General features: G+C 45.8%; 1 protein-coding gene across 1 annotated transcript; it reads right to left on the bottom strand.

Annotated features, from left to right (window-relative positions):
* Positions 1–5915: 5915 nt before the first annotated feature.
* Positions 5916–34155, bottom strand: LOC136628060 (protein DGCR6-like). The gene is made up of 5 exons (XM_066603672.1): positions 33995–34155; positions 24199–24359; positions 22208–22308; positions 11222–11362; positions 5916–6803 (listed from the first exon to the last, which is right to left on the bottom strand). Exons 1-5 carry the CDS (start codon positions 34102–34104, stop codon positions 6720–6722), a joined length of 597 nt encoding a protein of 198 aa, XP_066459769.1. The 5' UTR covers positions 34105–34155; the 3' UTR covers positions 5916–6719.
* Between the last annotated feature and the right edge of the window lie 26528 nt (positions 34156–60683).

Raw genomic sequence — 60683 nt, 5'->3', positions numbered from 1 at the left:
AGGGAACGAGGAGTGCTGATTCATACCACCACCTCCGTTTTTGTGCCGTGTCCTGTGAAGTTGGAGTGGGGACAAAAAGTAACTCTTTGTCTCTGTGGGCGAATACATGCACATAGCAGGCTGGAAAGTGTCACCTTCTGGCTGCACTCCAACTTAACAGGGGCGCAGCCTGTTGACTTTAAAGTTTGAGTGCTTACACAGGAGCTCACTTCCGATTGCGTTCAGGGTTTCTGTCTCTGTACTCCATTTTTGGAGCAGAGAAATGCAAGTAAATGGATAATTTTTTTCCTCATTGATTTCAAAATAGTTCAAAAATTGAAACTTTGAAGTTTGCATTGCGTATTTTGTTGAACCACATGAAAATCAATGGGGAAAGAAATGGAAGTGTTTCTTGCCATTTCTCTGCTCCAAAAATGGAGCACAGATGAAGAATGTGAAGTTAGACTTTTTAGACCAGTTTCAGATGACCGTATTTTAGCTCTTGATTAAAATTGTGGTTTTCTATTGAAATGTCATTGGTAACATGTCCGTAAGACTACTGACAACCACTCCATGCACTTTTAAGGGCCGGAGGGAGAGTGATATGGCAATATGGACACCTCAGTGGTGGTCATTTTGTGTATGCATATGTCTGCCGGGTGGCGGATGTGATCAAGGGAAAATGGCCAACACGGCGCCCATCAAGACAATCAATGTTCACAGAAGAAACCCAACACAATGAATAATTAACACGGTTTATTTGAAGCGAACGTGACATGACCTTTGAGCAGATGTTAGTTGATTATGTTCATTATAACATATGGTAACTGTATCCAGTGTCCCTGTCTGCACGCATAGGAGTTGTAAACGGAGGTGGAAGAGGTGGCTGGAGATCAGGAGGGACAGTCATTGTGGGCTGGAAGTCACATGTAGGTATTTGGTCCATAGTATACACAGTGTGGCATGAAGGCGCTGCAAGCTGCCTCTGACTTGTAATAATAATATCTTCATCAAATTCGGCAAGTAGTCCCTTAGCAGACAAGTCTGTCAAAACTCTCTTGTAATGAATCTTTTGATGCTCTGTCATGCGTCTAATTATGTACGCAATGTTCTATCCGATGTGATGAAACTCATCCGGTGGGTGTTCAAGAAGTTGTTTGGCTATTTACAATAGTTCATTTTGTCCCAGTGTAGCTTCACTAGCTGTTTTGCGTGGTCAGATGGTGAGGTGAGATAGTCATGTAGTGGCCTGAAAAAAGGCACTACATAGGCGGTTTAGTTATGGGGACCGGTAATATAATAACTGGCCCTAGGGCTTAATCTGAGTCCTTTTACACAGATGATGCAGGTAGCCTAACAACCAAATAGGTTGTGATTGGCTGCTCACAGACTGGTCAGGTGACAGAGGCGATAAGCAGATGGACAACGGTCGCACGAGGCAGAGTAATAACAAGAAAGTGAAGCACCAGAAAGAGAAGAGTAAGAGAAAAGAAAGTGCCAGGCAGGAAAGAGAAGTGGCAGAGAGAGAGAGAGAGCAGTGATGGCGAGAGCCGAACAAGCAGGAGCAAGAGAAAGAGAGAAACGAGAAAAAAAAATCAGAGAAACCGTGAGTAGCAGAGAAGAAGGGGCAGCTTTGACAGTGAGTAGAGGAACAATAAAAGAGATGTAAATATGAAGAGAGGGAGAGAAAGAAATGAAGGGATGTAAATACGAAGAGGTATGGAGAAAATAAATTCAGAGTAAGCTCCCACTATATGGATGTGTTAGACACAAGTATCTGTAATGTTGCAAATTGTAAATCATTTATTATTCATTATTCATGTGTTGAAGAGAATTACCTCATCTCCCTGCCTTATTGAATAAAAACATCGTCTTTACAACAAGTTAAGCAAAATATCTGATCCTGTGTTTTATTCAGCATCTTTACTACTCACTACTACTAATTGTGCTCAAGGGCACTAAAAAAAGAAAACAAATCACAATTAAAGGGGTTGTCTCGAGGAAGCAGTGAAATTTTTTTTTTGCCCAGTCCCCCTTATTAAGCATACATTACTAAGCCCCCCCTGTAAATGACTTTTCTAGCTGGTTTGTACTTACAGTTCCAGCGTTTCAGCAACTTATAAAAAGTTTCCCCAAGATGGCCGCCGGCTCTTTTCCCGTCGCTTGCTATAGCCCCACGTGCGCGCTCCCGAGACGCTACCAGCTGTGTCTCCCTGACAACCAGACACCCCGCAACCGCCAACCGGACCCCGGGATTGAACGCGGCCGACCAGTCACCCACCGCCAGGCAGCAGGTAACCGGCGCTAGCCCCAGCTCCCCCGCGCTACGCCCCGGCTCCCCAGCGGTAGGCTCCGGGGCCACAGCGGTAGTCAGTCACGCGTCACCCCCGTCAGTGCGTCACCCATCACTTACCTGGGCGGCTGGGCTGGGCGGCTCTGCTGGGCGGCTCTGCACCTTCCTCTAAGAGAGGATGGTAGCAGAATGGCCGTTCCAGCGCGCTCCCGAGAAGATACAGCTCGTCTGCGCATGCGCAGAAGAGCTGTAGCGGCGAGCACACTGAAGCGGCTCGTGCTCAGAGCAGAAGACTGGACTGCGCAAGCGCGTCTAAAAAAGCAAGCCGCCACCGAATTTAGACGGAACCATGGAGACGAGGACGCTAGCAACGGAGCAGGTAAGTGAATAACTTCTGTATGGCTCATAATTAATGCACGATGTATATTACAAAGTGCATTAATATGGCCATACAGAAGTGCTGAACCCCACTTGATTTTGCGGGACAACCCCTTTAATCGCCCACAAATAAAATTAGTGCTCACCACAGTCATAAGACAGAGGAAGGGATGTGTGACCATCTGTTGCTGGGTGGTCTGTTCAAGGATGTTGATGACTTTTCTCTCTATCACTAATGGAAATGATAATACTAGTTTGTTCTTGAGGCAGAGGCGTAGCTTGAAGCTGCTCGGCTGCAATGCAAAATCTGTAACAGGGCTCCTAATTATAATACATAGTAACATAGTATGTTGGGCTGAATAAAGACAATATCCATCTAGTTCACCCTGTTTCAACCCCCCCTCCCTTGTTGGTCCAGAGGAAGGCAAAAAAAACAAAAACAACCAACAAGCGAATTTAGTTCATTTGGAGGAAAAAAATTCCTTCCTGACTCCATAATGGCAGCCAGAGTAATCCCTGGATCAACATTCGGGATCAACACCACCGCTGGTCAACTAACGTCTATATCCTGTAATATGACAGCGCTTTAGGAAGGCATCTAGTCCCCTCTTATAATCCTCTGTGCATTCTGCCATCACTACATCCTCACGAGCGTATATCAGCCGTTTTTACGCCGGGCCCAAAAGATAGTCCTGGAACTATCTTTTGGGCCGGAATATGTTGGCCGCTGCATAGGCTCCTATGGGAGCCTGTGGCAGCAGCCGCAGGTGAGAGGGAGTTTAGCAGCGTGGCTGCTCTACTCCCTCCCTCTACTCTCCTGCCCCATGCAGGCTCACCCTTCTTTTCCTCCCTGCTGGCTCTCTGCAATGGGAGGGGGCGGGAGCTAAGTGCTGGCCCATCCCACCTCCTCCCATTGCTGGCTGTGGATGAGGGTTGGGACATGGGCGGAGCTAAGCTCCAGCTCTCTCCCTGCTCCTTGTCTATAGCCTTCAATGGGAGGCAGGACGGGTTGGTGCTTAGCTCCGCCCCTCACATTGCAAAGAACGAGCAGGGAGGAGAATGGTGAGCCTGCAATAGGAGCCATGCCGTCTGAACGGGCGCACAAACGTTTGATTTGTGTGCCCGTTCCCTAATTTTCTCTCTCCCAACATAGGGCATATTGGCCGGCCCATATACGCTTGTGGAAAAGAAGCCTGAGGCAGAGGGTTCCACAGTCTTACTGCTATTACAGTAAAGAACCCCCCTCTACGTTGGTGATGAAACCTGCTTTCTTCTAGACGTAGATGATGCCCTCTTGTTACAATCGCAGTCCTGGGTATAAACAGATCATTGGAGAGATCCTTGTTTCGTCCCCTCATGTATTTATACATAGTTATTTGATCGCCCCTTAGCTGTCTTTTTTCTAGGGTGAAAAGTTGTAATTTTGATAGCCTCTCTGAGTATTCCAATCCTCTCATTCTGTTTATTAGTTTAGTTGCCCTTCTTTGAACCCTCTCAAGCACTGGAACATCTTTCCTGAGCACCAGTGTCCAGAACTGTACACATTAACCCATGTCAGGCCGGACGAGTGCCTTCTATAGTTCTAACCGTTGTCCATATACAGTATCTGCTGTACCTATGCACTTTGGAGTCTGTGCAGTAACAATTGTATATGCAGTAACACCGCTCTGCATTTCTGTATTGACAGTACAACATGTGGGACCTGCTTTTCCATTATCCTACATGCCCTTAAGTAGCTTTCAACGGATAAGAAGACCAGAAACACAGGAAAAACAAGGACCGGTTTGATGCTGCGCGGGGCCGGTGTCCGCGCTTCATGTTGGTTAAGCTGCTCTAAAGACAGAATGATTTTTGAAGAAAAAAAAATGCTCAAACAAGTGAAAGTAAACGATAATCTTCTGGGTCTAAATGAGAGCCAACTGGATGAATGAGAGGCGTTTACTTTTCGTCCGTCGTTCATTTTATGCAGGATTAAAAAGAATCGTCGTCTCGTTCACTTATCGTTTGGTTTAAGCAGCAATCGTTAAGTCTCTCTCATTCACTTACACAAAAACTGAACGATTCTCGATAGAACGAGCCAACGATGTAGCTGTCTGTCTAAACAGGCCACATGAGTGAGAACAAGCTGGCGGTGAGGTTACTTGCTCATTCAAACGAGAATCGGCTTGTCTAGAAGGACCCTTAGCAGTTCCTTACCCATTGGATACTTCATCCCTCCCTGGCATGGGTGACCACTTACATGGTGGACAGATGAGTTTCCATACTTTTACATGCTCTCTAATAATATTGTGCCTATTCAGAAAGGTGGACCTACAATACATGCAGTAACATAGAACTGGGTTGAAAGTTTTTGCGACTGCAAAACTTAGTGATGTCAGCATCACACGAGCGCCCGTGGAACAAGACATTTCAGAACACTTGTTTATGCAGCAGAGGAAAAAGTGGATGGTACCAGTAAAAAGGCGCACAACTGGAACATTTGTAAGCCTACGTTCACACTAGCATTTTTTTCACCTGATCCTGCCTGAGACGTAACTGCATGCCAAGTTTTGCCAAAAAAACGACAACTCCTTCTAAATGTTTTTTTGACAGTGTATTTACATTTGGCTTACATTCCTCAGGTTAGGAGTAGAGATGAGCGAGCGTACTGGCTAAGGCAAACTACTTGAGCGAGTAGTGCCTTATTCGAGTACCTGCCCCCTCGTCTCTAAAGATTCGGCTGCCGGCAGGGTGCGGGGAGCGGCAGGGAGGAACGGGGGGGGGGGGGGGGGGGGGGGCTGGGGTTTCTCTCTCCCTCTCTTCTTTCCCCTCCCGCAACTCACCACTCACCCACACCCGAATCTTTAGAGACGAGCGGGCAGGTACTCGAATAAGGCACTACACGCTCGAGTAGTTTGCCTTAGCGAGTACGCTCGCTCATCTCTAGTTAGAAGCCAATGGCTTATAGGGTTTTTTTATTATTATTTTAGTCTGGAGCCCTGAGTAGTATGTAAAGCCTATGTTGTAATAGCAGCTCTATGTACAGCTGCCCTTTACACTCTACTATATTCACTTTTAGGGCTTATTTACACGAGTGTATAATCAGTCGGGTTTTCACAGCCGTCCAATATACGCTTCCATCTAAGCAGTCCCCCCTCCCCTCCGAGCAGTTTGCAATAGGAGTGGGTGGGATGGAGCTTAGCTTCAGTTGTAGAAAAACGTATTTAATGGTTACAGGCAGTGTAAAGAAAAGTGTGCAATGTGTACATTAAGAAAGACAAATCTATTAGGAAAACAATATTTACAACAGGTGAAATTCATAGAATTCGCATTTCACACATAGAAAATAGACCAGAGAGAAGTCACATGGCTTTACCAAATTAAAAGAAACAACAAAAAAAAGACAGCATGTCAGATCCATCAAATGACAAAAAACAGCTGCACCTCACGGACTCCGTTGATTGAAATGACTTCTGTGCACTTTCCGTCATTTTGCCAGTAAAAAAACAAAAATCAAAAGAAAAATAAAATGCACGGAATGCTGCGATATTTTTTTTCTGGCATTTATGACAGAAATAACGGAAAGCCCTAAATGATAATGCGAAAAAATTCTAATACCCTGCAAAATACATGACGTACAGTACAGGTTCTATGACCACGGCCAACAGTAACTTGGGGCCTAAAGACATGGACCTTTAAACATTTAGTTTTACCAGAAGGTAAAGCGTTAGCCCAGCTTTACACTGTAAAGAAAACTTTTTACTGAGCAAGGGCTTATTCACAGGGCTGGTGCCATATCCGAGGAATCAGACCCTAAATGCATCGGACAGCAGAGAGAGGCCATCTGTACGCCGGCCAATGTGACGGAGTGCCAGACACATTGCATCCTATCGCTCTCCATGTGACTAGCCCCACTGGCCATCACGGGTCTGCATGCTGTCCATTATTTAGAGCTCAGTGAATAAGCCCCAACTCATGTGGTCAAAGTGAATATATACATCAGTTTCATCAGCGCAAGAGGAATTTCAGTCGTGTTCATCCCTCTGATCATCGATGACCTAATGAAAAACTACTGTCCAACCTATACAAATTAGGAATAGGTTTTGCTCTTTGAAGACTCCTTCTGTTGTAGTTTGAGGATCAGTTCCAGTAGATTCATCTGTAATGTCAGCTCCTGGAACGGAACAAAAACACGTTATTCGCATGCAGTCCATTTCAATATATCGATCCGTTACAACATTTCACTGTAACAGCTTTTGTGAAGGACTGCAATATTAACGCACAACTTGATTCCTCGTCCGCCTCCGCTGCTCGGTCATGAGATCTCCAGAACGTATGATGTACGCCCAGGATAAGTGGATTATAGCCAGGAGGCTGGCCATTATTGGCACGAACACGTCACGGAGTACTCGGCTGCCAGTAACAGTCATAATGAGCACAGAAGGGACATGCAAAAGGCGTAAAGCCTTAGCTTACGAAAAACTGTTCTATAACAGTACAAAAGAGGAAAACAAATGAATAGGAGGAACTACAAGAACAGCAATGCATTCATTATAAGAAAAAAGTTATGGGAGTGGGAAGAGACAGCCACCTTAACCCGATAGTGACCACCCGGCGGAGAAGTATGGCGGGCAGCCATGGGCGAGTTATGAAGTGGGCTCCATACGCAGCAGGTATAAGCGGTTTGAAACCGCTTACCTGGGCAACTAAGCAGCTAGCTGGAGGGGCGCCCCTATCAACCTCCTGCAACACGATTGCAAGGCAACTGTGGGTTCACAAGAGACCCCGAAACCTAGTGAAGGTTCCTAGGGCTGCCATGTATTGCAGTCTATTAAGCCTCACCTATTGAGGGGATTAATAGACTAACATTGAAATGTACTGCAATATTGAAGTATTGCAGCATATTGTAGAAGCGATCCCAAGTTTAAGTCCCCTGTAGGGACTTGGGGAATGTCAAATATTTGTCTCATTTTTAAAAATGTTAATATTCAAATGTTTAACCCCTACTTTTCCTATTTTACCTGTAAAAAATGGACATAATTGATATCACCACGTCCGTTTAAGTCTGAACTATGAAAATATTCCCACACCAATATCAGCTGTGTAATGCTTTATGGCAAGTAATGTATACTTATCAATATACCGCACATAGGGACTAGTGCAATTATGCTGTATAAAGGCCTTTGGAAAATGAAAAACTGAAAAACCAAATTGATTTAAAAAAATTATATACACATTCACCCATCTATCCTGAAAATCACTAGTTGGAGTTTTCTATTGCAGCTTATTTGCAACCCAGAGAAGAAACTAAAACTGCATATCTTCCCAGTCTGAGTTTATTCCTTTCTTACATAATCAATTATTTAGGCGCAGGCACATATCAGATGCACAACCGGCCTAGCGTGCAGCTCCTCTGGATACTGCCAGACTACCAAGTACTCAGCAGCATTTATTTCTGCCAGACATACGAAGATCATAAAGTGTTTAGTACAGTTTTTTTCTTTTAATGAGCCACGTAACAATCTAAAAGTTAATGGTTTGTTAAAGTGTGTCTGGCAGAAGGTCTCAGGATACATCATTCGGTTCTTAAAGAAAATCTGTCACCTCTTTTAGGTTGACATCTCTGAAGGCAGCATAAGGTAGTGACAGGCATGCTGATTGTAGTGATAAGTCTATTTTATGTATCGGTGAAGTAGTTTATCGAGGACTACTTCCTGTAAGTTTGACATTCATGAGCTGCAGCCCCGCCCACCAATCACTGACTGACAGATTTCTCTCTACACACAGTAATAGGCAGACAACTGTCAATCAGTGACTAGAGGGTGGCATGGGGTGGGCAGCGCAAGCCTGCAACTCATGGGGATCAAGGCCTGCCTCCTGTGGTCCTCAGTGTGTGCTGCTACTAATGAAAGTAAGTTTCTGATAAAGTCCTTCACAGATGCACAAGACAAACATATGACTGTAGTCAGAGTACCCGTCACTACCTTATGCACTGAATGGTGAGGAGTAGAGATGAGTGAGCATACTCGATAAGGCAAACTACTCGAGCGAGCAGTGCCTTATTCGAGTATCTACCCGCTCGTCTCTAAAGATTTGGGTGCCAGCAGGGGGCGGGGAGCAGCGGGGGGAGAGTGGGGAGATCTCTCTCTCCCTCTCTCCCCTCCCCACTCACCGCCGCAACTCACCTCTCACCCGCGCCGGCAGCCGAATCTTTAGAGACGAGCGGGCAGGTACTCGAATAAGGCACTACTCGCTGGAGTAGTTTGCCTTATCGAGTATGCTCGCTCATCTCTAGTGAGGACCCATCACCATTGTGAGGGTTTATTACTCTTTTGTAGCACCCAGAATATATTACTACTGTTTTGCAACCATTAGAAGAAATGGCAGATCACTTGGATATGTCATAACTTTCTGATTGGAGGAGGGGGTCCGTCAGCTAGCACCTTCAAGGAGTCTCATAATATTGTGGTTCTATCAGTTTTCCCTGTACTGCACTGGAAACTTCGTCACAACTCCGTTCATTGTTTACACCATTACAAACAGCACAGCGCCATACTTTTAGTAGTGGTTGTGTATGGTACTGCAGCTCAGAGCTGTAATACCATGGACAGCTACTGCTAACACTATGGAGCTGTGCTTGGGATGAAGCACTTGCCAAAGAGCTGCAGCCCCTTCAAACAACTGAGCAAGGCCCCACCAATCTAATACTGGCAGATAGTCCTAAACATAGGCCATTTTAAAGAGGTTTCCCATAGAAAAAACCCAAAAACTATTGGTGAACTATCCTTAAGATAGGTCACAAAGCAGATAGAGTGGTGACACCTACTAATCAAAACACCATCCATAACAATGGCTCAGTTTGGCAGTGCAGCTCTCTCTCATTTACTTCAATGGAAAAGAACTGCACTACTAAACTGGGCCACTGTGCTAGGGACGGCATCTTGACAGCTCTGGCCATCCGCAGTTCCTTATAATCAGCTGACTGGCAGGGGTCATGAGCAGCGCACCCCCGCTGGTCTGCTAGTGGTAACGTATCATGAGGATAGGTCTCCTAGAATTTTTTTCCTCCTTGTAAAAAATAAAAATAATGTTTCTGCACCTCAGACACTGCGGTAACAGTGCAGCCCTCTCTGCCATGCTGTTTCTGCTACTCCCATTTACCTCTAGGCAAGTTAGGAAAATAGCTTAGCTGTTCCCATAACTTGTGACGGCCACATACAGCTGCACTGGGGGGCGTGGGATATAGGGGTGGGACTGGCATCCATCAGACTTTTACAGCATGTCCTGTGAATGTGCCATAAAGTCCAGATGGGATTACCTGTTTAACCAACTAAACAAAATGAGATTTACTACTGATGACAGTAGTTGTGCTTGAGGAGTGTGGACACTGAGGCGCAGATAGAGAACATACAACCCCGATAAAACCCGGTTGGAATATATACTTTTGAAATAAACATATGTATTATATATGAAAAAAAACTACAGGTTATTTTCTGGTCAATGTAGCTCTATAGCACCTTGTGCTACAGAAGTGGTTCTTCTCCATCATGTCTTGGAATGTATTTTTACGGCATTCACAGTGTGGTGTAAATATGTCACCTTTATTCTACAGCTCATTACAATTATGTTTTATTGCTTTTATACACTATAATTTTTAATGAAGAGACTGGCTGAACAATCCAGGACCCCAGCATTTATCATCTCCCGTAGACAGGGCTCTTTGTGGGCTCGTTCTTTGCAGTACAACTTTAGTTTTTAGTGGTACTATTTTAAGGTATATAAGACTTTTTTTTATTCCCGTTTTGCTGAAGCGAGATGAACAGGAAACAGCTATTTTGGCATTTCCTTTTTTTTTTTTACTGTTAAAGGGATTTTACCATGCTGGATAAATAATGCATTATTTTATAGTATGGGCTGTTGTGAATGTAGTGATCCCAATTATGTGTAGGGTTTTTTTTGTTCTCTCTTTTTCCCAATACTTATTGCCTTTGGCTCTAACCACTTCTCGCCCTTGGGCGTACGTATGTGGCCTAGGTGAGGTGGGGTTCTAACGAATGAGTGAACAGTTAAGTCCAAAGGATGGTGTGGTCTCAGAAGTTTAGCCTGCGCCATCTGCAACAGGAGCCAGCTGGGACTTCACTCAAAAATAATTACCGTAATAAATGTTATGCAATACATTATATGTACCCCAAAAAAATGGTACAAAAGAAACCTACGGCTTGCCATGCAAAAAACAATGGCCAGTTCGACAAAAAAAATTAGAAAAGCTATGGGTTTTGAAAAGTGGAGATGAAAAAACAACACCAAAGCATGTCGAAAGCTCCAATACACCTGAAGCTACAGCTTTTTGAAGTAGAACAAACTCAGTTTGTCCAAATCTGTCATGTCCTTTTCCTGCGGAGTGAACCGAGCTCGTCCTAAACTGTAGGAGGCTAAAACTACTAAAAAGCCTCAACATGTTCAAACGTTTCTCCACAGCACAAATGTTACATTGTGCCATCGCATCCTGCAGCATCACGGATCACGTTCAGCTGGCTGTAGAGTGGAATACACATTTTAGGTGGAGAAGTACAGAATTGTGTCAATGTTTACCTGAGGGTTAGTGGTAACATAGAAACCGGACACGCCAGCCTTCTCTAAGGTACTTTGCTGGTCTATAACCTTTTGATCTAATTCTAGCACTATCTTTTCATCCATCATTCGCTGTTCTTCTCGGATTCTCTGCTCTAGAGCCTGTAAAGTAAAATAAAATATACATTAACAAAAAAGACCCCACCCCAGATCAGACAAGAACACAGAACTAATAAATGTAGATTAAAGAGTCATCGGGTATTTAATGAGAAAAAAAAAAAAAAGTTTTGCCTTTTCCCCAAAAACAGTACCGCTCTTGTGCATGGACTGTGTATGGTACTACAGCTTTGCTCCATCCAAATGTGGGGGGGTGAGTTACAACACCAGGCAAAGTACTTGCACAAGAGTAGTACAATTTATAGAAAGAAAGTTCTTAAGACACTTTTAAGACAATTTTGCCAGTCCTGAACTTTTATTAGTTTTGTCCACCACTTCCAAAATGCCCATCTAGGGTATGAGTTCCTAAAAAGGGGGCTAGAGTAAAGTGGTGGTGGAGAAACAAACAAAACACCACCTCTTAAATGTGCCACAGCTCTACCATCACCAGTCCAATGCCGGGACTTGCTGCACACGGCACAGGAACAGCCACCCATCACTGCAGCAGCTTCCAGCATTGGTCTAGTGACATTGGAGCTGGGAGACATTTAAGTAGTGGGAGCATTTGGGTTGTTTATTGTAGACTCCTATCTCAAGCCGACCTGTTATTTATTTATTTTTTTTAAATGGAAAAAAAAAATCCCCTTCGGTTTTGTTCACACGTAGTGAAAAATGGTGCAGGTTTACCGCAGTGGAAAATCCACCCCAAAATCTGCATCATTTCTACATTAAAAAGCCGTGCGAGTGGTGCAGAGTGTGATGAGAACATGCAGCTGATTTCACCCTGTGGGGAACGTTCACACGGCAGATACCATCATGGAATTTTCCACGGAGTCCACCTGTAAATCTGGGGCTGTTCGGCCACGTGTGCGCATATAGATTTTCTCCTGTCAATAGGCAAAATTAAAGTGAGAAATAGTGAAATGTCACTTCTTCATGTGGATCAACACCAAAACCGATTCGAAATTCTGCACATGGCTTTTGCCTATCAGCAGGGCCTCGTCCGCATTTGGATCTGTGGCAAAACCACGGCAGAATAGCCGCAGGTTTCTGCTGTGGTTTTACGGGCCGATTCCACAGTGGAGTCCGCCGTAGGATCATACCCTTTCAGTAGAGGGGGTGAAGTCGCTGCAGAGCTGCATCAACATCTAAGTCAAAATCCACACCAATGGTGCAGCTTTTGACGCAGAAATCCTGCAGATTTTCCGCAATGGAAACATACTCTTAACCCCTTAAAGGGGTTGTCCCGCGCCGAAACGGGGTTTTTTTTTTTTCAACCCCCCCCCCGTTCGGCGCGAGACAACCCCGATGCAGGGACGTAAAAAAAAACAAACCGCTCAGCGCTTACCTTAATCCCCGCGCTCCGGTGACTTCTATACTTACCGGCTGAAGATGGCCGCCGGGATCCTCTTCCTCCGTGGACCGCAGCTCTTCTGTGCGGTCCATTGCCGATTCCAGCCTCCTGATTGGCTGGAATCGGCACGTGACGGGGCGGAGCTACACGGAGCCCCATTGAAGAAAGCAGAAGACCCGGACTGCGCAAGCGCGTCTAATTTGGCCATTCGACCATTTTAGACGGCGAAAATTAGGCGGGCTCCATGGAGACGAGGACGCCAGCAGCGGAGCAGGTAAGTAAAAAACTTTTTATAACTTCTGTATGGCTCATAATTAATGCACAATGTACATTACAAAGTGCATTATTATGGCCATACAGAAGTGTATAGACCCACTTGCTGCCGCGGGACAACCCCTTTAACCCCTTAACGACTGCCCCATCGGGAAACTACGTCCTCAGAAAGTGGGCCTTAATCCTAGAGGACGTAGTTTTATGCATCCTCTTTGGATTAATGCCCACTTGCCTGAGGACGTGACAGCTCCATGCTGTCGGTGCCCGCAGGTAGCCGACAGCATGGAGCTGTCATCCCAGGATGCGGGCAGTCCCCCCCGGCATTGCGATCGGCGCTAGCCAATGGCTAGCGCCGATCGCAAAAAAGTAAAGAAAACTGTCAAAAAAGTTAGTTCTTCAGCTGCCCTGCTGGATCGGCTCCACCAGGGCAGCTGAAATTACTTACCTGGCTTGTCGGCGGTGTCCCACGGAGATCTCGTCCTCCCGGACCCGCGGGCGGCCTTCTGCGCATGCGCGCCAGACGATGACGTCACGCGCATGCGCAGAAGCCCGGGAGCCCCCGGCAAATTTAAAATCTCCTGGCTCCCGACTCCTGAAGGTAGCCGGGAGCCAGGAGGTGTTACCGGGGACCGCTGTGAGCGGTCCCCGGGCCCGCGATCGCCGCTATCGATTAGATAGCGGCGATCGCGAAAAAGTTGCAAAAGTAAAAAAAAAGTAAGGTTTCACCTCCCCTCATGGATCGGATCCATGAGGGGAGGTGAAAATACTCACCCCCGGTCCTCTGCGATGTCCCGGGACCCGAAATCCCCGTCTGCGCATGCGCGCCCGATGATTGACATCGGGCGCGTGCACAGAGGGGCTCGAGCCCCGGGAAATTCAAAATCCCTCTGCTCTTGGCTGCCATGTGTAGCCAAGAGCAGAGGGATGTCACTGGGGACATGATCACTGTCATCCAATGGATGACAGTGATCCTGTAAAGTAAAAAAAAAAGTGCAAAAAGTTAAAAAATAAAAATAAAAAAAGGGGTAAAAAGTAAAAAAAAAAAAAGTGCAAAAAGTTAAATAAAGAAAGTTTAAAAAAAGTTTAAAAAACTTGCGCTTCATCTCCCCCCACGGATCATATCCGTGAGGGAGGATGAAATGACGTACCTAAGGCCCGCGGATTTATCCGCGGACCTTACCCCAGCTTCTGCGCACGCGCCCGTCGCCAATATGGCAGGTGCATGCGCAAAAGCCGTGGTAATTTAAAATCTCCCTGCTCCTGGCTACAAAACTTAGCCGAGAGCCTGGAGATTTCACGGGGGACCGCGGTGAGTGGTTCCTGATCACGTGTTCGCCGTTATCCAATGGATAATGGCGATCACGTAAAAGTAAAAAAAAGGTGAAGGTTCATCTCCCCTCACTGATGCGATCGGTGAGAGGAGATGAAACTTTTTGCCGGAGGCCTCCGTATTTGCGCCCCGACACAATCTTCTTCCGTGAACGTTCCCGGATTCTGCGCATGCGACCGCCGGCAAAACATCGGACACATGCGTAGGAGTCGGGGAGCCCAGGAAATTTAAAATCTCCTTGCTCCCAGCGACTAACGGTCGCCGAGAGCCTGGAGCAGTGACGGGTGGTCTCGTTGGGCGGTCCCCGGTCACGTGAAAAAAAGGTAGCAATCTACCTTAGGTCGGTCTCACATGACCGGATAGGAATTACGGATTCCGCATGCTTTTGATCCGCGGTAATACGCAGATCAATCGCATTGGATTACCCAATTCCGCTCACATTAGTGGGTCGGAATTGCGTAATCCACTCGCAGAAAAGAGAACGAACGCAGCAGGTTCTATTTTACCGCGGATATCCGCAACATAGAGCCCATTGTGCTCCATGGTCACGGATATACCGGCAGCCCATACGCAACTACCTTGTATACGGGCTGCGGGTACCCGCGTCATCGCTAAGCGACGGTGCGGAAAATACAAACAAAAAAATATATATATACTGCGTATGACCGCCTGTGTGAGTAGGCAGTTATGCGCAGTACATTACGCAGCCGTACGCAGGGTCACAGCCGGGCTCACAGCTGGGATCCGCTGCGGGCCTCCACAAGCTGATTCCACCTACGGCTGTGTGAGCCCGGCGTTATTCAGACCGCTACCTGTAATACGTATTTTACAAGGAGTCCCAGGAACGTTCGCCTTCATGCAGTTCCAGGAGCAGCTTGTTGAGCGCCTTCTGTGTGAGACCGCCGCACCTCATTAAGCTTACGGAGACTCACAGAGCGCCACTTTTTACACCCCATACCCGCTACTGAGGTCAAGAAATACCCCCAAAAAGCATGAGAGGAGGGGGGATACACGGTTTTATAGCCCCATGTACCCATCCCAACCAGCCTCCGTAATTACGCCTGTCTTTGGAAATATTACACAGTTCACATTATTACTTTTATCTAAGATTTGGGTAACGCCGAAAAGGGCGGAGCGGTAGGGGTGGGTGTGTGTGTGTGTGTGTGTGTGTGTGTGTGTGGGGGGGGGGGGATATTTTTTTAAGGTGTCAATTTTTATTCCGTACAAGTGGGCAATGGGGCCTGGAATGTATTCAGTTGTGCCCTGCAATCCAACGGGTGTTCCCTCCATTATAGGCCTAGCCATGTGTCCAGTAAGTAGATTGGGGCCACAATGGGTATGTTTCTGAACACGGGACAAACGGGGGTATCCATTTTGGGGTGAACGTTTTCATTCCTATGTACGCTGTACAAAAAAAACAGTTTTTAAATTGACAAAATTGCCAAAAAAAATGAAAATCGTAATTTTTTCCTTCTGCTTTGCTTAGATTTATTCAAATACTGTGGGGTCACAATACGCAATACACCCCTAGATGAATTCATTAAGGGGTCTAGTTTTTAAAATGGGGTCATTTGTGGGGGGGTTTTATCGTTTTGGACGCTCAATGGCTCTATAAGTGGGCAATGGGGCCTGGAATTTATACCGTTGTACCCTGAAATCAAACGGGTGCTCCATCCATTATAGGCCTAGCCATGTGTCCTTTAAGTAGATTAGGGTTACAAGGGTTATGGTTCTGAACACAGGACAAACGGGGGTATCCATTTTGGGGTGAAAGTCTTCATTCCTATGTGTGCTGTACAAAAAAACTGTTTTTAAATTGATACAACTGCCGAAATAATGAAAATTGTAATTTTTCTCCTACTGCTTTGCTTAGATTTATTCAAAAATTGTAGTGTAAAAATACACAGTACACCCCTAGATAAATTCGTTAGGGGGTCTAGTTTTCAAAATGGGGTCATTTGTGGGGGCTCTCTGTCGTTTTGGCCGCTCAAGGGCTCTACAAGTAGGCAATGGGGCCTAAATCACCTTCATGCTAAATTTCTGTTCTGAAAGCCACCGATTACTCCTTTCATTTTGGGCCCCGTTGTGCATCCAGACAAAAGATTAGGGCCACAATAGGTATGTTTCTGAACACGGGACAAACTGGGGTATCTATTTTGGGGTGCAAGTCTTCATTCATGTGTGTGCTGTACAAAAAAAGCTGTTTTTAAAATGACAGAATTGACAAAAAAACGAAAAATCACAATTTTTCCCTTTTGCTTTGCTTCAATTCTTTCAAAAACTGTGGGGTCAAAATGGGCAGTACACCCCTAGATAAATTTGTTAAGGGGTCTAGTTTTCAAAATGGGGTCATTTGTGGGGGTTCTCTTTGGTTTTGGCCATTCAAGAGCTCTACAAATGTGCTATGGGGCCTAAAACGCCTTCAAGCAAAATTTATGTTCTGAAAGACACCGACTACTCATTTCAATTTGGGTCCTGTTGTGCATCCAAACATAAGATTAGGGCCACAATGGGTATGTCTCTGAACACTGGAGAAACAGGGGTATCCATTTTGGGGTGCAAGGCTCCATTCATGTGTGTGCTGTACAAAAAAAGCTGTTTTTAAAATGACAGAATTGACAAAAAAACGAAAATCACAATTTTTTCCTTTTGCTTGGCTTGAATTCATTCAAAAACTGTGGGGTCAAAATGGGCAGTACACCCCTAGATAAATTCGTTAAGGGGTCTAGTTTTCAAAATGGGGTCACTGGTGGGGGCTCTCTTTGGTTTTGGCCGCTCAAGAGCTCTACAAAAGTGCTATGGGGCCTAAAACGCCTTCAAGCAAAATTTATGTTCTGAAAGACACCGACTACTCCTTTCATTTTGGGTCCCGTTGTGCATCCAGACATAAGATTAGGGCCACAATGGATATGTTTCTGAACACGGGAGAAACGGGGGTATCCATTTTGGGGTGTAAATCCTCATTTTCATGGCCTCTATATGAAAAAAATATGTCTTTAAAATGACATATTTGCAAAAATATGAAATTTTATTTTTTCTCCTCTAAATTGAATTAATTCCTGAAAAAAACTGGTGGGGTCAAAATACTCATGACACCCCTCAGTGAATACATTAAGGGGTGTAGTTTTTAAAATGGGGTCATTTGAGGGGGTATCTATTATTCTGACACTTATGAGCCTTTGCAAACTTGGTTTGGTGCAGGAAAGCAAAGTGTTCCTCAAAATGCTGAAAAGTAATGTTAAATTTGTATGTCCTCTAAATGGTTAAAAAAAACACAAAAGTTTTTCAAGTGTGCATTCAGAATAAAGTAAACAGATGGAAATATATATCTTATCAAAAATTTGTACAGTATGTTTGGACATATTTGAGCTATTACGGTTGAAAATGTGAAAAAAATGACAATTTTTTCAAACTTTTTCCAATATTGGTACTTTTAATAAATATACACAAATTATATCGGTCTCGTTTTACAACCTAAATGAAGTACAACATGTGGCGAAAAAACAATGTCAGAATCACTGGGATATGTAAAGCCTTTATGGAGTTATGCTACGTTGAACGACGCATGTCAGATTTCCAAAATTTGGCTCCGTCACTAAGGCGCAAACAGGCTTCGTCACTAAGGGGTTAAGGACCAGACTGTCGTGGTCCTAAAGGACCAGACACTTTTTAGGAATTTTACCCATGTCGTGGTTTTACCCGATTTTTTTTCTTCAGCTACCAAAATTATTCTTGCTGTTTTTTCTATTCCGTGAAATATAGGGCTACTTTTTCACATCTTTTGTTACTGACTTCTTTTCTCCCTTTTTTAGTTTTATTAATTAAAAAAAACAAAAAAATATTAAAAAAATTAATTATAGTATTTTTTAAGTTAGTATATTTACGCTAAAATAAAATACAGGAACGGGTTCCTCATTTTGTTTCGGACTTTTTGATATAATATGTATAGTTTCGAATTCCATTGTGTATACAGTGACGGTTTTGGTTTATTTTAGAACTTTTTTTTTTCTTACTTACATCTGTAACTATTTTTTTTAACACTTATATCCCCCATGAGGTCATAAGACACACATTGTGAAATATACAAACAAACACAAAAAAAAAAAGCACACGATACCCTTCCACTGTAGCTGAGGCATCCATAGGACTCCAGTTACAGGAAAGAAACATCCCCATGTAGGTGACAATAGTCACTAACAGAGCTGATCAAGATCTATGACCCTGCAGCTCTGCTGTGACAGTGGTGCACCCGGCGTTCACATGATCGTTGGGTCCCATAGTGGAAATAATAATACTTCCACCTTTTTGCACATGGTGCTCATTGAGCGCTATGTAGCTTAGGAAGGGGAAGACAGAAGCAGTTACAAACCACTTCTCCCTAGTCCTCCGAGTTCTCAGCTGTGACTAACAGCCGAGAACCCAACCTGCTCCTGCTTGACTGCAGGAGCAAAGGCTTTAACTGCACACCGTACTTTTACTATCTGCCTGGATTAAAGCCAAGGACTAAGCACCATATGTTTACTGCGCTTGGTCCTTAAGGGATTACAGGGATTACTCATATGAGCAATTTTAATGTCAGAGTTCTGCCCAAGTTTGAAACTGACAAAACTTGGACCCATTAAAGTTAACGTGTGTGTTCACATGTGCAGTTTTTTGATGGACCCATAAAAACCCTTCTCCTTCAGGTCCTCTGCTACTTCTGACAGCTGAGGACCCGACCTGCTCCAGCTGGATTGCAGGGGCAGAGGCTTTAATTTTGCGCTGTACTTCTGTTATCGGTGGGTATTAAAGCCCAGGACCAAGGGCCGTAAATTTACGGTCCTTAAGGGATTAAATCAGTACAGGACATCAGGTTTGGGCAGCAGGCACTGTATCATAAAACTGGATGGGCAAAATTACACGTGATTACAGCAATTATCGTATTTTACAGGATAAGGAATCCTTACCCCTGTCACTAAACCAGCATCATGTCACACTAAGGATTACAGTAAGAGCTGCTCCCACTGAATATGCAAGAAGCTGCATTGCGACTGTTCTATTTATTGTACGTAAAGACTAGAAAAATTGCCCCTTTCCATCCAGGTCACAGAAGCATCTGTCTCTTCCATGCCGGGTGTACTTTATTAGTCCCTCCCCTGATAATCGCCGATTACGAGGGGATGCAGCACTCTTCTGCGCAGTTTCCAGCACTCTGTACAATGAACGATACGTCTTCCAGAACACAGCAGTGAAGATGTAATTTTACTGCAAATTAATTTGGTTTAAGCTGTGAAATGAACAGATTATGAACACAAGCCTATTCATCAGCACTTAATCATGTCACATTACAGCTGTCCTTCCAAACATGTTGTAATCAGCAACCGACTAGAAAGAAGATTACAAGGAAATGCAGCATTAAGAACATTAGCATTCTGTATTCTCCATAAATGTTTATGTACTGTTCATCTCTGAATACAAAGCAGCGCCTGCATGTAGGACACGAGCTATTAGCCTTCTCTACCATAATGATTATTAGTCCAGTGTTGTGTGACTGCTAATGACAGTCCATACATACTCAAACATCCCAGATTCAGTCAAGCTCCAGAAAATAAAGACCTTAGCCTTGGAAGCTGGCTGAATCATGGTGCTGGAACGTGCCATCCTCTATGGTAACATCAGGGGTTAAAAGGGTCATCCGGTTACAGACTGACTTTAAGGATTAGATACAAATGAGTTACAATAATAAAACAAAGGGTACTTCCTCATCCTCAGCTCCGCCATCCTCCCGGTATGTGTTCACAGTGGACATTAGGGGACCACTGTCTGCCAATCAGAGGCCAGAGTGTAACCATTCCAAGTCCTTGGCATCATGGTGCCAGGTGAGTAATTGCCAATTCTGTGGCCTCTGACTGGCAGAAAGTGATCACCTAACTTTCGCTGTCACCACACACCAGGAGGATCTGAGGATGGGTAGGTACAGTTAGTTTTATAGTTTTAAAACATTTGGATCCCATTAAAAAACAAAACACAAGAAAGCTTACATTTTAGCTGCCACCCCCCCACCTTTAATAATGCGAGCCCTCACCAAAGTATGAATAGGATATGTTTGAGAGTGGTTTGTTAGGGTATCTTCACATGGGATGACCATCAGCTGTATAACCACTCAAAAGTGCAAATTCAAATGTGTAAACATGGCCACCGACGGTGTGGTGGTTAAATATGAACGACGCTGACTTTACACCAGACTATTTTTGATCAACCAGCGACTTTTTTTTTTGTAAGCTGAAATAAAAAAAACAAACTAGGAACTAACTTACCAGTTACTAGTTTTTTAAAAAATTTCAGCTTACAAGAAAAAAAAAAAAAGTCGCTGGTTGATCAAAAATAGTCTGGTGTAAAGTCAGCATCGTTCATACTTAAACATCCCTCCTGTGAAAGATATCTCAGCAAACGACTACTGAACAATCATCGATCTAAGGGAAACAAATGAGACTCGTTCGCTTGTTGCAATGACTTTTCTGAAAGACTGCATGATAACGTTACCGGGAGGGGGTCGAGAATTTTTGATGTTTGCTATATTCCCACAGGTGCTACTTGTATTTGCAACTGACTGCACACAAACCGCACACTGTCCCGTTACAGGCAACAGGGCTACACAGACACGTATGTTTTTTTTTTTTCCCTCTTTCACATAGATGGTCCTATTCTGGGCAAAATTTTTGGACAACAATCACCTATGGGAGTTAATGGGTGTGCAAAACACAACCCCCCCCCCCCCAAAAAAAACAAACAAACAGTGGAGCACACAAGGAAGACAGCCATGTGCACTCTATTCTTCACTGATCATTGCTAAGCAATTCTAGAAAAATATTGGACCTCCATTTTTGCTACTGCAAGCAAAAAAAAAAAAAAGAAAAAAAAAGGAATGTAAGATTGATGTAAGACGAGGATGTCAAAAAACACATGCGGATGTCACATGGCCACGTGTACATATTAAAATTGTTGTTTTTTTTTTTAAAACACCAGAAACACTCATGTGAATAGGGTCTTAGGATATGCCACCATTCTGGCGGTGGTAGGGTTTTCTACCCCCAATGATCTGCAATAGAAGCGGTGGCGCTGCACTACCACTCGCAGCCGCATGTGCAAAGGAGCTATTCTGCTTGCATAAACATTCTTTGGTGACATGGGTGTCATATAATCACTAATGCGAATGATGGTTAAAAAGTGTGACCATGCACTGACAAAAGCAACTACACAAGGTTTGCAGAAAAAATACTCGTTTTTAGCAGAGATTTAAATGGCGTTTTCTTTGCCAAAATAAAAAAAAAAGGCAGCAGCCAAATATTTGCTGAAAGTGCTTTCTGATCTCCTCCTCACCGTGTGATTGGTGGGTCAATGGCGTTTTATTTTTCAATCACAGCAGGCTGTCGGTTTGGCGTTTTGTCATCTGCTGTTTTTACTTTGGCTTCTCTACAGGACATGTATATGTAGAAGAATGTTGGAGTTAAAGTCTGTGAAGGAAGCCTAGAACTATTTAAAAATGGTTTTCCCATCACTTAAAATTGCTTCACAGCCGCTCTGTCCTTCCTGGTTGCTGCTGACCAGGACATGTGACTGCTGCAGCCAATCACTGGCCACAGCAGTAACATAGTATGTAAGGCTGAAAAGAGACACATGTCCATCTAGTGACCTTCTACAGCCAATGATTGGCTGCAGCAGTCACATGTCCTGGTCAGCAGCAACCAGGAAGGATAGAGCGGTTGTGAAGCAATTTTAAGTCATGAGGAAACCCCTTTAATACCCTTAGCCTAAAGACCTTAGATAAGTATGATACGTAACATCAAATAGAACCAGCCAAGACATTTATCTCCACACCCAACGCAGGAGCATAAATATTGGGCACTGTACTTGCCTCTAGCTCCCTCTGCTGGCTGGCTCGGAGTAGAGATAGATTGTGTGGTTTACACATCTGCAGAGCCTCTTTGTGCTTCTTCAGGAGTTCCTGTTTTAATCCTTTACAAAGAAAGATGGACAATGTAAAATATCAACAGGTTATTTTGCCATTTGTCATTCCAGTTATTAAGTTGTACATTCAGATTTTTATTTACGGGGGTTTTAAACATATTTGACATTTTTGATCATGTGGCCCAATAGTAAGGCCAGTTTCACTTGTGTATTAAGGCACATCATGCGGTGTCCAGGATCCATATTCGGCATTGGCTGCCGTTTTTCCACAGATAGACTTATAAGTTTATATATTTCTAGTTCACATGGGGAAGTGGAAGAATCAATCCATCAGAGACAATGCTGAAAGTGAGCGGTTCGGTGTGATCAGGAGAGAGGGATTTAGGGGTTCCGATTTCAGACAGCTTCAAAATGAGTAAACAGTGCAATCAGGCAGTAAAGTAGAATCCACTACTGCATAGATAGAGGTATAACCAGTGGAAAGAGGGAGATTGTGATCACACTGTATAGAGCTCTTGTGAGAACACATCTGGAATAATATGTTTATTTCTGGAAACCTGAGAAAATAAAAAGGGTCCAAAAACAGGATGCAAAATGCTTTAGGTTAACATAAAGGGTATTCCCATGCAGGACAGCCATGGAATATGCCATAAAGGTCTCATAGGTGTGAGTCCCAGTGGTGATCTCGAGTTGTGGCCCCGACCACCCCTGGACTAGCTGTAGATGTGGCTGGAAATCGAAACAGCACAGCGCTGCCACACTGTCCTGCTGACCACCTTGTAACCAGTAGTGCCCCCGTGGCAGCCATGTTTGGCTGTAATGGCAACATACCCCTAAAGATCTTAATTCATATAGCCTGGAGGAAAGTTGGGGGAAAAGGGTTGAAATCTCTAAATATGTTAAAGAAATAAATTAGGATCAATATGGAAATGTTTTAATAAAAAAAAAAAAAACACAACACACAAGAAAAAGGCTAAACACTAGAATAAAAATAAAAATAAATCTTGGTGTTTGTATAGCGCCAACTTATTACGCAGCGCTTTCAGGTAATTATTACTTAATTACCCCCCACCAAGCTGGGTTCTCATTTTACCGGCCTCGGAAGGATGGAAGGCTGAGTCAACCTTGAGCCGGCTAACCTGACGCATGTGGGGATCGAACTTGCAACCTTCAGGTCGTAGGCGAGAGCTTACACTCTGCACCACACGAGGGGTCACAATCTGAGATAAGGTAAGGAAAGGGGGGGGGGGGGGTAGAAACAACATAGAAGAAAATATTTTACTGATAGAGTAGTAGATGCTTGGAAGATCCACAATAAAGGAAGTCAAGCTGCCAGCGATGGGCGTAGATCTGTCCTAGGAGACAGAGGTGTAACTTGAAGCTCCCGGGCCCCAATACAAAATCTATAACAGGGCCCACAATTATAATGCTTTACTCATAGTATTGGGTTCCCTATACGGAGAAGAGAGGCCTTATGGGCCCCATAAGGCTCCTGGGCCCGGGTGCAACCGCTTCCCCTGCATCCCCTATAGTTACGCCCCTGCTAGGAGAGACATACCAAGGAAATAATATAAGAGCGGACTAGATGGACCAGGTGGGCTTTTTCTATCCATCTACTAGGTTTCCTAGGATATGTGCCAATACATATAGAAGCTGTAGATATGCCATATGGGTGCCTGGGAAATACTAATGGAGGAGCACAGACTTTCTGCAATACTTCTTCCAGGCTTATAGACCGTAGATTGCATTTCTTATACTGTTTTAGCATGAAGAGCGTAAAATGCAAACAACCTAAAACAAACCTGCGGCTTATGGAGCCCGCCAGGACGTGTGTGCCATAGGATTACTACATCACAGGTGTGACAAACAGCAAATGCCATGTAAAGGGCAGCGGAACCCGTCAGCGAGCACCACGACGTACGAGCACCTATACTTTACCTCGGTGTTCTGCATGTAACTTTATACGCTGGTTATACAGGTTTTTCTCGGTCAAATGCTGGATCTCCAACAAGCCTTGTACAATCTCAAAGACGGTGCCATCAATAAGTGCCAGGGCCAAGTCACTGAGAGTGGTGTAAGACAAACGCTGCTGGAAAGAGCTGGAAGGAGACGAGAGCAAGTGTTAAAAGACATGGCATAATCACGTTATCACTAGAGATGAGCGAGCACCAAAATGCTCGGGTGCTCGTTACTCGGGACGAAATTTTCGCGATGCTCGAGGGTTCGTTTCGAGTAACGAACCCCATTGAAGTCAATGGGCGACCCGAGCATTTTTGTATAGCGCCGATGCTCGCTAAGGTTTTCATTTGTGAAAATCGGGGCAATTCAAGAAAGTGATGGGAACGACACAGCAACGGATAGGGCAGGCGAGGGGCTACATGTTGGGCTGCATCTCAAGTTCCCAGGTCCCACTATTAAGCCACAATAGCGGCAAGAGTGGGTCCCCCCCCAACAACTTTTACTTCTGAAAAGCCCTCATTAGCAATGCATACCTTAGCTAAGCACCACACTACCTCCAACAAAGCACAAATCACTGCCTGCATGACACTCCGCTGACACTTCTCCTGGGTTACATGCTGCCCACCCCCCCCCCACTCCCCCGCACGACGCAGTGTCCACATCGCACACCAAAGTGTCCCTGCGCAGCCTTCAGCTGCACTCATAGCCACACCACCCTCATGTCTATTTATAAGTACGTCTGCCATGAGGAGGAACCGCAGGCACACACTGCAGAGGATTGGCACGGCTAGGCAGCGACCCTCTTTAAAAGGGGCGGGGCGATAGTCCACAATGCTGTACAGAAGCAATGAGAAATCCAATCCTGTGCCACCTCCATCAGGAGCTGCACACGTGGGCATAGCAATGGGGAACCTATGTGCCACACACTATTCATTCTGTCAAGGTGTCTGCATGCCCCAGTCAGACCGCGGTTTTTTATAAATAGTCACAGGCAGCTACAACTCCGCAATGGGAATTCCGTGTTCACCCACAGCATGGGTGGCTTCCTGGAACCCACCGGCTGTACATAAATGTATCCCATTGCATTGCCCATCACAGCTGAGGTAACGTCCGATTAAATGCAGGTGGGCTTCGGCCCAAACTGCATGCCCCAGTCAGACTGGGGTTCTTTAGAAGTGGACACATGCAGTTACAACTCCGTGTGGACCCACAGCATGGGTGGCTCCCTGGATCCCACCGGCAGTACATAAATATATCCCATTGCAGTGCCCAGCACAGCTGATGTAACGTCAGCTTTAATGCAGGTGGGCAAAAAATTAATTGGATTACACTGTAGGCGAGGGCCCCAAAAAATTGGTGTACCAACAGTACTAATGTACGTCAGAAAAATTGCCCATGCCCAACCAAGAGGGCAGGTGAAACCCATTAATCGCTTTGGTTAATGTGGCTTAATTTGTAACTAGGCCTGGAGGCAGCCCAGTTAAAATAAAAATTGGTTCAGGTGAAAGTTTCAACGCTTTAATGAGCATTGAAACTTATAAAAATTGTTTTCAAAAATTATATGACAGCCTTGTGGGCCTAAGAAATATTGCCCGTTCGGCGTGATTACGTGAGGTTTCAGGAGGAGGAGCAGGAGGAGGAGGATGAATATTATACACAGATTGATGAAGCTAAAAGGTCCACGTTTTTGATGGGGATAGAGAACGATGCTTCCATCCGCGGGTGCAGCCTACGTATTGCTTAGGTATCGCTGCTGTCCGCTGGTGGAGAAGAGAAGTCTGGGGAAATCCAGCCTTTGTTCATCTTGATGAGTGTTAGCCTGTCGGCACTGTCGGTTGACAAGCGGCTACGCTTATCTGTGATGATTCCCCCAGCCGCACTAAACACCCTCTCCGACAAGACGCTAGCCGCAGGACAAGCAAGCACCTCCAGGGCATACAGCGCTAGTTCAGGCCACGTGTCCAGCTTCGACACCCAGTAGTTGTAGGGGGCAGAGGCGTCACGGAGGACGGTCGTGCGATCGGCTACGTACTCCCTGACCATCCTTTTACAGTGCTCCCGCCAACTCAGCTTTGACTGGGGAGCGGTGACACAGTCTTGCTGGGGAGCCAGAAAGCTGGCAAAGGCCTTGGAGAATGTTCCCCTGCCTGTGCTGTACATGCTGCCTGATCTCTGCGCCTCCCCTGCTACCTGGCCCGCGGAAATGCGCCTTCGGCCACTAGCGCTGTCGGATGGGAATTTTACCATCAGTTTGTCCGCCAGGGTCCTGTGGTATAGCATCACTCTCGAACCCCTTTCCTCTTCGGGTATGAGAGTGGAAAGGTTCTCCTTATACCGTGGGTCGAGCAGTGTGTACACCCAGTAATCCGTAGTGGCCAGAATGCGTGTAACGCGAGGGTCACGAGAAAGGCATCCTAACATGAAGTCAGCCATGTGTGCCAGGGTACCTGTACGCAACACATGGCTGTCCTCACTAGGAAGATCACTTTCAGGATCCTCCTCCTCCTCCGGCCATACACGCTGAAAGGATGACAGGCAAGCAGCATGGGTACCCTCAGCAGTGGGCCAAGCTGTCTCTTCCCCCTCCTCCTCATGCTCCTCCTCCTCCTCAACGTGCTGAGATATAGACAGGAGGGTGCTCTGACTATCCAGCGACATACTGTCTTCCCCCGCCTCTGTTTCCGAGCGCAAAGCGTCTGCCTTTATGGTTTGCAGGGAACTTCTCAAGAGGAATAGCAGAGGAATGGTGACGCTAATGATTACAGCATCGCCGCTCACCATCTGGGTAGACTCCTCAAAGTTTCCAAGGACCTGGCAGATGTCTGACAACCAGGCCCACTCTTCTGTAAAGAATTGAGGAGGCTGACTCCAACTGCGCCGCCCATGTTGGAGTTGGTATTCCACTATAGCTCTACGCCGCTCATAGAGCCTGGCCAACATGTGGAGCGTAGAGTTTCACCGTGTGGGCACGTCGCACAGCAGTCGGTGCACTGGCAGATGAAACCGATGTTGCAGGGTGCGCAGGGTGGCAGCGTACGTGTGGGAGTTGCGGAAATGTGCGCAGAGCCGGCGCACCTTTTCAAGCAGGTCTGACAAGCGTGGGTAGCTTTTCAGAAAGCGCTGAACCACCAAATTAAAGACGTGGGCCAGGCATGGCACGTGCGTGAGGCTGCCGAGCTGCAGAGCCGCCACCAGGTTACGGCCGTTGTCACACACGACCATGCCCGGTTGGAGGCTCAGCGGCGCAAGCCAGCGGTCGGTCTGCTCTGTCAGACCCTGCAGCAGTTCGTGGGCCTCTTCTCTCCTAAGCTGAGTAGTTTCAGCACGGCCTGCTGACGCTTGCCCACTGCTGTGCTGCCACGCCGCGAGACACCGACTGCTGGCGACGTGCTGCTGCTGCTGACACATCTTGATTGCGAGACAGAGGTTGCGTTGGAGGAGGAGGAGGCTGCTTTAGTGGAGGAAGCATACACCGCCGCAGATACCAGCACCGAGCTGGGGCCCGCAATTCTGGGGGTGGGTAGGACGTGAGCGGTCCCAGGCTCTGACTCTGTCCCAGCCTCCACTAAAGTCACCCAATGTGCCGTCAGGGAGATATAGTGGCCCTGCCCGCCTGTGCTTGTCCACGTGTCCGTTGTTAAGTGGACCTTGGCAGTAACCGCGTTGGCGAGTGCACGTACAATGTTGCGGGAGACGTGGTCATGCAGGGCTGGGACGGCACATCGGGAAAAGTAGTGGCGACTGGGAACTGAGTAGCGCGGGGCCGCGGCCGCCATCATACCTTTGAAAGCCTCCGTTTCCACAAGCCTTTACGGCAGCATCTCCAGGCTGATAAATTTGGCTATGTGCACGTTTAACGCTTGAGCGCGCGGGTGCGTGGCGGCGTACTTGCGCTTGCGCTCCAACACTTGCGCTAGCGACGGCTGGATGGTGCGCTGAGAGACATTGGTGGATGGGGCCGAGGACAGCGGAGGTGAGGGTGTGGGTGCAGGCCAGGAGATGGTAGTGCCTGTGCCCTGAGAGGGGGGTTGGATCTCAGGGGCAGGTTGGGGCACAGGGCGGTGCAAACCAGAGGCGGTGAACGGCCTTCGTCCCACCTTGTGGGGTGCTTGGCCATCATATGCCTGCGCATGATGGTGATGGTGAGGCTGGTGGTGGTGGCTCCCCGGCTGATCTTGGCGTGACAAAGGTTACACACCACTGTTCGTCGGTCGTCTGCACTCTGTGAAAAACTGCCAGACCTTTGAGCACCTCGGCCTCTGCAGGGTGGCATGGCACGAGGGGGCGCTTTGGGAAACAGTTGGTGGATTATTCGGTCTGGCCCTGCCTCTACCCCTGGCCACCGCACTGCCTCTTCCAACCTGCCCTGCTGCTGCACTTGCCTCCCCCTCTGAAGACCTGTCCTCAGTAGGCATAGCAAACCAGGTGGGGTCAGTCACCTCATCGTCCTGCTGCTCTTCCTCCGAATCCTCTGTGCGCTCCTCCCTCGGACTTACTCCAATTACTACTACCTGAGTGATAGACAACTGTGTCTCATCGTCATCGTCCTCCTCACCCACTGAAAGCTCTTGAGACAGTTGCCGCAAGTCCCGAGCCTCATCCCCCGGACCCCGGGAACTTTCCAAAGGTTGGGCATCGGTCACGACAAACTCCTCCAGTCGGAGAGGATTCGGAACCATTGTTGCCCATTCTGGGCAGGGGCCCGGGAACAGTTCCTGGGAGTCTGCCTGCTCCTCAGAATGTGTCATTGTAATGGAGTGAGGAGGCTGGGAGGTAGGAAGAGCAGCAGCCAGAGGATTCAGAGTTGCAGCAGTGGACGGCGCAGAACTCTGGGTGGTCGATAGATTGCTGGATGCACTTTCTGCCATCCACGACAGGACCTGCTCACACTGCTCATTTTCTAATAAAGGTCTACCGCGTGGACCCATTAATTGTGAGATGAATGTGGGGACGCCAGAAACATGCCTCTCTCCTAATCCCGCAGCAGTCGGCTGCGATACACCTGGATCAGGAGCTCGGCCTGTGCCCACACCCTGACTTGGGCCTCCGCGTCCACATCCTCTAGGCCTACCCCTACCCCTCAGCATGCTGTATTACCAGTAGTGCAGAAACAGAACGCTGTAATTAAATGTGCCGCTTATTGGCCTGTGGTTGGAGGCTGACTTCCCTTACGGAACGCACAGCAGATCCAGGAAACAATTTTGCGCCAGCCTGCTGTAACGCTTAGCTGCGTATTAATTAGAACTACTACCCCCAGCAGATACTGTAGGCAGTGTATAATATTATGTATACTGTTTCCCTCTGGCGGGATGACGGCGCTGATGTAACAGACAGCAGATCCAGGAAACAATTTTGCGCAAGCCTGCTTTAATGCTTAGCGGCGTATTAATTAGGACTACTACCCCCAGCAGACAAGCAGTAAACTGAAGACGGTCACAGGCAGCCCAAATATAGTATTTTTTCCCCAATTTTTTGGAAAAAGCCCACTGCCTATATAGCCTGAATATCTCTTTCCCTGCCTCACCAGTACTGGCCCTATACTCTGTACAATGACTGCAGACTGCGGACGCAATGCTCTGCACGGCCGATATACAAAAAAAAAAAAAAGTGCAACACTGCAAAAAGCAGCCTCAACAGTACTGCACACGGTCAGATGTGGCCCTAAGAAGGACCGTTAGGGTTCTTGAAGCCTAAAATCACTCCTAACGCTCTCCCTATAGCAGCTCCAGCATCAACAGCACTTTCCCTGATCTCTGTGAGAATGCATCTGTGGCGAGCCGCGGGCGGGCAGATTTCAATACTCGGGTGACACCTGATCTCGTCAGCCACTCACTGCAGGGGGGGTGGTATAGGGCTTGAACGTTGCAGGGGGAAGTTGTAATGCCTTCCCTGTCTTTCTATTGGCCAGAAAAGCGCGCTAACGTCTCAGAGAGGAAACTGAAAGTAACTCGAACATCGCGTGGTGCTCGCCTCTAGTAACGAGCATCCCGAACACGCTAATACTCGAACGAGTATCAAGCTCGGACGAGTACGTTCGCTCATCTCTAGTTATCACACAGCCACCACTTTCTATACTGTTTCCTCAGACTTAGGACTCGTTCACATCAGTGTCATAGGTTCCGTTTGCCTGATCCATTATGGGAGCAAAAAAAAAGAAAAAAAGGTTTACTGGCCCAATGGATAGCTCTTGTGACAGAATCAAACAGCCCGATTGATTATAATAGGGTCGGTTCACCTTGCCTTATGGTGTCGGCCATTTTCCAGGATGAATCAGCACTGCGTTATTTTAACTCGGAGGTTAAAGGAAATCTGTTCCGGGGGCTCCGAACTGAAGCTCTGATGCAGATGTGATACATACGTTGTGCACTAACTAAGCAGACATGGTTAGGCATTTCATGCACAGGGTGGGGTCACATCCAGTATAGAGCCAGCATGAAGTAGCACAGCATGCTGCACTGCTTCATCTTACAAACTCTCTCACTGCATGTCAGAAGCCGAATGGACCCCCATTACAGCCAGTGGGGTCAGTTCACAGTGGTCAGGATCCGGCATATGCTGCATTTAGCACTTCACATTTTTCTGTGACTTGGCTAGGAGGCCCGCACCAAAGAATGAAAGCCAACGCAGCATAAACCTCGCCCAGGCGACCTTCCTACAACCTATACAGTGTCCTCCACAATTCTTTATACTGCAGCTCCTCTTGTTCATGAGACCAAATACGTGTGGGACTTCTATTAGAGCAAGAATACAATAATTATAAACTGCAAATGAGAAAAGCCTCATCATCAAGTAATTGGCCCGCTAAGGCCTCACACGGGCAACACGGCATCGCGCAGCAATATTGCATCGCAGGTCCGTGTGATATCGCTGTGTCTTCTCGTGGCAATACCGCGATTTTGTAGCATCACATGCAAGGATTTTCAGGGGGCTTGAAATATAAGCCCTACCCCGAAAATAAGCTGTAGCTGAAGAGGAGAAAATAAAATACACATACATCACCTTAGACGCGCTGTCAGCCCAACTGCATCTTCTCCCCAGGTGTGGTTCAATCACAGTCATTCATCGAGCGCTGGCTGTGATTGGCTAAGCGTCAGCCAATCACAGCCAGCGCTTCCAGAAGGTGGGAATTTTCAATCCCCGGCCAGATCAGTGCTGGGACCCGGGGAGAAGATGCGGCCAGGCTGACGGCGCGTCTGAGGTGATGTATGTGTGCAGCTAAGGCTTAGATTTGACTTTGACAGTAGGATTTTCTACTGTCAAAGTTGGATCGCACCGCACGAAAACCGTGTTTTCGTGTGGTGCAACGGTAGGGAAGGCACCATAGGGAAACGTGGGCTACAAAACCTCACGAGCAGCGTGTATATCGCCGGACCCACAAGGTATTTGTGTCGGGATTCCGCATGATACAAACATCACATGTGTGAAGGAACCCATAGGAAAGCATGGGCTTCTCATACATGCAATTTGTAGCAACGCTACAAAATTGTGCAACTTTATCGCCCATGTGAACGAGGAGTTATACTGAGACAGGTGAGGGAGGAGCCTAAAAAGCCACTTATGTTCACATGCAGCTGAAGTCCCTCCCATCCGCGGTCACGGTCAATTTACCGTAAATCATTTGGCTACTGGCATCTTAGAATCTGAATGACCGCCGCTCAGCCCAAATGCGTGCAGCAACTGAACGGCGAACGACAATATGTTTGCTTCAAGTTCATCGTTCAGTTTCGGCAGGCAGGGAACGGAGCAACGCATCGACCGGTGTAAACAGGTAGCCGCTGTTTACAACTGCCTGTTTACTGAGAATGGAGGTGGGCCGGAACGATCCCCGATGTACTCCTCCTCCATTCACTAAGTGACAGTAATCTGAGTAAAGCGCACAGGAACCACCCCTCGGGCGTCTGCGCCCAACAAGTCAGGACCCTTACTTATTCCTGTGTACCTGAAACATCCTGGAGGCCTCCGGTGGGTCATGTGATGCTATTCTGACCACCTGAGATCTCCTTTGCTTCATGTGTTCTCAAGACATTAGTCTTCCCGTCAGCTTAATCCCTGTGATTGACCCTACCACACAAGCTCTTCATAGGGGGAGGGGCACAGAAACAACTGCCGGTATCAGTTAGTACTGACGATTAGAGGCCCTTGTCACACAGTTATTATGAAGGACATTCTAAATGGTTACAGAAGGTAATAGCAGTGTCCCCCTAGCAGACAGAGATGGTACTGCAGCATAAACGATGGTCGATGAGCTGATGGCTTAGTGTAAATAGCAGCTGTTCAGTTATGGCCCGCATGACGATCACATGACATCAGGTCCAGTTGTAATCTCTGTCGCCAAGGGAAGTGCGGCTTCCCACCATGGGTTTTTATCTCAAATGGGTCGGCTTCACACAGGTGATAAAATCCCGTGAGATTTGTGCGCTGTGAGACACAAATCCTTCTGATTGGGGTCAGGCACATGAGTGATGCTTCCCTGCACAGCAACGCGATGCGGGAAACAAATCGCAGCATGTTCATCTCCCTGCCTGATCTCGTATCGCAGCCCCATTGTTCTCCGTGGGGCCGGCGGCAGCATCGCACCCCGTTAGGTGCCGACAATGCGAGGTCTCCCATCCAAAACAATGGGAGACCTCAATGATTACTCCTTTCCCGCACTGATGCGAGGCGGTTCTGACATGGAAACTTCTCACAAGCGCGTAATGGTGCCGGGTTTACCAGTCTGATATCACACTTGGCAACGGATGTCTTACAAGCGGATGGGAGGCGCTCTTTATTCAAAACCACCCCCATCACTTCAGTGACTTTTGCGCTTCTCCGGCGCTTGTTGGACACGATGGAGGATCGCGAGTGTTTCTCTTTGATTTCAATGGTGACGATCACATGACTCATCGTACAGCACCCGTGTGCGTGACCGTCCTGTTGATGAGGGGGCGGGGCGTCCTGAGGGACATTAATGGTGATGATCACATGACACTCATCGTACGGCAGCTATGTGCGTGACCGTCCTGTTGATGACGAGGGGGCGGGGCGTCCTGAGGGACATTAATAGTGATGATCACATGACACTCGCGCTCATAGTTCGGCAGCCATATGCTTGCCTGTCCCGTTGATGATGAGGGGCGGGGCGCTCCGAGGGACATCAATCTGCTGCGACGTTTAACCCCACAGCGCCCCCGTCAGGAAAAACTGTTGCTGCGAATAACGCCGTCCAGAAGAATAGAGCTTACCTCCCTGCGGGTCCTGAGCGTCTCGCAACGTACAGAACTCCAGCGAAATGTCCGCTTGTACGCCCGCAGCCTGGCGCCACACACACCGGCGAGCGCTGAGAAGCCTCGGCTCCATATTGCACTGCGGACGTGTGATATTCGCCACGCCGCGACGCATTTAGGCGCGAGTGAAAATATAGTAACTGCATCCCGGGAAAAAAGTGTGAAGCGCAGACGACGCGGCTGGCGGCGGGGACCGGTGGAGTCTTGGCACATCCCGCTGACAAACAACAGGCAATGTGTTCGAAGGAGCTCCCAAACACAGCGCCACTGGCCTGCCGCGGGCCGCACACCGGGGAAGGAGCAGTGATCCTCCCCATTACTGCGGCCGGCATACAGTACATACCACCACCGGCTGGACAGTCACCTACCGGCCGGGTGACTGCACCAACCTGTCCGCATTGACTGGCAGGGCTGCACTACAATGCTGACCGTGTGTCCCCAGCCGGCCGGTAGGGGGAGCTAGTATAGTACAGGTCCTCCCGACAGTCCGGCAGGCCATGTTCCGTTACCTCGGTAAGCCCTTGACGAGGCTCTGCAGCTCGGACAGCAGGTGGTAGTGCCGCTCCTGCTGCCGCGTCATGTCGCTCGGCTCCTCATACATCCCCAGGTAGGCGGCCATGGCAGCTAGACTGCCGCTAGGATAACATGCAGGTCACGTGACGCAACAGAGCTGGTCACGTGACTGCGCAGGGCGGTTTCCGGCTGTAGAGTGACGTCACCACGCTGGTCACCGGTGCTGTGAGGAGACGGGGGTGACGGCGGACGCTCCGTATATTACCGCGTACGACGACAGCGGCGGCGGCTTCCTCTCCTTGTGTAACTCATCCCACAAGGCCGCCGGGAGACCGTACTGTATTACTACGTATCCAACACACCCGACTGGCGGAATAGTGAAAGTACCATATATAATAATGGCGGCCGGGTGGTCGTACTTACAGACAGTAGGGGGCTGAAGCTTGTCGGCTACACCACGGCCATCAGAGCACGTCACCGATAAGTACAATCACGGTGTAGCGTGCATCCATGTATGTACGGACGTAACCCGCGCCGCATGGATCACCGGCCTATTGTCTGTATTACATTCTACGGAGCATTACCAGAATGGCGTGATCTGCGTGTTACACTGTGGCCGCGGCGGTCTTCCTGCAGGGGGCGCTGTGACAGTGACATCAGTTGCTCCTCGCTTTTTTTTTTCCTGTGTGTGAAAAACGCAGTGAATATATAACAAAAAACTGCGTCCGCACTAAAGACCGGCAGTGGAAGTGTGGTGATCATCATGCACTATCGCATACATCAGTGTGAATGACCCCCCACTGATGCCGTAACTGGCTGAGCTACGGAGTACTCGCCCTGGGAAGGGCGACCCCACTCATTGGTGGCTTACCACCCTTATACACCTATTGCTTCCTAACATGCTACATGTAATAAGAAACACAGAGAAAAGTAGCCCACCCGTTTCCCCCTCTTCAGTGGATAAAACTGTTCATCAGGGGGAAAGTATAAGGGTGACCAGACGTCCCAATTTAGGCGGGACAGTCCCGCTTTGGGACCCTGTGCCCCGCTGTCCCCAGGGTCCTTAAATGGGACACTGGGTCACAATGAAGGTGATTACCAGCCGGGGTGTTGCGGCTCCCCAGCTGGTAATCACTTAGTGACGCCTCTGCAGGATACACACACTGACAGCAGTGTGTGCACGCAGGATCCGCCTCCCCTCTCCTCATTGGTTCTGCAGGAAGAGAAGGGAGGAGTCCAGACACACACACACTTCCATGCGCAGCAGTGCCGAACAGAGGAGCAGCAGCACTTTGAGGAGGAGGTTAAGTATATTGGTCTTGGGCTACTGTGGGGGTCACTATTACTACTGAGGCCACTCTGCACATGGCAGCGCACCTCGAGCTGACGCAGGGCTCACACACACACACTTGTATTTTTTTAACGCGATTGTCAATGGGACTTTAATGTTAAAAACACATCGCAAGTTTCTGCTGTGTGATTTTTGTGTGATGCGGTTTAACATTAGAAAGCCTCATTAACAATTGCGTTAAAACGCAGCGATATCACAATCGCCAGTGCGCAGGAGCCCTCAGGGTGTGTTTACACGTGGCGGAAATCCCAAAAATATCTGCAGCTGATTTCATACGGTGCGGCGCTCCATACCGTGCGGCGCTGCATACCGTGCGGCGCTCCATACGGTGCGGCGCTCCATACGGTGCGGCGCTCCATACCGTGCGGCGCTCCATACCGTGCGGCGCTGCATACCGTGCGGCGCTGCATACCGTGCGGCGCTGCATACCGTGCGGCGCTGCATACCGTGCGGCGCTCCATACCGTGCGGCGCTCCATACCGTGCGGCGCGGCGCTCCATACCGTGCGGCGCTCCATACCGTGCGGCGCTCCATACCGTGCGGCGCTCCATGTGGTGCGGCGCTCCATACGGTGCGGCGCTGCATACCGTGCGGAGCTCCCTACCGTGCGGCGCTGCATACGGTGCGGAACTCCATACCGTGCGGCGCTGCATACGGTGCGGCACTCCATACCATGCGGCGCTCCATACCGTGCGGCACTCCATACCATGCGGCACTCCATACCATGCGGCACTCCATACTGTGCGGCGCTCCCCCTCACCTCCTCCAAAGGCTTCCCGCAGTCAGCGCTCTCCAGTGGTCTGGTCAGGTGAGGCCACTACTAGCTGCTTGTAAATGTAAGCCGGGGAGCGCTGACAGCGGGAGCCTTCGGAGGAGGTGAGGGGAGCGCTGACAGCGGGAAGCCTTCGGAGGAGGTGAGGGGAGCGCTGACAGCGGGAGCCTTCGGAGGAGGTGAGGGGAGCGCCGTATAGTATTAACTCACCAGTGGGACAGATTTTGACTGTTTCTTGGATGCAGAATTTGCTCCATCTTTTTTGAAACGGCCCTGTACTTTTTATAACGACGGAGGTACCATCATACATGGTGACAAGCCCCGCCCCTGACCACACCCCTTTGTCCCACTTTGACCCTGGGAAAATCCAGTCCCCAGATGTCATCTATTTGTTAAGGAGGTGTGCAAAGTATCTGAAGCTGCCACCTTCACCTTAATACCTCCCCCCCTCCCCCAAAGAGGGAGGATTGTGCTGGGATGTTAGATAGGGGAAAAATACCCCGGGCCTCCGTGATCAAAACTGTCTGAAGGAAAACCGTCCTTTGCTGCCCATCACAGCTCAGCTTTCATTTCAGAGACCACTCCGATGAGCTCTGATTAGTTGCTATGGGCAACAAAGACATTTTCTTTTAGGCATGCTTGCTTGTTCTTTTTTTCACCCGAATGTTTTATGTTTTTTTTACTTTTTGTTTTTTAGACACACTTGAAAACTCCAACATCCAATCTGCTGATTGGTGGTAGAATACACTGCAATACTTCTACAGCAGTGTAAAACTAACCCTGCCTCTGGTCCTAATAGGTGTACCCTAGGGTAATGGAGGTCCAGGGGCCTAATATGTGTATAAAGATGACACACCCGTGGGCCATTGTTAGGGGGCGAGAAAAAGCTACATCCTTTGTCTAACCACTTCTATGCTGTGGTCACTCTTGGTGTTAAAGGGCTGGGATCGGAGTTCTCTGATTGTGGCTGATGCTGCAGAGTGGATCTGCCACCCGCTGCTAATGGGGCAGTGAGCCTGCATCCGCACAGAGCTGTACATCTACAGCAGAGCTTGGGAAGAGGTTAAATGTGAACATTTTGTTTAAAACATGCAGCTTTTTCTTTCTGACACACTACAACTAGTGCCGTCTTTACCATAGAGGTAGACCACTGCACTGCTATAGGAATCCTAGTGAGAAAAGGCTCGGCACTGAGCAGTCCCTTCACAAGAATATTCTGCTATTGTTATACCTGCAGCCACCACCAGGTGGAGCTAACAGCATGTACATTCAAAACGGACTTCTGAAACTATCTTGGCAAAGAAAAAACAGTTATTTTTTAACACATAGAGTTTACCAACCATGTAACCCAGAAAATCCTAAAATAACCGCAGGATGTTTGCTGGATGTATGGAGTTGTATCTTATGTAAGACAGGTACCCATGCATGACTTATTATTTTTGTATGTGAATAGCAGAGGTGTGAAGATAGTGTTAGAGGAGTAAGGACAGAAAGATAGGCGCAGTTAGTTGTTGATGGCCTCTAAGGCTTTCTGCACACTGGTGGGATTCCTGCAGCGGAGTTCGACCCCGGTGCCCGGCCAATGACCCCAGCGTACCTGTCCGGCATCTGCGAGCTCTGCACTTGTGCCCACCAGCAGTCCATCGCGCATGAGCAGTAGCCAGCACTGGAGCTTATCCTACGATACTTCCGCAGTGCTCAATGGAAGCCGGCCATGTGTAACCCACACAAAATTGCAGCATGCCACGATTTCTTCTCCGCGAGCGGAAAATCGCAATCGATTTCCGCTCGTGGAGATGAAATCGCATTTTACCATTGAATGCTATGGGCTGTGTTCGCTGCAGAGTCCGGAGTCGGATGTCCGCCGCGGACTCCGCAATGCAAATATGCCTGTGTGCAGGAGGCCTAAGGCTGCTTTCACATGGGCTACAAAAAAAATGTGATTTAGTAGCGATGTGACAGTACTACAAAAAGCATGTATATAAAGCCCATGTTTTCCAATGGATTCCTTCACATTAGCCATGTTTTATCTAATGTGATGTTGCTAGAAGAAAAAAAAATAAATCGCAGCATGCTGAATATTACTGCAGTTTGTGATGTTTCCCTATGGAGCCTCCTTGGTTATCGCATCGCACGTACTTGCGATTTTCTTGTGATGCGATACATACATTTTTAACATTAAAAACTCCAATTAACTTTCTCATGATAAAATTGCGCGGTTTTATCATGCAAGAAATCGCGGGTAGCAGCAATGCGATGCAACATTTTTCGCAAGAAAAAGGCATCACTGACGCTACAAAATCGTGTGTACAAAGCTGCGATATCGCAGTTATATTGTAGCAGCGATATCGCTGTCGCCTGTGGGAAAGAGGCCTAAAGGAAACATAACTGCTAGTATTCACCCACCATAAAGTTACATCTAAGTCATATAATGGCCATGAATGCAGTTATTCCTCATGTTCACACGGCAGTTTATTCCAAAAAGTCATCCGAAACTTTAGTAACGCTATACCAAAACTATTGTATGAACCCCCATGAAGAGATGAGCGAGTATACTCGCTAAGGCACATTACTCGAGCGAGTAGTGCCTTAGCCGAGTATCTCCCCGCTCGTCTCTAAAGATTCGGGGGCCAGCGCCAGTGACAGGTGAGTTGCAGGGGGGAGAGAGATATCTCCCCTCCGTTCCTCCCCGCTCTCCCCCGCTGCTCCCTGCCCCCCGAATCTTTAGAGATGAGCGGGGAGATACTCGGCTAAGGCACTACTCACTCGAGTAATGTGCCTTAGCGAGTATACTCGCTCATCTCTACCCCCATGCCATTGCAGCTATTATGTCATTTTTTCGGCGCAGCCTTCCAAGAACTATAACTTTCATATTTTCCTGTTAATATCGCTGTACGAGGGTTTTTTTCCAGGACAATTTGTATTTTAATAGTAGGGACACAGTCATCACCTGTGAGGCCCATAAACTAAAGGACCATTTACACTGAAAGATAATCGCTCAGACGGCAGTTTGACAGTTTTGAGCGATCATCTTTGCACAACTCTGTAGTTATTAGCTACTTAAGAGCTAATGCAGGCGGAGCGGGATACCGCCGCGATAGCTCTAAGAACAAAGCAGCTGTTTTCATTGTTCTCGGAGCTTTCAGCTGGTGTCCCGCTGACAACTGCCAGCGGGATACTAGCTGAAAGAATACTATCAGCGCCGCCCGCTGAGAAAATCAGTGTGCGGCGCTGATAACAGTCACCGATGAACGAATAGAGCACGATGGCCGCCTGTTTAGACAACAATTATTGCTCAAAAGATGGCTTTTGAGCGATAATCGTTGTGTCTAAATGGGCCTTAAGCTGCGGGGCTTAAAGTTGAGGGAACAGGTAGTGTGGGGAGGTATCTTTCATACTCATCACGAATTTCACACATCATCTTGACTCTTTCTGTATGCGCAGCTCCCATTCATCTTTATGGGAGCTGTGCGTGCAGTTAAGCTGCTGCCAAGCGCAAACTTTGGGAGGACTTAGCGCTGGAACGGGGAGTCCAATGAGTATGAAAGACACCTCCCCAGACTTCACGTTCCCTCACCTTTGAGCCCCACTGCTTAGTTTAGGGGGCTCCAAGGCGATGACAGTGCCCCTTGAATGAACCATGTAATGCATTGAAAATCTTCGAACTCATTTTTAAGTGGGGTGGAATGGCCAAAAGGCACAATTCTGCCATTGTTTTTTGGGTGGGCTTTGTTTTTATAAGGTTCACTGTGCAGTTAAAATGACATGTTGACATGATTCCGCAGGCCAGCGTGATTATGGTGATGGCAAATTGTAATTTCTTTGTTCCATTTCTTATTTTCCACATGTTATAATGCCAGATACATAAGTGTCCCAGTAATACCAAATTTATAGTTTTGTTTTATCACTTTTAAAAAATAACATCCTTTAAAAATAATGCCTTGTCCATTTCTGATTCCCACAACATTTTGATCTTTTTGTCGCTTAACCTGTATGGGAGCTTGCCTTTTTTTGCAGGGTGAACTGTAGTTTTTGGGGCACATATGACTTTTTGATACATTTCTTTTGTCCAATTTTTCGGGATACATGGTGACTACAAAAAGAGCAGTTCTGGCTTTGTGCATTTTTCCTTTTTTTTGTGTTCACCGTGGTGGATAAATAACATCTTACTTTAAGGCCTCATGGCCACGGGCCCGCATGGTTTTCCAGTGCTGAATCCCGCAGCGTATTCCACCCGGCCCGCAGACATGAGGCCAGAAAATACAGTATGCTCAGCTGTCCGGACGCTGCTGGACTCTCCCTCATCACGGCTGGATCTTCTTTCTTCTGCTGGCCGATGCGCTCGCAATCCACACGCCAGGGAAAAACTGACATCCACAGGTATTTAATTACCCACGGGTGCCCAATGATTCCCTACGGGCATGAATCACACGCGCAGGATACCCGCATGGTTTTGCTACTTTTTTTTTCTCCGTGGACATCGGGCCTAATAGTTCAGACTTCACTGGTCTATTGTAGTAGACACTGGCGCAATTTTTTTAAAAACCTTCACTGGCTTTTCTTTTGTTTTTAGCGCATCTAATTAAAATATTTTACAATAAACAACATTCCAATAATATACATATATACAGTATACATAGTATGTCAAAAAGTAGGCTCTATTCAAATTGGAGAGTGGGATGCCAACGGTACCAATGCCAACGCGTGTTTTAAATGCGGATGCAAGGTGTTTTTCATTCAAACACACCTCACATCACTTCTGTGAAATTGCAATCCTCAGTCGCGTGTTTCATGCGCAATAGAGGATCGCAGGTGTTTTCCATTGATTTCAATAGGAAAGATCACATGGCACTCACATGCACATCGCCATGCAATGTCTTTAAAGGTCCCACTGAAAACAATAGGCTAGGCATTCTGAGGAAAGGCCAAAAGATAGGAGATGCAGCGATGTTTAAACTCAAAGCCTCAGTGCGAAGGGAAAAAAAATCATTTGTGACATAACTCTTTTCAGAAGAATGGAGTTCATATTCGTGCATGTTTTGTGCATCTCACAACACAGGAAACGTGCGTGAGATTCTCGTGTGCATGTAGCTTTAAGGAGCTAAATCACAGCGTAGAACTTATAATAGAGTGGAAATGGAGCTAAAAAGAGTATCCCTGATGTACAGATAGCTGTGGGAGAATGTAACTTAGACCAGCGCTGCTGCCTACGTCTAGTTGCAAATTGTAAGCATTTTTTTTCTCTTTGTACGCAGAAATAAAGACAACATGGGCAGTCCATCAAAGCAGGAGGAGGACACACAGATCTCTGCACCGGAGGTCAGCCATCACCAGCTGGAGGAGAGCAGTTGTAGTCCCGCCAGCACTGGTGTGGAGAAACATGTGCGGACACCAGCTTCATGAGGATGAGGCCTGGTGGCAGCTGTGCAGTCAACGGCTGCCTCTGACCCAGCAGCGCAAGCCAACACTGCTCTGCAGCAACAAGTTGTCAGGCTGCTGGATCAGAGGCAGTCAGATGACTGCGAAGATGCCTTTGGATGCACACTAGAGCCCATGTTAAGGCATGTGCCAGAGGCCATGTGAGCCGCCATGCAAATTTACATTTTGTGCTTTCATTGAGGCCACGTTACATAAGCTCGCAATCCATGTCAAGGGTCCTCATTCTGTTGTTAGTCCCTACCTGAAGCTGGTAAAAGGAAAACGGTTTGGAGGGCTGACATGATCGGGCTTCTTGAATAGAATCCATCTGCCACGGTACTTCTCTCTGGGCATTCAGAAAGTGGTCCGCACATTAAACTCTCGCTTGAAGTCCTGATGCTGTAGGCCTACGCTGTGGGTTCAGATCCAGTGCAACAACTTGCGTGGTTGCTTCATCAGGATCATCCTCCACAGTCCAACTCGCATCATCGGTCCGGCAAAAATTGGGCAGATCCACGGTGGCTTGAATTACCGAACACACGTTCTTCGGTTCCATCTGAATAGTGCCCAAGAAAACTTGCCACTTACTGGTTAGAATTCCAAAGGCACGTCGCGCCCATGTGAGATGGTAATTGAAGACCCGTCTCCTGGTGTCCAACGCTCTTCGCAGAAATGGTCACAGAATGTGAGTTGTCAGGCCAAAGCCCTCATCCACACAATAACAATAGTATCAGCAGTATCCCACTGTGAACTGATAAGGCTGATTGTTCTCTTTCAGCATGCTGAAAGAGAACGATCAGCGACTCGTTAACGAAAGCTGCACAATGTCAGTGCAGTAAGACCCAATGATTCTCGCTCAAAAGATGTCTTTGAGCGAGAATCGTTGTGTCTGAACCACAATAGCGTGCAGGAGATAAGCTGTCATGCACAGCAACAGGCAGACTGTGCAGTGAACGTGGTAAGTGCATGTATGGGACCGGTGCACTCATTCTTCCAAGGTCTTGGCAATGCCCTTGTCTATTACATTATGTTAAGTATTCTGTCCCCCACAAAGTAGTCAGAAGCCGTGGCGACATCTGAGCTCCTTATCATATCCCGTTTAGAACTTGTTTGCTACCGAAATGTTTCTGAACCCCTTTCAAGCCTTGTTTTACTACTTTTTCACATCAAATTGAGAGATTTGCTAATCATTTGACTATTCATAACCAACATCTGGCTCAGCTCTAAAAAAAATGTTGTTAATTATGTTCTGAATGTACAGCAGACAAATGCAAATAAAGCCCTGACATAGTATAAAGAATCTATTTACTGTTTGTACTGATCTCTAATTAGGAACTTGCTCATTCATGAATCTGTGTGACCAAGAATGACTAATCATTTAATGCTTAAACCGATAAAATAAATTGATGTATGGCTTGCAGTGCTCCACATGGCCACTAGATGGAGCTCACACACCATTCTCTGACAGTACCAAATATAAACACATTTTTATGTATTGATGTAGGGAGCCGTGTTTTTCTGGCCTTTCCCACTGAAATATGCATCTCTTTTTATAAATTGAGTTTCTTTGCTGTATGTGTTACTCTAGTTTGCATTAATTTGGCAAATAATGAACAGATTTTTACGTGCCAGTAGCAAAACGGGGTATGAGGAAAAATATCTTCATCATAGTTTGTAATATAATTTGGTGCATACAGAATATTTCCACATACCATGATGTTACAGCAGCACAAGTGACAGATGGTCTAGAGGGAAAGGTTTGCATTTTTGCAGATGACACAAAAATCAGCAACACAGTAGACATTCAGGCGGTATAATATAGTGGTTAGGGATTTCGTTAAAGTACAGCAATAGAGTATATTTTGAAAACTGCAGTTTACTGTGAATAAGTGCAAAATAATCTGCAACCTCCGCTATACTGTTAATGGACTACTAAGAGAAGGTGCTGTAAACAGCTAGTGGGTATCATTACTCTCTATTAGGGATCTTCAAAGGGGGTTGTTTCACAATCAAGTATTTTTTACTGTTAGATCATGAAAAATAGAACAAGCTTTCAATTGGAATCATTTTTAAATTATGCTCCTGTGTCTAGATATTGCTGTTACATACTTGCGTCCCCTGGTGTTCTTTTCATTCCCTTTCAGAACAAGCTCCTAATGTGTTGAATAATGGTAAGAAAAAGCCAATTCTAGTGTGATATTTCTTATTGAGCGGCTTATACAGAAGCAGGAATCACTTCACCGCCCATGTATAAAACTGTTGAGGATGTGTGACCACCAGCACTGGATGCATTAGGTGGATGTTCTAAGAAGGAATAAAAAAACAGCAGGGGGCACCATAACAAGACTGGAACAGCCCTATCTAGACATATGAGTATTATAAAAAAATGCTTCTAGTGGAAAGCTTATATTTTATATGATCTACAGCGAATTAAAGGGGTTATCCCATAATCGGAGCACCCTTATAACGTGTGTAAACAGACTGCCCCATACTGAAATAATCTTACTATGAGTTTTTCTTCTCTGTATTTTCAGCCCTTTTGTAACGTCTTAACGGGGCTGGATAGGAGCCGTGGATGTAGTAGCTGTGCGGGTCCGGAGAGTAGTCAGGAGGAAGCCGAGAGACGTTATTGGGTAGTCATGTTTGCAGTACAGATGGATGAGGCAAGAAGCGTAGTCAAATGGAAGCCAAGAATCGTGAACCGGTAGTCATGTTTGCAGTATGGATAGATGAGATAGGAAGCGTAGTCAGATAGAAACCAGGAGTCGTTATCAGGTAGTCATGTTTGCAGTACAGATGGATGAGGCAAGAAGTGCAGTCAGAGAGAGTTGTTATCGGATAGTCATGTTTTCAGTAAAGATGGATGAGGCAGGAAACATAGATGGATGTCAGAAATTGTTATCGGGTAGTCATATTTGCAGTATAGATGGATGAGGCAGGAAGCGTAGTCAGATAGACGCCAGGAGTCATCGGATAATCATGTTTGTAGTACAGATGGATGAGGCCGGAAGTGTAGTCAGATAGAAGCCAGGAGTCATTATCAGATAATCACATTTGCAGTAGAGATGGATGAGGCAGGAAGTGTACTCAGGTAGAAGCCAGGAGTCGTTATCGGGTAGTCACGTTTGCTGTAGAGGAGCAGGGTTAGGAGGTGCCGCGTGATCAAGGCAAAGAGCACAATAATCCCGCACTGAGGCAGTGGCAAGGCCAGGCTTTTATAGGAAGTCTAATCAAGACAAGTGGGGTCAGGACCAGAAGGCAGGAACTGGGTTAACTGAAAGATAGAAACAAGGCTAGGGTTTGCAGTGGAATTTGTCCAAAGGCTTGGATGGCTCAACAGGGAGAGCCATTGGTCTGAGAACAGGAGGTCCTGTGTTTGAGCCAAAATACCTTTTCAGCTGTACTTGCATGCTTTCTCAGGCTGGTTTTACACAGCCAAGAAACTTGCACAAGATTTCTGGGCAGGGAGATGCGGAATTTTTTTGAATGGAGTCACATGCATGAGTGATGTTTTCCCACACCACGATATGGTGCTGTAAAAAGTCACATGTTCTATCTCGGAACGCATCACCTACTGTTTTCAATGGGACAGTATATGCAAATAAGGAAGATGAAACAATACCTCTGCAGCGCCACCTACTGGATGGCAGCATTCCTTCAAATCAATGTATGAATCTTTAAACAAGTCTTTAAAACAATGATTAGGAATCATTAGACACATAGTAACATCGTAACATAAGATGTTAGGCCGAAAGAAGACAATGTCTATCTAGTTCAGCCTGTTCAATCTCCTGGTTGATCCAGAGGAAGGCAAAAACCCCAAGGGGCAGAAGCCAATTAGCCCTTTCGGGGGGGAAATTCCTTCCCAACTCCCTAATGACACAGCTGATTAGAAACACAAGAAGCAACCATGATCAGCTGTAGTGAATACAGATGTACAAAATGCGCATTTGCACCATAAACGCATATGCTCACACAGTGAACATGGTGTGTTTTCCACCAATGACCATTGCATACGCTCGTGGGAAGGAGGATCAACTGCTGTAGTAATACTTCCTCATGAAATCTACAACATGTGAGGATGGCCTAAGGCTAGCTTAACACGTGCGAGCACAATATGGGGCTGTGAATCCCGCCCCCATATCGCACTCCTCACCATGTGAAGTTCCTGTAGATGCGAGGCGTCTTCATGTGACTTCCACCTCGCATCACTGTGACAGCCGCGGCAGAGGATCACGGAGTTCTCCTTTGAAAACAATGGGGCTGGGATGCGAGATCATGCAGTCAGATAGAACATACCGTGATTTGTTTTCTGCTATCCCCTGCTCCCCGCCGCCCCCCGAGCACGCTCGGACAAGAATTCAGTTACCTGAAAAGAGTGAGGCTCGCTCGAGTAACTGACTTATCCGAGTGTGCTCGCTCATCTCTAAGCAAGATACTTGCATAAGGCCTTGTTTTTGCAGTATTAGTTGTTTTTGTTTTGGCACAATTTTGGGTACATATACTGTGTAATACAATTACTCTAATTAATATTTTGTTAGAAATGCAAAAATTAAAAGGATTTTTCTGTCTGGTTTTGATTAGAAAAAAATCATTCTGTTTTTCTATTTTTTTTATTTTCCGATTACAGATTTTTTTCTATTGTTTGCACATGACTATGGGGGCTGCCATCTTGCCATTATTGCAGGGAGATATCCTTTACTTCAGTCTCATGAGCCATCCACACAAAGGACAGGAGCTAAATCATTCTATGGGAGACTGTTCTAGGCATGCTCTGTGACTGTGCAGAGGTTATTGTGCAGGGAGAGGAAGGAGGTGAGCTGTGACCATCATCTATAGTGAATGGTGGTTCCTGTGTTATATATATATATATATTACCTCTCATTGTAATCTTGCCCATGATGACAATAAGATGACTGCTGGAAAGTTTTCTCTACAGAAAAGGAAAGGTCAGACTATTGTTAAGCTTAATGATCAGAGTGAAGCCTGCAGGATTTTACGATTTAAAAAAAAAACAAAAACTGTGGGACATCAAACATTTAAATAAAATCACCAAAAATTCTTAAAAATATGTTTAATATAAAAACCTGATTTATACAGTAGGTTATTTTCTGATGACACATTCCCTTTAAAGAAAACCCGTCCTGTTGAAAATGCTGTTCAATCTGCAGGCAGCATAGTATAGAGCTTGAGAAACTCAGCAGATTGATGTACATGTTTGTGGAAAAGATTCACTATTTTATTCATTTAAACCTATGATCATTCTGGGCTTAGGAGTCCAGTGGGCGGTCCTACTCAGAGGCTTACAGTCTTCCTATCGATCACAAAAAGGGACCTCCCACTGGACTCCTAAGCCCAAAATTAATGGAGGATTAAATGATTAAAATAGTTATGGTAATGCTTTTCCCAAAAAAATGGTCCGAGCAGGCTCGGGGGTGGCGAGGGTGAGCAGGGGGAGAGAGAGAGATCTCTCTCTGTTATGCCATTATATAATAAAGTGTATTAATATGTAAACAATTTTGTGTGTGTGATTTTTTTTTTCTCTATTTCATAGATATTTTATTTTTTTGTTTACTAAATATATAGTTATTAGAAAATTACAACCAGGTGGATGAGAGGTCAGCTTATATATAAAACGCAAAAAAGGTGGGGTGGGAAAGGTCCTAAAGCATTACTTGTAAAATTTAGTCTAGACCAACCACAGCCAGGTATTTTTAATTTTGTAACAATCTTATAATGGGATTTTCATTACTTATGGAGTAACATAATGTACTGTACATTATCCTGTGTGCTGATATGTGCAAAGGCTTTAGTCAGGGCATATCTAAATACACTATGCCCTAACAACAGACATCCTGAATAGAGTCGGGTCCTCTAGTTCAGTGTTCCCCAACTCCAGTCCTCAGGGACCGCCAACAGGTCATGTTTTCAGGATTTCCTCAGTGTTGCACAGGTGATGTAAGTATTGTCAGTGCCTCAGACATTGCCACAGGTGTTCTTACTATAGGTTATTCTGAAAACATGACCTGTTGGTGGTCCCTGAGGACTGGAGTTGGGGACCCCTGCTCTAGTTGACCCTAAGCTGCTTACCCATGCAAGGTATGTGTGCACTACACATCACAGGGAATCTCTGGGATGTGATCACTCCATTGCTTTGTCCTTACATGCCACAATCTGTGTATTACAGCCCTAGTGCAGGCTCTGATTGCGCTGGCACAGTGGCAGTGCTCACCTGATCAGAATGCCATACTTGTATGGAGCAGTTCCTCTGCAATCTACCATGGAAACAAATTTATGGTTGAGTTTCCAGTAACACTGCTTGTATATTACTGCACTAGGGTGTAATACAGTCCTTTTAATATTTTGTTTCAGGCAAAACTTCTCCTCTGTAATGACTACTGCAGGACCTGAGGGGGCAGGAAATAACTCGGGAGTTTAAAATAAAACAAAAAACAGAGCCCCTGTAAGGCCTCATGCACACGGGCATGCACAGATTTTGCAGGTGAATCCGGCAGCGGAATCTGTGCGTGCCCGCAGGCAGGGGCATTAAAAGACAGGTTCTTACCTCTCCAGATCCAGCGAAGGTCTCCTTCGTCGTGGCCAGTTCTTACTTCAGCATGGTGGATGCATCCAGCTGCCGTGCCCGCCGCATGCATAGTACCTTTTAAAAAAAATTTCTTGCTTTCCAGCGGATCTGCTGCATGCCCACAGTTACAGCTGCGGGTGTGCCGCAAACTAGACAGCTTCCATTGATTTCAATGGAAGCTGTCCCCGCGGGATCCACAGGAAAATAGAGCATGTATTATAACACCCCCTGTTGTTGTTCATGTTACATCTCAGAAAATGCGCATAATAAATTCAATGCAGATGAAGCAAACCTACTTTTAGTGCGTGGATTCTTATAAACTGACCTGCAAACTTCCAGCAATCGTACTGTTGCCTGTTGTACAAGTTTATCTAGCTGGTGGGACTGAGCTACTGACTGTGTGTGGCCACTGTAAATAGACACATTAGGTGGACTTACTAAGAGGGAATCAAATGTACAACAGGGGGCGATATGATAAGTATCTAACAGCAATATTTGAATTTTTGAAATGCTACTGTCATTTAATTACGATTTCTCTTATTTGTAAAAGCCAAATTGGAAGGGATTAGAGATGAGCGAGCATACTCGGAAAAGCACTACTCGCTCGAGTAATTTGCTTTATCCGAGTATCGCTGTGCTCGTCCCTGAAGATTCGGGTGCCGCTGCGGCTGACTGGTGAGTCGCAGCGGGGAGCAGGGGAGAGCGGGCGGGAGAGAGGGAGAGAAAGATCTCCCCTCCGTTCCTCCCCGCTCTCCCCTGCAGCTCCCCGCTCCGTGCCGGCACCCGAATCTTCAGGGACGAGCACAGCGATACTCGGATAAAGCAAATTACTCGAGCGAGTAGTGCTTTTCCGAGTACGCTCGCTCATCTCTAGAAGGGATCTATCTAAACTATTAGCGGGTACGAAACTAGAATCTGTGAAATGTATAAATGTGGTTGACATAAAAAGGTTAAATAATAAAATGCTAGATTTACCGTTTACTCCAATAACGTTAAACTCAGCACTTTACTTTAATCAGCAACTTTTCCTTTAAAGCGTCGACTGATAAAAAAGCATGACCTATAAAATCTGGATATATTAAAAAAAAAACTCTCTCTATGTTGTGCTGTTGAGAGTCTTTGGCAATGAAGTTAGCCCATCTGTAGGACTGTATCAGATGAAGTATATGCTAACTACTCTGCAGAACGTCACAGCCATTTGACAAATGTAAAACGGAATAGAAATGTATGCAGTGAAAACTAATATAAAATAAAAGTGATTGTAAAGTAAATCATAATAATATGTACATAATAAAAAGTCATTTCAATACTCCACTCAAGTTTGGAAAACTAATGCCTGTGATGAGATTCCACTGCTGGCATTTTGTTATTTTAAATAAGTTCTGTCCAAAATGAATTAGAAATGTTAGAATATTAAAATCCTTTCTGGGAACACGCAGATGACTATCAGTCCTGTAATGACACAGGGAATACTCAGCAGTCCGGAAAATAATACAGAATCCTTGATTATGGTCATTATTCCTTTGTTCCATAGATAGTTCATCGTCTAAAATGTAATTGAATTAATTAAAGGTTGCAAGCAACCGATACAATCACGTTTTAATACATCATTCTGCATCATATGTTTAAATATCTACAGGGCGGCCGAACCTTAGAAGTGGCTTTGTGACTTGAAGCTAATACATTCTTTTGCTTCTGCCAGGTCCTTTAACCCCTTAAGGACGCGGCCCTTTTTCTTTTTCCATTTTCGTTTTTTCCTCCCCCCTTTAAAAAAATCGTAACTCCTTTACTTATCCATCGACGTCGCTGTATGAGGGCTTGTTTTTTGCGGGACCAGTTGGATTTTTTAATGTTGCTATTTAATGTACCATATAATGTACTGAAAAACTTTTTTATAAATTCTAAGTGGAGTAAAATGAAAAACGACATTTCGCCATCTTTTAGTGCGTCGTTTCTACGGCGCACAAACGGCAACAAAAATGACATGATAACTTTATTCTATGGGTCGGTACGATTACTACGATACCAAACTTGTATAGTTTTTTTTTACTATACTCCTCTTTTTTTTTTCAAAGACATTTAATTTTTTTCAATTATTTTCTGCCGTCATTTTGTGCGCGCAATAACTTTTACATTTTTCTGTTGATGTAGTTGAGCAAGGGCTCATTTTTTGCGGGATGTCCTGTAGTTTCTGATAGTTCCAATTTGGAATACATACGACTTTTTGATCGCTTTTTAATTGTGTTTTTTTCTGGGAGACAGGGTAATTAAAAAAAAAAAAAAAAAATGCATTTCTGGAGTTCTTTATTTTTTTTTTCGGACGACATTCACTGTGCGGGAAAAATAATGCACTACTTTGATGGTTCGGACTTTTATGGACGCGGCGATACCAAATACATATTTTTAATTTATTATTTAGATTTTTTAATAATAGATATGGCAAAAGGGGGGTGATTTAAACTTTTACAACTTTTTTTTTCTTCAATTAAAAAAAACTTTATTGATTTTTTTTTTACATTACTTTGAAGTCCCCCTGGGAGACTTTAACATGCGATGCTTTGATCGCTCCTGCAGTATGACGTAATGCTATAGCATTACGTTATACTGCTTTTTGACAGGCAGTCTATCAAGCCACCCCACGGGGATGGCTTGATAGGCAGTCTGTTAAGGCAGCCCTGGGGCCTTTCATTAGGCCCCCGGCTGCCATGCCACCTGCACGGCTCCCCCGATCTCATGGCGGGGGGGCCGTGCGGGGGATTTAAATGACAGCGGCATCTAAATGGTTAATAGCCGCGATCGGCCGCGCAGCCGCTCACGGCTATTGCCCGCGGGTGTCAGCTGTTATAAACAGCTGATGCCCGCACTGTATGAAGAGAGGTTGCCACGCAACCTCTTTTCATACATACCCCGACGCTCCATGACGTACCGGTACGTCATTGGTCGTGAAGGGGCTAATTTTGTTCTGGTAGTCTTGTAGAAACTTTGTGTCACTTACTTACTGGTATACTTAAGGGTCCTTTTACGCAGAACGATTGTTGGGTGCTTAAACACCTGACAATCATTCTAGCGATTATCGCTCACATGGGAATGATGATCACTCAGAGATTGCTTCTGGCTGCTCACCTTCATTTACAGTAAACAGGCAGTCATTCATAGATGGACGACTGCCTGTTCACACAAGCTGAACATCATTTGATTTAACATTAATGTAAGTCACATATAATGGTGACTTTACTGTGATTTGGCTGTTTTTAAACAGCTAAATTTCAGCTCTGAAACAGTTCCACGTGTTGCTGATGTAGCCCTAGCCTAAATGTTCCCTTTCGTCAAGTGTATTTTCCCCAAGGCTGCATAGGCCTACTGTGTATATAAGGACTAGTAATTATTAGGACATTATAGTCCCAGTGTTTCTGGTGGCATATCACACTCACAGTAGCTTGATTACCACACAAGACTAACACAGCTTGGCTCCTCCCACAGCAGTGACCTCACCACAGGACCTTCAGCCCACTGGATCTCTGTGGTAGGTCAATGTGTTCTGTCAGGACTGCTGAGTTGTAGGAAATTATAGTCCCAGTGTTTGTGGTGGTGCAATGCGTCACAAAGCTCTGCTACATGGTAGATCACACACACAACTCTACTACACCCCACACATCACACACACAGCGTGGCTCCTCCCACAGCAGTGACATCACCACAGGTCCTTTAGCTTACTGGATCTCTGTGGTGGTGGTAGGTTGTCGTCTTCTGCCAGGACTGCTGAGTTATGACTAAGATAATAACGGCTTAGTTTTCTTATTTTGTTATTTTTGTCCTCCCCTTCCAAGAGCTCTAACTGTGTTGTTCCTCTGTCAGTCAGACTCTGTGTTTTATATATGTTGTAGGACCTAGGATGACATCACCAGGGGGATCGGAGCGATGACGTCACCAGGGGCGGAGCTTGAGAAGCACCCACACACAAACATACATACTCACGGTCAAGTGGTCATTAGTAGTTTGAATATGGCCCTGGTTGCAATAATTGCTGCTAAAGTTATAATTGGCTAAAGGCTATGGGATCAGTGCATTTTTCAAAAAAGTGGTATAGGTGTTGGCAATTTGTGTTCCTGATAGATTTTCTATGTTCTTTTAAAAATCACTGTACCACATATTTGTAGTGTAATATAAAGGAAGCAATGGTGCAAATAGTCTTTTTTGATCATTTTAAAAGTCTGCAGCGTACTCCATTCATAGCACGGTTTTGTTGCAGATTTTTTGCTAATTTACAGATTACACCTTCTCTGTTATTAGACGTTTGCAAGTAAATTTGTTACAGATTTTACCTGGATACCTGTGAATTCTGATGATCCCGACTAATTTTAATAGGGTTGTTATGTCTTCCATACCCACAAACTGGCGAATTCCGCGGTAACGGCAGAACTGCGAAATCGACTTCATACTTGCCGACAGGCAAACTCAGACGGAAACACAGAATTGCAAAACAGACTTCATACTCGCCAACAGGTGTACTCAGACAGAACCACAGAACTGTGAACTGGACTCCATACTTGTGGACTAACATAAACCAATGACTGACAAGCGCTCAAAACACTCACCTGCATACATAGCCAGACAGAATAACTATAGGATGTATGAGGCATTGGTTCATATTTGGGCCAAGATACTTAAGCCCACGAATACACTTCACGGATCCTCGTCTTGCGGATTCCTAACAGGGACGACCCCGCGCTGGAACCTAAGGACCTGGCAGCATTCTAGATGATGAAGGATCCACGGCAGAACACAGTTCACACTACACGAAAGGCAAACTGCACAGACATGCAGGAACATGACACTGATCAAACCAAAACACACCCTGAACAAGTATAATGGTCTCATACTTACCTAGCAGGCTTGGTCCAGGTCCATCCCAATACTCTCCACTGCTCCGATGTGCTTTCTTCAGACCTCAACCACTCATACAATGGTACTTCCTGGTTATGGGATTCATTAATCCCACCTCCAGTAAGCAATGGCTGTGACTGGTTCTTCAACCACTGCTCAACCAATCAATGTAGTGTTGGATGAACCAATGCGATAGCTGTGATTGGTTTTTCCAGCACTGCTTTGATTGGTTCTTCCATTTCTGCTCAGCCAATCAACAGCAATCGTGTTATAGAGGGGGGATTTATGAATTGGCTGAGCCATGGCCAATCACAGCTATCGCATTTGTTCATCCAGCAATGCATTGGTTGGCTGCACAGCAGTCGAAGAACCAATCACAGCCATTGCTTCCTGGAGGTGGGATTTATGAATCCTGTAACCAGCAAGTAATGTTATACAAGTGGCTGAGGACTGCAGGGACCACACCAAATCTCTAGAGAGCAGTGAGAGGGACCTGGACAGAGCCTGCTAGGTAATGTATTTTTTATTTTTTTATGTAATGTAACTAGGGTTTATTTTCGGGGTAGGACTTATATTTCAAGCCTCCCCGAAAATTAGGCTAGGGCTTTGGGGATGATTTGCAGACAAGACCAAAACCTAAATGGAGGAGCTTATAACAGGTGCAAAGTACTGATGAACAACCACTCACATGATCACCCTACAAAGAGGGGGGAGTGGCTACCCAGTGTGACACCTACATGTAGGTAAAGCATATAAAGGACGCCAGTTGTTTATCAGTACTTTGCAAACCAAGTATACTTTTACTATAGTAAAAAAAAAAGATATCAGGACATAAACCAGCATAAAGTATGCCAAAAGGACACTCTTGTCATAACTTTGACCCATAGAAGTCTATGCAAATGTTACATTACATGCCTGGATCCCTTCCAGGTATATGCATACTTGGTGATCTGTAAACATGATGTGAACCGAGCCTTATATGTAGTTATAATCCTTGTGTGTGTCTTATTTAAGTCTTGATTCCTTCTTATGTTATATTATTATCCTTAACCAGAGACGACTGAAAGCAAAACATTTACATTTATGATTCACACTTTCTTTCTAAGTAGGAGTTTGCAGTGAAGTAAAATACTACACACCCGGCTACTAAATATGTCCTGCTGCTCAGCCTTTAAGAAAATTAGCGGCTTTGCTTTCTAATTTAAATTTGTTCCTCACCACATTGCTTTATAGGCTCTAATTTTTAGGGAGTAGCCATGCCTTACTAGAGTATGTCATTTTCATTTACGTGCCGTGAAAATGTACAATTACATGGTGCACAATGTCTACAGCTCAGCAACCATCATATTATGCATCCACTCTACATGGCTTTGTTTCTGCTGCTTCACACATGTACTTTGCAGTAGGATTGTTCTACAATAAGCAGAGGTATAAAAATAAACAAAAGGCAGAGTATATATTTTACAGACAAGTACAAGACATTGATTTGGACTATCAGCCATGGCCTTGAGGGGTTTATTGCTAAGTGAAATTCTGAGAACCCAGGGTCTCAAGCTGTGATGCATGTGCCCAGGCGATAGATGGCAGGTCTCTAGTTGTTACTTGCATTGTCCTAATGCTGTGCTTTTAGTATGCAGCCCAATGTATGATTGTAGACTAGGTGCTTTAAGATAATGCATTTGAAAAAGGGGTACTTGGTAGAGATGAGCGAGCGTACTCAGAAAAGCACTACTCGCTCGAGTAATTTGCTTTATCCGAGTATCGCTGTGCTCGTCCCTGAAGATTCGGGTGCCGCTGCGGCTGACAGGTGAGTCGCAGCGGGGAGCAGGGGAGAGCGGGCGGAGAGAGGGAGAGAAAGATCTTACCTCCGTTCCCCCCCGCTCTCCCCTGCAGCTCCCCGCTCCATGCTGGCACCCGAATCTTCAGACCCGAGCACAGCGATACTCGGATAAAGCAAATTACTCGAGCGAGTAGTGCTTTTCCGAGTACGCTCGCTCATCTCTAGTACTTGGCTTTGAATCTACTTAAAAAACTGACATACATATAATGGGAGGTGGAGAAATATAAAATATGTACTATTTAGTCTTCACACCAAAGATTTACATACTTGAATTTTATGAATAAACTGACCTATCACAATGGGCCCCACATTTACATGGGCTCACAAGAGTACATCTTGTGCAGGCCCACTGGAAGAACGCAACAAGGTGGCAACTAAATGTACTACTCTCCCTGCAGCCTAGCTAGACTCTGCCTGTGGTCCTCTAGGTCTTGTTGGAGGGCATGCAAAGAGACAGGTTCCCTTTTTCACATTTTTTGGGAATGCCCCCCTATCCTCTCCCTTTGGTTCTCAGTGTTCACATTAATACACAAGGCATAAGGATTAAACCCAACCCACAACTCCCCTTCCTTTTGCTGGGCATAGAAGATATCCCTCCCCAGTATAGGAAAATTAGTTCACATATCCTGCTCATCGTAACGCGTTTGATAGCCAGAGGATGGAGGTCCCCTAATCATCACCCAATTAAAAACATTATCACTGTGACCTATGAAACACTAAAGCAGAGTATATCTTGTTGCATCCCCAGCATGCCTACGATACAATATGATAGTAATGAAAAATACCGGTATGGATCAAGTTCATTTTTTTATTTTAACGTGCTTCTGGGGATATTCCATTGTGAAATAATCTGCAAAGATTATTGGAGACAGCAAACTGTACATGCTTTGTGTCATGGATGGGAGAGGGCAGACCGTGACCGATAACTGCCTTTATCACAGATTTGCCACAGATCGACTGTTCCGAGTGCTCTTGTCGCTATGACTGCTTGTGACAGCAGAGCCTCGATTGATCACTCAAGCAGGATTGCAAGCATGGAGTCATTAGAATACAGGTGGATCTGTACCCAGCTTTCCAAGGCTTTGGCATGCATGCAGACCGAAAGCTCAAATCAACCCCTGCTCCGTTCTAACAGCCCAGTGCCCTGCAATACCCACACACATACACGCTGCCACCACCAGCTGTTAAGAGGAGCTGGTATCCAGACTCTAAATTATGACCACAATCGTTGGAATTATGGTTCATTTTAAAACGGACAGGGCTTGACTAATAAATTGTAGATTTATTCTAAAAAAAAAAACTAGCAGCGCAGATTATATATATATATATATATATATATATATATATATATATATATATATATATATATATACACATATATACACACACACATACACACACACACACACAAAGGATATACAAAAACATGGCACGGGAATATAAGGGTATACACAACAAGACAGTATTTTAAGGTAAAACAAGGGGAAAATTTAAAGAAGGATACCAGATTTGGAATATCCGGCCCAAGGTTCTGTTTGGCAGAGTTCCTGGAAACAAAATGGGACAGTCCATATGACGCAGCATACCTCCGTGGGCTGGCAACAGGGGTCTGTTGAGCCCTAAATTATAAAGGATCCCTGAGAACACACTTTCCTCTGCCCTCTCTGATGTCATTCAGGATGGTTGGGGTGGGGCCATGCATCCCTTGTGGAAAAATCATACATTCCCATTTTCCCCTCTGATCAGGAATATAGGCCCGGCATATTTCTGGTCATGATTTTATCTATTCAGCAACATCAAGCATGCCACATTAATTATAACCAGGTACACTGATACCCCATTCAGGGGTGATACAGAGCTCGTATCGCAACATGAGTAGATGTGTTTTATTCAGATGTGTTTTATTCAGCAGGCCGGCCGATTCCAAAAATATAACTCATATCGGGATAGGACCTTCGCACGACTAATTACTTTTATTTAAAGATTCTCCATGAACTACCCAAAGTGTTAAGCCTCACTAGCAGGAGGGGTCAATTAACATCTACCTGTTACTGCCTCAACTTTATTGCCATAATGATCAAAAGGCTTCCTGAGCAAGAATGCATATCAGAGGCCTTTCAAATGTGAGGGAGAAGATTAAAACATGAAATTCATCTTTCCCAGTATACTGAGCGGCAAGTTGCTATGGATAGTTGGGGGACACTTTATCAATATCTCTATACCACACTTTATGCCTTAGACCATAAGAAACCATCATAACCTACAGATGGGTAGTATCTTTTGGCAGAAATAGTAATGGAACTTGCTATACAGGACTTTTTCTGTCAGTCACACTGTACACTATAGCAACTTTCTACATCTTGGTATAATAATTCATGGGTTTGTCCTAAAAGGCATCTGAGGTTGTGCTAAAACACTTACACAATGGGGTATAGGCACTCTTCTGCAGCCTTTTACATGACCCTTAACATTTTTAAAATAGTCTAAATGTTACTGTGCAGTGAAAAACTAGCAAGGCCTGATGAATGGACTTTTTCCAGCTCAGATACACCATTTGAAAAAGAGAACAATTTTCCTTTTCCCAGATGACCTGAAGTATTCTGAGGCAACCGCAGTTGGTGTTTTAAAAATTCCTTTCTGCAGCTGCTGTCTTAATGATCAGCAGTTCAAACCATGAGCTAAAAAAATGACTCCTCTTTATTCCCATGAATGACTGTAGTCTGCTTCTGCCTGTCCAATGCTTTTCCTTTGTTTAACTTATGAGTCACTCCATTTGACTGATACCTCTGCTAGTGCTTTTTGGACAGGATTCACGAGTTACAGCTCAACAGTCCTTTGCTTGCAACACATGCTATGTATTGAAATCAGAAAATGCCATGCAACATTAAACCTCAGTTATAGTCCCATTTATAGAGGAAGCCCTCTTTATTTAGACTAAATTGCACTGTTTAACTTTTAAATACAGAAGAAAGCTTTGTCTGGGAAATAGACATTTTACTGTGGTGGCGATACTGTCATTCTTTGGGAATATTTAGTCAATCGTCAGTATATTAGTTAAGAGGAAACAGAACATTCTTCTGAATGGAGAAGTAAATGTGATGGAACACAAATCACCTATGCTAATAATTTTACATATTGAACACCTACTTTAACATCTGGTTATGACCAATTTATGGAAAATTACTTGTTACTATTAAATCGCTTCTTCGAGCAGTGTTACTATTGCTTGATTTAATTGGTTTGTAAAAATATTTTGCCTGAAGGCTGAATATTTGAATTTGTCCCAAGAGTTGTATAACCTAAAGAGGTTCCCTCTTCTCTCTTTTGTTGCTCCAGACTTTCAAAATGGGAATGGGACAAATCTGGTTTACACCCCCTCCTTCTCCTATATCTGTAATATAACAGCTGCTTGTTCTGCCTTTTAGGTATGTTACCCTCTTTTGCAATGGAAGAACAAGTGTAGAAGCTTTCAGGGTGGCACTGGAGAATCAAGTTAATGGGTATTATTGCCAATGGTGCATTAGTTTAAAAAATGTTATTGCTCTTAGTAAGGCCAGGCTCACAAGACCGGGTTGGTATAGTGCATTCCACACATGGGTTTTGCATTATATACTCTACCAATCTCCCACAGGTGGCCATGTGTCCCCTCACAGGAATTGTGCGAAATACATGCTCAAGAAAAATCACAGAATGTTTTATCTTGGCGTGTATTACAAGCGCATACATGCCAAGATAGTGCATGGCGTTTAGTGGCCCGCAGAAAATACGCAATATCATTATGTACTTGTCGCATGCAGCGCATGTGCCTCTCGCAGGCGGCAGGCAAACAATTACAGCTGCCTGAGCCCGGCCTAAGAGAGACAAAATAATCTTTTTATTGGCTAACAAAGAGAAATCGTTACGTCCAGACTGAATGCACTGGATCCGTAACCCTGAAATACTCACGGGCTATGAACAAACTGACGACAAGTGCACACAAAACAGTGCTAAACAATAAAGAAAAACAAGACTAGGAAAACACTGTCCTTATAAACCCTTTACCCAGGAAAGGGACCTGCCTATATGCTGATAACCTGCTCTAACTAGGGCGAACCTGACCACGTACATTGGCTACTAGCAGTCCCTATGTGGGATAGGAGAAAACCACAGAAAACATAGTATAAACTATTGTAACCACAGAACTTAGCTTTGTGAAGCATAATGCAAACAGGAGATCTAGCTAGCTTTAAACTCTAACTTCCACTACAGTCAGAGGAAGACTGAAAATAAACAGCAGTGAGCTAAGAACAAGGCCAGGTTAAAATAGTCCTTCCAAATTACCCACAGTTGAGACCAAGCAAGTCTCAACTAATAACATTCCCACTAGGGCCAGAAGCTGAAGAGAAACAAATACAAGACCTGAACCAGATTTCTAGGAAGGAACAGATCCCAGAACCGCCGCTACCGCTTGTTGTTACAGCAAGCTTTCAAAACTTTTTAGATCTGTTCATCAGGTTGTTATAACAAAATAGCTGAAGAAAAATACATATAGGCCGCCTGCAGACGGACCGCCTCCAGACCCCAGCCTCTGCAGGGACCAGTGCGGCACTCACCTCTCCCGTTCTTTGATGTGCCGGCTGCCGGCCAGCCGGCGGATGCGCAGAGTGAAGCCGGCAGCTGGGGAGTAACATTTCTGTGAAATAGAGCACGCCGCGATTTGTTTTCCACACGTGATTTCGCAAAGGACAAATGACGGCCGTCTATCTAGGATTGCGTTATCTAACACAATCCTATGGCAGCTTCCACTAGCGGAAATACTGCGGGAAATCCCACCGCGGAATTTCCGCCCGTGTGCAGGGGCCATATACACACAAAAGACATACCAGATATCTTGTGCATATATGTGTTTTTTCAGATATTTTGTTATAACAAACCTAAGTAGTTTTGAACGCTTGCTGTAATTTCTTCTTGTTCGACATTAAATGGTGTCCTATCTACAAGATTTTGTTACTCTTACTGAGAGCAATAACATTTTGTTCTACCGGCTAGCACAGTACCAACAGTTTTTCTTTTCAGTTTAAGCACGTGCACATGGATATTTCGTATCATGTTTTGTTTTATTTCCATTATGTTCGAGAGATGAACAGTGGAGACAGCTTTTCTTGCCGCTTCACATGGACACTACTGAATTTGGACTATTGAGTACAAATATTCATGCTATCACTTACTAATATATTGATAAGTCTTAAAAGGGCTTTCCATTTTATTTTGTATTGATGATCTCTTCCGTTAGGTAATGGATATGAGATCCTAGGTCAGTGATGGCGAACCTTTTAGAGACCGAGTGCCCAAAGTGCAACCCAAAACCCACTTATTTATCGCAAAGTGCCAACAGGCCAGGGGACGGGGCTTATCAAGACGTATGATTTTACCCCCGTCATTATAAAAAGCACAGGGCCGCTTCAAAATAGACCGGGTGCAGATTGTGACTGCTTTTTAGATGCGGAAATACTGCGGAATTTTCCACGGTAATTCCTGCCATGTGTAAACATACCCCAGCGGTAATAGGAACACCCCACGGCGACCCCGGCGATAATAGGGACACCCCAAGGCGGCCCCGGCGGTAATAGGGACACCCCAAGGCAGCCCCCGGCGGTAATAGGGACACCCCAAGGCAGCCCTGGCGGTAATAGGGACACCCCAAGGCGGCCCTGGCGGTAATAGGGACACCCCACGGCGGCCCTGGCGGTAATAGGGACACCCCACGGCGGCCCTGGCGGTAATAGGGACACCCCACGGCGGCCCTGGCGGTAATAGGGACACCCCACGGCGGCCCCGGCGGTATTAGGGACACC

Source organism: Eleutherodactylus coqui, chromosome 5 (genome assembly GCF_035609145.1).
Source record: "Eleutherodactylus coqui strain aEleCoq1 chromosome 5, aEleCoq1.hap1, whole genome shotgun sequence".
Lineage (NCBI taxonomy): Eukaryota > Metazoa > Chordata > Amphibia > Anura > Eleutherodactylidae > Eleutherodactylus > Eleutherodactylus coqui.
The sequence above is the reverse complement of the archived record's forward strand: the minus strand, read 5'-3'. Positions and strand labels throughout refer to the sequence as shown.

Coding starts and splice junctions, on each gene's coding strand:
- LOC136628060 (XM_066603672.1), bottom strand. CDS start 34,104: ATGGCCGCCTACCTGGGGATGTATGAGGAGCCGAGCGACATGACGCGG. Junction 24,360..33,994: donor CTCGTCAAGGGCTTACCGAG/GTAACGGAACAT, acceptor GTCTCCTTCCAG/CTCTTTCCAGCAGCGTTTGT. Junction 22,309..24,198: donor GTTACATGCAGAACACCGAG/GTAAAGTATAGG, acceptor TTCTTTGTAAAG/GATTAAAACAGGAACTCCTG.